Below are 60,948 nucleotides of genomic sequence, written 5' to 3' on the forward strand. Positions count from 1 at the left end.
GTCTTTAAGGTTGGAGTAAAACATCTGCTGCAGCTCCCTCCCCGGGTATTGTCTGTACCAGTACATCCAGAGAGTACTGCTGCTGCTTCCCTCCACGGTGCATTTCAGTTCCACTCTCTCCGCTGGAGATTTGGAAACGGCGGCGGGAGTCTGGCGGATAGTCTGAGACTCCACATCTGAGGGAGAGACAGGGAGAAGAGATCAGGAAATTGGGCACTCTATGTGATAGAGATGCAAGGAAATATTAGGGAAGAGTATGAAAATAGAAAGGGCAGACGGAATCAGGGGAAGAAGGAGGTCAGCAAGTGGAAAATAAAGATAAACGTTGAATAAGAATTATTGATGGGGAAAGGTCGTTACCGTGAAATATGACAAACAGCGCCAGCAATAGATACATCTTCCACTTCAGCTTTCCTTTTCAACAATCTTTCTCACTGAGAAGAAATCACTCAAATTGCAATGCTCCGTCTCCTCACTTTTGACTGACAGCCCTACCCCCTATAGACTGATGGCCCCGCCCTTTTCCTGTGTCAGCCCCGCCCCTCACCCCTTGATTGGGTTATGCGCATTTGGCAGCAGCAGGAAGTTGCAAAGGCACATTGAGGGGTTGATCGAGAGGGGAAAATGTGGAGGAATCACAGCTCAGATCCATAGAACAATCCCGGGGTTTAGAGGGGAATTCACATTCCAAAATGCTTTAACACTCTGGAACGATCTTCCTTGGGAGGGGGGAGGGGGAGAGATGGGGTGGGGTCCCCCTGCACAGGAAGGACGCTGTTACATTCTGTCGAATTTCGAACTTTGATCGCTAATCTAATGTTTGAATCCCAGCAAGAACTGATAACATTGAAATTTCCAAATGACAAAGAACGGATTACCTGAGGGGATTTCACATTTAGCGATGTTTACCAAAAAGAGCGGAGGAAAATCAACAGCAGGCAACCAAAACACACCACAAAAGCAAAATATTGCGAGGCTCAAATTTGAAATAAAATGTGCAATTAAACCTAATACCAGATTGCAGAAAGAGTACTCTCTAACTAGCATCAGTGGATTCGCCATGTTAAATTGTCTCTTAGTATCCAAAGGGGTGGATTAGCCATGAGAAATGTTTGAGTTTCGAAGATAGCATATCCTTAGACAACGTGGCAATCATGTATAAATATAGAGCAAAGCCAATTTGGTTGTGTTAGTTAGAACCATAGGACACGTAGAGGGCAGAAGAAGGCGATTCCGCCCAAGTAGTCTACAACGACACTCAGAAAGAGCATTTTAACCAGATGCTCGCACTCCCATTTCAGCATTATCTTCGAAACTCAAACATTTCTCAAGGCTAATCCACCCCTTTGGATACTAAGAGACAAGTTAACGTGGAGAATTCACTGACGCTAATTGGATAGTACTCTTTCTGCAATCTGGTATTAGGTTTAATTGCACATTTTATTTCAAATTTGAGCCTCGCAATATTTTGCTTTTGTGGTGTGTTTTGGTTGCCTGCTGTTGATTTTCCTCCGCTCTTTTTGGTAAACATCTCTAAATGTGAAATCCCCTCAGGTAATCCGTTCTTTGTCATTTGGAAATTTCAATGTTATCAGTTCTTGCTGGGATTCAAACATTAGATTAGCGATCAAAGTTCGAAATTCGACAGAATGTAACAGCGTCCTTCCTGTGCAGGGGGACCCCACCCCATCTCTCCCCCTCCCAAGGAAGATCGTTCCAGAGAGTTAAAGCATTTTGGAATATGAATTCCCCTCTAAACCCCGAGATTGTTCTGTAGATCTGAGCTGTGATTCCTCCACATTTTCCCCTCTCGATCAACCCCTCAATGTGCCTTTGCAACTTCCTGCTGCTGCCAAATGCGCATAACCCAATCAAGGGGTGAGGGGCGGGGCTGACACAGGAAAAGGGCGGGGCCATCAGTCTATAGGGGGTAGGGCTGTCAATCAAAAGTGAGGAGACGGAGCATTACAATTTGAGTGTTTTCTTCTCAGTGAGAAAGATTGTTTAAAAGGAAAGCTGAAGTGGAAGATGCATCTATTGCTGGCTCTGTTCGTCATATTTCACGGTAACGACTTTTCCCCATCAATAATTCTTATTCAACATTTAACTTTATTTTCCACTTGCTGACCTCCTTCTTCCTCTGATTCCGTCTGCCCTTTCTATTTTCATACTCTTCCCTATTTTTCCTTGCATCTCTATCACCTAGGGTGCCCAATTTCCTGATCTCTCCTCTCTGTCTCTCCCTCAGATGTGGAGTGTCAGACTATCCGCCAGACTCCCGCCGCCGTTTCCAAATCTCCAGCGGAGAGAGTGGAACTGAAATGCACCGTGGAGGGGAGCAGCAGCAGTACTCTCTGGATGTACTGGTACAGACAGTACCCGGGGAGGGAGCTGCAGCAGATGTTTTACTCCAACGGTAAAGAGCATGTCAGTCCAAATGAGGCGGTGGATGGTTTCACAGCGACGAGACCAAATGACAATGAGTTCAAACTGGAGACCTCCAGCCTGCGGGTGAATCAGTCGGCCGTGTATTACTGCGCCTGGAGTCTTCACAGTGACTCAGAGAGATGGAGCAGTGCAACAAAAACCCCAAAGGCAGTAGCAAACACCTGTTTGAACCAAAACGTGGTTTCACAGTTCATTTTGGTAGATAAAATGTGCGATTGGAGAAGAAGCAGGACAAAATGAATTATTAAGGATAGCGAATGTGAATATCAGGTTAAGTCAGAATGATAACAAAACAGCGAGTTTAATGGTGTGTTAGGATTCTTCAAAGAACAACACAGCACGGGAAACAGGCCCTTCGGCCCAACGAACCCTCGCCGCCATCTTAACAATTTTTTTTTCCTCCTCCGTCCTTGACCCATGTCTATGCTTATGGTACCCCCATTGGAAACCAGATTAAGGGGAGAATAATTTAGGGACAATTTGTTACACCAATCAGTCTAAGAGCACATCTTTGGGGTGTGGGAGGAAACCGGAGCAATTTTGTCGATTACGTCTCAAGCCAATCTTGACTTTTGAAGAGTTTCCCTTCTTGCGAATCCAGAGTGAGTTTTCTTCCAAAGTGCTTTCGGCCGAACTGATTTCCAGTCGCAAAATCCACTCTGGGGCTTCCTTGTGTTGGAATTGCCGCAAGCCGCGCTTCTTCATACTGAAAAATAATTCACGGTTGGTGAGCACCCCCCCCCATCTCCCATTTTTCATCAAGCTTCTCGCAAGTCAAGGAGATAGTTCATGGTCATGTGCTGCCGCCTGCTGGCTCCTCGAAGGAAGAAACCAGAGTCCAAAAGAACAAGCCTCTTCACTTCAATATTTTTATATTTCTTTCAGTCATTTCATTCAAATGCCCCAGCTATTTCGTCTTCAAGTCTTACCGTTACTGGTTTAATCAAAACTAGCTGATGCGAACACACCAGCCCTCAATCTGAAACGATGCTCAATAGATTAGCTCCAGAAGATTTGCTGTTATATCCGAACATATCGCTCATCTACATCTCTACTTAATTATTTGACGCTTAAATGAACCAACGTTGCTCATCGCGAGACAGTCCCTGTGATAGGGGGTTCCACATCCTCAGTAACCTTGAGCAAAGAAGTATCTGTTGAATTTCGGTTGGATTTATTACTGCATTTAGATTACAGCATCCGCAGTAAATTGTTTTCATGGATTTATTAGTGGCAGCTCACCCCCAGCCTTCTTTGATTTCTTTATCATTGCCACACGTAATAGTACCCAGTGAAAAGTATTGTTTCTTCGGTGCTATACAGACAAAGCATACCGTGCATAGAGAAGGAAACGAGAGAGTGCAGGATGTAGTGTTACATTCATAGCTAGGGTGTCGAGAAAGATAAAATTAATGTGAGGTAGGTCTATTCAAAAGTCTGACGGCAACAGGGAAGAAGGTGTTTTTGAGTCGGTTGGTCTGTCACGAGTGTTGGTTATGTTTTTCCCGATGGAAGATGATGGAATAGAGAATGTTCGGGGTACGTGGGGTCATTAATTATGCTGTCTGCTTCTCCGGGACAGGGGGAAGTGTAGAGAGAATCAATGGGTAAGCGAACATGTTCGGTTTTCCCTGATAATTGCAACCTCTCAGTTCTAGCAACACCGCTGATCCTCTTCCTGTTTGCGTTTTCCGGAGTCTCTTTATTTCCAGTTCCGCATTTGACAGCAATCCCGCTTTTATCATCAAAAGCATTTTCCCTCTGCACGACAAAAAAAGACGGCCGCTAAAAGCAGTATTTTGTGAAGCAGCTGTTTCCTGCGGCGTTTGGGGTTTTTGTTGAACTGCTCCATCTCTCTGAGTCACTGTGAAGACTCCAGGCACAGTAATACACGGCCGAGTGATTCACCCGCAGGCTGGAGGACTCCAGGTTGAACTCATTGTCATTCGGTCTCTTCGCTGTGAAACCGTCCACCGCCTCATTTGGACTGATATGATTTGCAAACTGGGAGTAAAACATCAGCTGCGGCTCCCTCCCCGGGTACTGTCTGTACCAGAACATGCTGAGAGTACTGCTGCTGCTCCCCTCCAGATTGCATTTCAGTCCCACTTTCTCCCCTGGAAATTTGGAAGTGGCGGCGGGCGTCTGGAGGATCGTCTGAGACTTCACATCTGAGGAAGAGACAGAGAGGAGATCAAGAAATTGAGCACTCTGGGTGACAGAGAATCGAGGAAAGAGATGTAGAAAAACCCAAAGAACAGAAAGAATCAGAGGAAGAGAGAGAACAGCAAGTGGAAAGTAAAGTTAGATGTTGAATAAGAATTATTTTTGGGACAGTTCCTTACGGTGAAACATGATGAACAGAGCCAGCAACAGATACATGTTCTTCTTCAGCTTCCCGGTTAAATAAATGCTCTCACTGGGAAGAAAACACTCAAATTGCAATGCTCCTCCTCCTCACTGTTTGACCGACAGCCCAGCCCCCATATTAATTGACAGCTCCGCCCTTTTCCTGTATCAGACCCACCCCTCACCTCCTGATTGGTTTATGTGGAGTTGGCAGCAGCAGGAAGTTGCAAGGACACATTGAGGGGTTGGTGGAGAGGGGAAAATGTGGAAGAATCACAGCTCAGATCCACAGAACAATCCCGGGGTTTAGAGGAGAAATTCAGAAAAACAGACTGCAAAAACCTAGATTACATTTCCTTCAATGTAGAATATTGTGGTCGACGTAATTCTACTTTCAGGAGTAAAAAGAAATTCGAGAATATTCGATAGATAAAATAGTGCATCCACTGGTCGGAGTCCTGAACATGGTGGATTAACTTCCGGGCTGATTTTTTGAAGGAGCAGAGGTGATCTGAGAGCAAGATATAATAGTGTGAGGGGGAGCGAGAAGTGTCGATGCTGAGAGAAGGCTCCGCTCTCATTGGGAAACCTAGATCCAGGGAGCATGGCCTCAAGTCATCTTCAGTCTAAGTCGGAGAGGAAGGGGAATTTCTTCTCTGATGACGGGTATTTTCGGAATTGTTTACCTGAGGGAGCAACTAGATCATTGAATATACCTCCCACCAGTTAGATTTGAGAACAACAGAGGCGTCAGGATTTCTTAACGCGGGGGGAGGGGAGGAAGAAAGTTGATTTGCGGCCACTATGGAGCCAGCCAGGACTTTATTGAGCGGCGCAGGTATCTGGAGGGATTGGATGCCCTCTACCTCAATTCCTTCCTGCACAGGTTGCACAGACTCTACCGTATTCCGTCGAATTTCGAAGTTGGAGTGTTGATCTAATGTTCGAACCCCAACGGGAACTGATAAAATTGAAAGAGCGGTATGAATTTCCCAGTGAAAGATAGAAAGAAAAATCACATGAAGGGATTTCACATTTAGAGACATTTACTAAAATCAGCGGAGGCGCATCAACAATAGGCAACTAATGCACCTGAATTATTCCTCATTGCAACCACATCACGTGTTCTCCGGACAGAGTTCTGTTTTTTCCACTCTCCCCATTGAAGCGCATTCTCTATCCATTTCAATTAAAAGCGAAAGTTTTTTTTAAAAAACTGCCTCATTAAGGCTGCATTTTCAATCCCAATCAGGAACACGAAGGTTGGAAAAGAATCTGTTTGGATCGGAGGACGAAAACATCTTCTCTGTAAGGTCATTGTGGGAGTGCAGTTGGGGGACTGGAGATATGGGCGTTCCAGAGTAAGTGGGCAGAAATTTCAAATGAGCGCGGGAGGGGGGAGGGGGGAGGGTGGGGGGCTGGGGGAGAACACATTCTTTTCTTATGTCAGGAGGTATTTAGTGAAACCAACTGGAGCGGATGATACGATAATTGGGGGTCTTGTCAAGTGAGCGAAATAGTCCTGACGTTCAACCGGACAAATTGGTGGAGGGCGCGGAGAGGAGGCAGATGAAGTTCAGTGCAGTGAGTGATCCATTTGGGCAGGGAGAAAGTGGGGATGCGATGTAAAACAAAGGGAGAAACTTTAAAGGAGGTGCAGGAACAAGGGGACCTCCGTGTATGCGCGCGTTAGGTCATGAATGTGAACGCAGGCGTCTAATAGAATGGAGTGGGGAACGAATAATGTGGAACCAGGAAATGGCTGGGGAGTTGAATGAATACTTTGCTTCAGTCATCATGATAGAAAACATTATTAACATTCCAACATGCTTTAACAGTTTGGGACAAGCTTCCTGAGAGGGTGGTGGAGGCAGTCTTGATCGAGGTTTCAAAAGGGAATTCGATCGCTATCTGCAAAGGAAGAATGTGAAAGGTTACGGGGAAAAGGCAGGGAAGTGTGATTAGGCAGAAGGATATTTCCGATTGCCAATGCAGATGGGATTAGGCGAACAGTCTCCGACTGCACTGCCTCTCCCTCTTCATAAATCTTCTCGCAGATAAGGACATAGTTCGTGGTCATGTGCTGCCATCTGCTGGTCCCTTGAAGGAATAAACCAGAGTCCCAAAAAACCAACCTCTTCACTTCTCGGTGTCTCCTCTCATGTTCTATCATTACTTGTTTCATCAAAGCCAACTGATGCGAACACACTCGCCCTCAGTCTGAAATGTTCAATACAGTAGCTCCAAAAGTTGATGTTATATCCCAACTAAGCTCTCATCTACTTCTCCAATTTATTATTCAATTCTTAAGTGAACCGAGGACGTTCACCACGAGACACACCCTGTGATAGCGGGTTCCACATCCTCAGCATCCTTGGAGCAAAGAAATTTCTTTTGAATTTCGATTGGATTTATTAGTGGATTTGGATTGATCAGATTCCAGCATCCGCAGTAATTTGCGTTGATGGATTTATTAGCGGCAGCACAGCCTTCTTTGATTTCTTTATTATTGTACATGTAATAGGATACAGTGAAAAGTATTGTTTCTTGTGCGCTATACAGATAAAGCATACCGTACATAGCGAAGGAAACGAGAGAGTGCAGAATATAGTGTAGCAGTCATGGCTAGGGTGTAAAGGAAGATAAACTTAATGTGAGGTAGGTACATTCGAAAATCTGAAGGCAGCAGGTAAGGAGCTGTTCTTGAGTCGGCTGGTACGTGACCTCAGACTTTTGTATCTTTTCTCCGACGGAAGAAGATGGAAGAGAGAACGTCCGGGTGCGTGGGGTCCTTAAGAATGCTGTCTGCTTTTGCGGGGCAAAGGGAAATGCAGACAGAGTCAATGGGTAAGCGAACATGTTCAGTATTTTTCGTGTTCACCTTTTCCGGTGTCTCTTTATCTTCAGTCACTCACACTAGATAACAATCCTGCCTTGACTGCCAAAAGGATTTTCGCTCTGCACGAAACAACACGGTCTCTTAAAGCACCGCGCAGTGTTTTGTGAAGCAGCTGTTTCCTGCGGCGTTTGAGGTTTTTGTTGAACTGCTCCATCTCTCTGAGTCACTGTGAAGACTCCAGGCACAGTAATACACGGCCGAGTGATTCACCCGCAGGCTGGAGGAATTCAAGTTGAACTCATCGTCATTCGGTCTCTTCGCTCTGAAACCGTCCACCGCCTCATTTGGACTGACATGGCCTTGAGTGTCGGAGTAAAACAACTGCTGCGGTTCCCTCCCCGGGTATTGTTTGTACCAGAACAAGCTGAGACTACTGCTGCTCCCCTCCACAGTGCATTTCAGTCCCACTCTGTCCTCTGGAGATTTGGAAACGGCGGCGGGAGTCTGGAGGATAGTCTGAGACTCCACATCTGGGGAAGAGACAGAGAGGAGATCAGGAAATTAGGCCATCTGTGCGGTGGAGAATCGAGGAAAGAGAGAGAGATGTAGAAAAATAGAAAGAACAGAAGGAATCAGAGTAAGAGGGAGGTCAGCAACTCGAAAGCAATGTTAGGTGTTGAATAAGAATTGTTGTTGGGAAAGTTCCTCACGGTGAAACATGATGAACAGAGCCAGCAACAGATACATCTTCCACTTCAGCTTCCCGTTTAAACAATATTTCTCACTGTGATGAAAACACTTAAAATGCAATGGTCCTCCCTAATGTTTGATTGACAGCCAGCCCCGCCCACGGACTGAGAGCCCCCGCCCCTTTCCTGTATCAGCCTCGTCCCATCCACTGATTGGTTGATCTGGACTTGGTAGCCGCAGGAAGTTGCAAAGACGCAGTGAGGGCTTGATGCAGAGGGGAAAGTGTGAGGAAATCATAGCTCAGATCCACACAACAATCCTGGCCTTTAGAGGGGAAATTCAGAAGACAGACTGCAAAAACCTGGATTACATTTCCTTCAATGTAGAATATGGTGATCGACGTAATTCTACTTTCAACAGCAAAAAGACATTCAAGAGTGTTCGAGAGGTAAACTGTTGCCTCTGCTGGCCGGAGCCCTGAACATAGTGGACTAATCTTAAGATTGGCATTTAGAAGAACCAGAGGTGATCTGAGTGAAACGTATAATATTGTGAGGGGGCTGAAAGTGTTGATACTGAGATGAAGCTCCATTCTCGTTGGGGAATCTAGAACTAGGGAGCATGGCCTCAGAGTAATCCTCCGTCTAAGTCGGAGACGAAGAGGAATTTCTTCTCTGCTGGCGGGTATTTTCGGAATTTTAAGTCTTAGGGAACAGTGGGAACTGGGTCATTGAATAAATTCCTCACCAATTAGATTTGAGAGCCTGAAATCGTCCTGAAGTTCAAACGGACATATTGGAAGAGCAGGCAGAGAGGAGAGAGATGAAGTTCAGTGCATCCATTTGGGCAGGGAGAAAGTGGGGATGCGGTATAAAATAAAGGGGGAAGCTTTAAAGGAGGTGCAGGAACAATGGGACCACCGTGTGAATCTGCATAAGTCGTGGAAGTAAACACAGGCGCCTGAGAGAATAGGGTGGGGAAAGAGTAATAGGGAACGAGGAAATGGCAGGGGAGTTGAATATCTCAGTCTTCACGGTAGAAAAAGCTGATAACATTCCAACATGCTTTAACACTCTGGGACGAACTTCCTGACAGTGCGGTGGAAGAAGGCTTGATCGAGGTTTCAAAAGGGAATTCGATCACTATCTGCGAAGGAAGATTGTGAATGGTTACCCGAGGCAGGGATGCGTGATTCGGCGGAAGGATCTTACAGATTGGCCAATCCCGTCTGCATTGGCAAACAGCCTCCTTCTGCATTGTAAGGATTCTGTGATTGGTAGGAATTCCAAGTATAGAAACACGCGAACAGGCTGCAGCGGCTCAATTCGCTCCCTCCACCCTCCACCCCGCCTCCTCCTTCATAAAGCTTGTCGCAGACAAGGAGATGGTTCATGGTCATGTGCTGCCCTCTGCTGGTCCCTTGAAGGAATAAACCAGACTCTCAAAAACGAACCTCTTCACTTCTCACTGTCTGGGCTGTATGTCCTATCATTATTTGTTTCATCAAAACCAGCTAACACACTCGCTCTCAGTCCGAGACGTTCAATAGATTAGCTCGAAAAGTTGCTGTCATATCCGAACAAAGCCCTCATCTAGTTCTCCAATTTATTGTTTAACTCTTAAGTGAACCTACGACGTTCACCGCGAACCATCCCCTGTGACAGCGGGTTCCACATCCTCAGCAGCCTTGGAGCAAATACGTTTCTCTTGAATTCCGCTTGGGTTTATTAGTGGATTTGGATTTATCAGATTACGGCATCCGCAGTAATTTGCTGTGGTGAATTTGGGGGCAGCTTACCCCCAGCCTTCTTTAATGTCTTTATTATTGCCTCAAGTGTTAGTATGCAGTGAAAAGCATTGTTTCTTGAGCGCTATATAGTCAAAGCATACCGTACATAGAGAAGGAAACGAAAAAGTGCAGAATATAAATTCTGCACTTTCTCGTTTCTTTCTCTATGTACGGTATGCTTTGTCTGTAGTCATATTTAGGGTGTCGAGAAAGTTAAACGTAATGCGAGGTAGTCCATTTAAAAGTCTGATGGTAGCAGGGAAGAAGCTGTTCTTGAATCGGTTGGTACGTGAGCTCAGACTCTTGTATCTTTTTCCCGGTGGACGAAGATGGAAGACAGAATGTCTGGAGTGCGTGGGGTCCTTAATTATGCTGTCTGGTTTTGGGAACAGCGGGAAGTGTAGACAGAGTCAATGGGGAAACGAACGTGTTCGGCATTTTTCGTGTTTACTTTCCATGTCTCTTTATCTCCAGTCACTCACATTGAAAACAACCGCTTATCGTCAAAAGCATTTTGGCTCTGCACGAAATTATACGACCGCCAAAAGCGCAGTGTTTTGCGAAGCAGTTGTTAACTGCGGCCTTTGGGGTTTTTGTTAAACTGCTCCATCTCTCTGAGTCACTGTGAAGACTCCAGGCACAGTAATACACGGCCGAGTGATTCACCCGCAGGCTGGAGGACTCCAGGTTGAACTCATTGTCATTTGGTCTCTTCGCTGTGAAGCCGTCCACCGCCTCATTTGGACTGGTATGATTTGCAAACTGGGAGTAAAACATCAGCTGCAGCTCCTTCCCCGGGTACTGTCTGTACCAGAACATCCTGAGACTACTGCTGCTCCCCTCCACGGTGCATTTCAGTCCCACTCGCTCCCCTGGAGATTTGGAAACGGCGGCGGGAGTCTGGCGGATAGTCTGAGACTCCACATCTGAGGAAGAGACAGAGAGGAGATCAGGAAATTAAGCCATCTGTGCGGTGTAGAATCGAGAAAAGAGAGAGAGATGTAGAAAAATAGAAAGAACAGAAGGAATCAGAGTGAGAGGATGGTCAGCAAGTTAGATGTTGAATAAAAATTGTTGTTGGGAAAGTTCCTCACGGTGAAACGTGATGAACAGAGCCAGCAACAGATACATCTTCCACTTCAGCTTCCCGTTTAAACAATATTTCTCACTGTGATGAAAACACTTTAAAATGCAATGGTCCTCCTCCCTAATGTTTGATTGACAGCCAGCCCCGCCCACGGACTGAACCCCCGTCCCTTTCCTGTATCAGCCTCGCCCCATCCACTGATTGGTTTATGTCGACTTGGCAGCCGCAGGAAGTTGCAAAGACGCAGTGAGGGGTTGATGCAGAGGGGAAAGTGTGGGGAAATCATAGCTCAGATCCACACAACAATCCTGGCCTTTAGAGGGGAAATTCAGACGGCAGACTGCAAAAACCTGGATTACATTTCCTTCAATGTAGAATATGGTGATCGACGTAATTCTACTTTCAACAGCAAAAAGACATTCAAGAGTGTTCGAGAGGTGAACTGTTGCCTCTGCTGGCCGGAGCCCTGAACATAATCTTAAGATTGGCATTTAGAAGAAACAGAGGTGATCTGAGTGAAACGTATAATATTGTGAGGGGGCTGAAAGTGTTGATGCTGGGATGAAGCTCCATTCTCGTTGGGGAATCTAGAACTAGGGAGTATGGCCTCGGAGTAATCCTCCGTCTAAGTCGGAGACGAAGAGGAATTTCTTCTCTGCTGGCGGGTATTTTCGGAATTTTAAGTCTTAGGGAACAGTGGGAACTGGGTCATTGAATAAATTCCTCACCAATTAGATTTGAGAGCCACAGAGCGTGAAGATTTTTCTATGCGGGGCGAGGGGAAACAGAAAGCGGATTTTGGGCCACGGCCGAGCCAGCTAGGATTTTATTGAACGACACAGATGCCTGGAGAGGCTCAATAGCGCTTCCTGATCCCGTCCCTGTGCAGTTTGCACAGACTCTGCTGTATTTTGTCCAATTTCGAAGTGCTGATCTTATGTTCGAATCCCAGCAGGAACCGATAACATTGAAAGAGGGGTATGAATTTCCCAGTGAGAGACAGACGGGATTTCATATTTAACGAATTTTCCAAAATCAGTGGAGACGTATCAACAACTGGCAACTGATGCACGTGAACTATTTCCCATTGCAATCACATCACCTATTCCGTGGGTAGAGGTCAATTGATTCCCCCATCCCCATTGAAGCACATTCTCTATCCTCTTCAATTAAAAGGGAAATTTTCAAACAACTGCATTATAATAATCTGCGTTTGTAAAAACAATCAGGAAAAAGAAGGTGACAAAAGTATTTCTTTGGATTGATGGAGAAAAATACTTTCTCTGAACAGTGATTGTGGGGGTACAGTTGTGGCCACTGTGGGTGCGGGCTTCCAGATTAAGGGGATAGAAATTTCAAGTGGGCACCGGGCTGTTCGTTCCTTATGTCAGAAGCATTTAGTGGAGTGGATGTTACGATGATTGGAAATGCTGTCAATTAACAAAGTGCTCCTGAAATTCAACCAGACATATTGGTGGAGAGGGCAGAGAGGAGGCAGATGCAGTTCAGTGGAGTGGGTGATGCATTTGGGCAGGAGGAATGTGGGGGTATAGTATAGAGCAAATGGAAGAAAAAACCTAAAGGAGGTGTGGGGACAAGGGGACCTCTGAAAGTACGTGGGTAAGTAATGCAAGTGAACATAGGCGCCTTAGAGAATGTGGTGGCGAAAGAATAATGGAGAACCAGGAAATGGCAGGGGAGTTGAATAAGTGCTTTGCATCAGACCTCATGGTGGAAAATGCTAATAACATTCCAAAATGCTTTAACACTCTGGGACACGCTTCCTGAGAGAGTGGTGGATGTAGGCTTGATGGAGATTTCAAAAGAGAATTCCATTGCTATCTGGAAAGAAAATGCGAAATGTTACGGTGATAAGGCAGAGAAGCGTGATTAGGCAGAAAGATCTTTCAGATTGCCAATGCAGACGGAATGGACCTAACGACCTCCTTCTACACTGTGAGAATTCTGTGATTGGTAGGAATTCCAACGATAGAAACACAGCAACAGGCTCCAACGGCTCAATTTTTTTCCCGTCTCCTTCATAAAGTTTGTTGCAGACCAGGAGACAGTTCATGGTCGTGTGCTGCTCTGTGCTAGCCCCTTGAAGGAATAAACCAGGGCCTCAAAGACAAACCTCTTCACTTCAATATCTTTGCACGTCGTTCAGACACCATTTTATTCATACACCCCACCTATTTCGTCTTCATGTCTGATCATTACTTGTTTCATCAAAACCAACTGATCCGAACACACTAGAGCTCAGTCTGAGATGTTCAATAGATTAGTCCCAGAAGGTTTGCTATTATATCCGAACAGATCCTCATCTACTTCTCCACTTTATTATTTAACCCTTAACTGAATCTTCGCTGCTCACAGCGAGACACTCCCAGTGATAGCGGGTTCCACATCTCAGCAGCCATTGTGCAAATAAGTATCTATTGTATTCCGATTGGATTTATAAATGACAGCTCACCCGTCCTTTAATTTCTTTACTATTGTCACATGTGTTAGTATACTGTGAAAGGTATTGTTTCTTGCACACTTTGCAGACAAAGCAAGCCAAACATAGAGAAGGAACTGAGAGCAGATTGTAGTGGCACAGTCATAGCTAGGGTGTCGATAAAGATACACTTAATGTGAGGCAGGTCCATTCAAAAATCTGATGGCTGCAGGGAAGAAGCTGTTCTTAAGTCGGTTGGTACCTGACCTCAGACTTTTGTGTCTTTTTTTTCCCGAAGGAAGATGGTAGAAGAGTGAATGTTCGGGGTCGATGGGGTACTTGATTATGCTGGCTGCTCTTCCAGGGCAACAGGAAGTTTAGACTGAGTCAATGAGAAAGCGAACACGGTAGGTTTTTCCTGATAATTTTAACCTCTCAGTTCTGGCAACATCGCTGTTCATTTTCCTGTTTATCTCTTCGGAATTACTTTATTTCCAGTTACTCATACTGATAGCAATTCTGTATTTTGTTGTCACAAACATTTTCGCTCTGCACAAATAAACACGGCTGCCAAAGTGTTTATTTATAGCAGTGTTTAGTATAGCAGCTGTTTCCTGCTGCCTTTGGGGTTTTTGTTGCACTGCTCCATCTCTCTGAGTCACTGTGAAGACTCCAGGCGCAGTAATACACGGCCGAGTGATTCACCCGCAGACCGGAGGACTCCAGGTTGAACTCATAACCATTCGGTCTCTTCGCTGTGAAACCGTCTACCGCCTCATTTGGACTGACATGCTCTGCAATGTTGGACATGAACATGAACTGCAGCTCCCTCCCCGGGTATTGTCTGTACCAGAACATGCTGAGACTATTGCTGCTCCCCTCCACGGTGCATTTCAGCTCCACTCTCTCCCCTGGCGATTTGGAAACGGCGGCGGGAGTCTGGAGGATGGTCTGAGACTCCACATCTGAGGAGGAAACAAAGAGAGGAGATCAGGAACTGGGACATTTCGTGTGGCGGAGAATAAAGGTAAGAGAGAGATAATGAAGAACGGAAAGAACAGAAGGAATCAGAGCAAGAGGAAGGTCAGCAAGTGGAAAAGAAAGTTAGATGTTGAATAAGATTTCTTGTTGGGAAAGTTCCTCACGGTGAAACATGATGAACAGAGCCAGCAACAGATACATCTTCCACTTTGGCGTCTTTTTTAAACAATCTTTCTCACTGGGAAGAAAACACTTAAATTGCAATGCTCCGCCTCCTCACTGTTTGATTGACAGCCCGGCCCCACCCACAGACTAAGATCCCCGCCTTTTTCCAACATCGGTCCCCTTCCTCACCCTCTAATTGGTTTATGTGGACTTGGCAGCTGCAGGAATTTTGCATTGAGGGGTTGATGGAGAGGGAGAAACGTGGAGGAATCACAGCTCAGATCCATAGGACAATCCCAGGGTTTAGAGGGGAAATTCAGAAGACAGACTGCAAAAAATTTGGAATGCAGTTCCTTCAATGTAGACTATTCTAGTCCACGTTATTCTACTTTCATGAGTAAAAAGACGTTCGAGAGTGATCGGTGGATAAACTGTTGTTGCCTCTGTTGACCGGAGGCCTGAACGTGGTGGATTAATTTGCCGATTGGTATTTAGAAGAACCAGATGTGATCTGAGTGAAACATATACTATGGCGAGGGGAGTGAAAGTGTCGAAACTGGGAGGAAACTCCACTCTCGTTCGGGAGTCTAGGTCTAGGGAGCATGGTCCCAGAGTTATTTCCTATCTAATTTGAGGATGAAGAGGAATTCATTCTCTGATGGAGGACATTTTCGGAATTGTATACCCCAGGGTACAGTGGGAACTGTGCCATTGAATTTATTCCATCCCCATTGGATTTGAGAATAAGAGGCGTCAAGATGCGTAGTGGGAAGGGAGGTAGAAAACAGATCTGCGGCCGCGATCGAGCTAGCCAGGATCTTATTGTATGGCACAGCTGTCTGGAGGGACTGAATGGCCTCTCCTTGATCCCCTTCCTGTACAGGTTGCACAGACTCCGCTGTACGCTGTCCAATTTCGAAGTTTGAGCGCTGATCTAATGTTCGAATCCCCGCAGGAACCGATAACATTGGAAAAGGGGTATAAATTTCCCAGTGACAGCCAGCAAGAGTCACAGGAGGGGATTTCACATTTAAAGGCACTTCCTAAAATCAGCGGAGGCGAATCAACAAGGGGCAACTAATGCACCTGATTATTTCCCATTGCAACCACATCACATGTTCTCCGGGCAGAGTCCAGTAGATTGCACATCCCCGTTGAAGCACATTCTCTATCCGCTTCAATTAAAAGCGAAAGTTTCAAACAACTGCCTTATAAAGCTCTATTTCTAAAACCTATCAGGAACATGACGGTGATTAAAAAAAAATCTTTGGGTTGATGGAGTAAAACATTTTCTCTGGACGGTGATAATGTGGGGACGGTTGGTGCAGGAGTTCCAGATAAAGCGGGCAGAAATTTCAATTGAGCGCCAGACTAATTATTGCTATGTCAGGATGCAAATACTGAAACCAACTAGAGGGGATGATATGAAGATTGGAAACGTTGTCAACTATGAGGGAAATAGTCCCGATGTCTAACTGGACTTATTGGTGGAGGGGGCAGAGAGGAGGCATCATAGAAACCCCATAGTGCAGAAGGAGGAATGGGTAGAAGAAGGATTGGAATGAGGCTCTCACTGAGTGTTAAAATGGGCTGCGCGGGCTGATAGGGCCGAAGGGCCTGTTCCCTGTACTGTGTTGTTCTTTGTTCTTTGAGGCCATTCGGCTTATCGAGTCTGCATCGACGACTATCCCATCCCATGCCCGATCCCCGCCACCCCACAGTTTTACCCCTCTAATCCCTCTAACCTCCACATCCCGGGACATTATGGGCAATCTAGTATAGCCAATCAACCTGACACACACATCTTTGGGCTGTGGGAGGAAAACAAAGCGTCTGGAGGAAACCCACGCAGACACAGGGAGAACGTGCAGACACTGTACTGACAGTGACCCAAACTGGGAATCGAACCCAATCCCTGGAAATGTGAGACAGCAGTGCTAACCATTGTGTCACTGTGCCGTCACAAGGCAGATGAAGTTGAATGCAGTGGGTGATCCATTTGGGCAGAAGGAAAGTGGGGAATGGTATAACATAGAGGGAGAAAGTCCAAAGGAGGTGAAGGAACAAGGGGATCTCTGTGTGTATGTGAATAGGCCATGGAAGTATACATAGGCACCTTAGAGAATGGGATGGAAAAAATAATGGGGAACGAGGAAATGGCAGGGTGGAAAAAGCTGATAACATTCCAAACTGATTTAACGCTGGGGGGCGACCTTCCTGAGAGGGTGGTGGAGACAGAGTTGATCGAGATTTCAAAAGGGAATTTGATCGTTACCTGGAAAGAAAGAATGTGAAAGGTTATGGGGATAAGGCAGGAAAGCATGACTGGTAGGAGGATCTTTCAGAGTGCCAATGCAGACGGGATTGGCCAAACAGCCTCCTTCTGCATTGTAAGGATTCTGTGATTGGTAGGAATTCCAGGCATAGAAACACGCGAACAGGCTGCAGCGGCTCAATGCCCTCCACCCTCCAGCCTCATAAAGCTTGTCGCAGACAAGGAGATGGTTCATGGTCATGTGCTGCCCTCTGCTGGTCCCTTGAAGGAATAAACCAGACTCTCAAAATACAAACTTCTTCACTTCTCACTGTCTGGGCTGTATGTCCTATCATTATTTGTTTCATCAAAATCAGCTAACACACTCGCCCTCGGTCCGAGATGTTCAATAGATTAGCTCGAAAAGTTGCTGTCATATCCGAACAAAGCCCTCATCCAGTTCTCCAATTTATTGTTTAACTCTTAAGTGAACCTACGACGTTCACCGCGAACCATCCCCTGTGACAGCGGGTTCCACATCCTCAGCAGCCTTGGAGCAAATACGTTTCTTATGAATTCCGCTTGGGTTTATTAGTGGATTTGGACTTATCAGATTCCAGCACCCGCAGTAATTTGCTGTGGTGGATTTGTTAGTGGCAGCCGACCCCCAGCCTTCTTTGATGTCTTTATTATTGCCACAAGTGTTAGTATGCAGTGAAAAGCATTGTTTCTTGAGCGCTATATAGTCAAAGCATACCGTACATAGAGAAGGAAACGAGAAAGTGCAGAATATAATGTTACACACTATATTCTGCACTTTCTCGTTTCCTTCTCTATGTACGGCATGCTTTGTCTGTAGTCATAGTTAGGGTGTCGAGAAAGTCAAACTTAATGCGAGGGAGGTCTATCTAAAAATCTGATGGTGGCAGGGAAGAAGCTGTTCTTGAATCGGTGGCTACGTGAGCTCAGACTTTTGTATCTTTTTCCCGGTGGAAGAAGATGGAAGAGAGAATGTCTGGACTGCGTGGGGTCCTTAATTACACTGTCTGCTTTTGGGGACAGCGGGAAGTGTAGACAGAGTCAATGGGTATGCGAACATGTTCGGCATTTTTCGTGTTTACTTTCCATGTCTCTTTATCTCCAGTCACTCACATTGAAAACAACCGCTTATCGTCAAAAGCATTTTGGCTCTGCATGAAATTATACGACCGATAAAAGCGCAGTGTTTTGCGAAGCAGCTGTTAACTGCGGCCTTTGGGGTTTTTGTTAAACTGCTCCATCTCTCTGAATCCCTGTGAAGACTCCAGGCGCAGTAACACACGGCCGAGTGATTCACCCGCAGGCGGGAGGACTCCAGGTTAAACTCATAACCATTCGGTCTCTTCGCTGTGAAGCCGTCCACCGCCTCATTTGGACTGATATGATTTGCAGACTGGGAGTAAAACATCAGCTGCAGCTCCTCCCCCGGGTATTGTCTGTACCAGAGCATCCTGATCCCCATTTTCCTTGTCAATGTCATCCACTGCCTGGTTGCCAGTTTCTCTGAACGCAGTCCTAGTCATACAGCGCAAGCGGAAGATATTTGCATTGGCACAACGAGCAACATCTGCAAAGTTCTCTGCATCCCAGTACATGTGTGTCTGGAAAAAATCCTTTTTCAGTGTGGTGGGATCCGCTTAACTAAAGGATAGATAGTGATGTACTCAGTTAAATATTCTGCGAAAATTTGCAGTGCAGGGTCACAGCTAAACAAAAGGGACTTCTCTGACTACACCAGAGATTACCCACACTTTAAGGAACTGTCCTCCAGTGAGAATCAGCACCTTCAGGAACTGTATCCCAGCGAGAATCAGCACCTTCAGGAACTGTATCCCAGTGAGAGTCAGCACCTTCAGGAACTGTATCCCAGTGAGAGTCAGCACCTTCAGGAACTGTCCCCCAGTGAGAGTCAGCACCTTCAGGAACTGTATCCCAGTGAGAGTCAGCACCTTCAGGAACTGTCCCCCAGTGAGAGTCAGCACCTTCAGGAACTGTCCCCCAGTGAGAGTCAGCATCTTCAGGAACTGTATCCCAGTGAGAGTCAGCACCTTCAGGAACTGTCCCCCAGTGAGAGTCAGCACCTTCAGGAACTGTATCCCAGTGAGAGTCAGCACCTTCAGGAACTGTATCCCAGCGAGAGTCAGCACCTTCAGGAACTGTATCCCAGTGAGAGCACCTTCAGAAACTGTATCCCAGCGAGAATCAGCACCTTCAGGAACTGTATCCCAGTGGAAAAATGTCTCCTTCAGAATCCGTACCCCAATGAAAGACAGTACACTTAGGAACTGTCCCCCAGTGTGAGATAGCATCTTGCTGATCTCTATCCCAGTGAGGGTCACACCTTCAGAAAGTGGATCTCAGACATGGTTACCATCTTTAGTGCAGATGCTGACCGAGAACTTGGACCGATAGCTCAACTCAAGAATGGCTTTTCACCTTAACAAATCCACATGGCAAGTCTAGACTGGCTCTACTTGTCCCAGTTTATGTAAAAAAATATTTTAAATAGTGACTCGGATGCCAATTTGTGTCTGTCTAATGCACAGTCCTATTTCGCTCATTGAATTATCCACAATGTTGTTCACCTCCTCCCCGGGGTCCTGACAACCAGGGCCAAGACCGATTTCTGTATCAATAATTAACAACTATTTCCACTGCCAGCATTGCATGCTCCCATCAGTGAGAGCAGCAAAGAGGCTTCCTCACTGTGCTTTATTTCACTGCAATCTCATCTTAAATTAACTCGTGGAAAAACGGCAACAAATCCTAGACATGAGTGACACTCGATTAAGAAATCAGAGAAACCGCAGCGACAGGTATCCCTTCCGACCCACCGGGAATATTCCATCGGAGGGCCGTATGACACTCAGCCACATCTCCGCCACTTCATTGCAAGCTGGAGCCTGGGACTGTCTGACACAGGTCCTGGTTGTAATTCACAAACGCTTTGTTGAATTTGTCGCTATGATTCTTGAAGCACAGAGCAGCAGTGACATCACATTCACACATCTTGCTTATACACGGGAACAGTGATAGCCAGGAGCCACCTGTAAAAGAGGGGACTGTAAAAATACATAATGCGCACCTGATATTGTATACTCTATCGCTGCGGGTGTTCACCAACCATGTGGAGATCTTCAATACTGCAGGGATCTTTAATGCTATTTTGGACTGGGTCCAAAATATTTCAGGGAAGGACATCCAAATTGAGGAATACTGGAGTTGTGGACTGCCTCTAATTTTGTATTAGTCTCTTCATATTCTGCGAACCCTAATTAAATAAAGGTTTCTGGACAGCACGGTGGCACAGTGATTAGCACTTACTGCTTCACAGCGCCAGGGGCCGGGGTTCCATTCCCGGCTCAGATTACTGTCTGTGTGGAGTTTGCGTGTTCTCCCCATGTCTGCATGGGTTGCCTCTAGGTGCTGCGGTTTCCTCCCACACTCCAAAGATGTGCGGGTTAGGTGGATTGGTCATGCTAAATTGCCCCTTCGTGTTAGGGGTACTATCTTGGGTAAATCTATGGGGCTATGGGGTTAGGGCCTGTAGTCGGTGCAGACTTGATGGGCTGAACGACCTCTGTCCGCAATGTAGGAATCTATGATTCTTACTGGGGTCCATAATACTGTGGGCTGACTAATGTTAGTTGTGTTTGTGTCCTCCCAGTTTAGGGTCTTTAATATTGTGTTGGGGGTTCCCTAATTACAGAGATTTCTCATGAATCTTCCTCACTTGTTGAAGACAATGACAGTGCGATGCATCAAGCCGTTTAAGGGTACAATTCAATAAAGGTTACAGGGGTTATTTTATTCTTTCATGGGGTACGAGCTTCATTGTTGAGGTCAGCATTTGTTGTCCATCTGCGAAGTGAGTGTCTCATTCGACCATTTCAGAGGGGCAGTTAAGAGTCAACCACATTGTTGTGTGTCTGGAGTCGCAAGTAGGCCAGACTTGTAAGGACGGCAGATTTCCTTCCCTAAAAGGGCATCAAGTTTTACATCTATTTACTAATGTCACAGTAGACTTATGTTAACACTGCAATGAAGTTACTGTCAAAATGCCCTAGTCACCACACTCCGGCGCCTGTTCAGGTACACTGAGGGTGAATTTAGCGTGGCCAATGCACGCTAACCAGCACATCATTCAGATTGTGGGAGAAAACTGGAGCACTCAGAGGAAACCCATGCAGACACAGGGAGAATGTGCAGACTCTGCAAAGACAGTGACCCAAGGCGGGAATTGAACATGGACCCTTGGCACTGTGAGGCAGCAGTGCAAACCACTGTGCCACTGTGTGAACCAGATGGGCTTATACAACAGCCGACAATGGTTTCATGGTCACTGTTATGGAGACTACTCCTATGTTCAAGATTATGAATTGAATTTAAATTGCACCAGCTGCTACGGTGGGTATGAACCCGTGTCCCCAGAGCATTCATCTAGATTACTAATCCAGTGATATTACCACAATATCACTGCTTCCCCCAGGAGTTGCACAACTGCTTCCCCCAGGAGTTGCCTGGGGACAGATTGAGAAAGAGGTTTAAGAGACATATCCGGGGATTCCTGGGGTTTATAATTGGAGACGTGGAATTGAAAAGAATGGAAATTGTGAAGAACATCAACTGGAATACTGCAGCCAATTCCAGGCACCACATCTTGAGGAAGATGTGAAGATATTGGACAGAGTGACACAAAGGGTTCAGGTCATGGTTCCAGGTCATGAGAGACCACAGTTGCCTAACTGGCCTGGAGAAGTTGGGGCTGTTCGCAATAGACAAGAACATGAGAGGAGATTTGATCGGAGCTATTAAAAATTATTAAGGATGGAGTCAGAGTGGATAGAAAGAAAATTGTTCCCACTTGTAGAAGGTTCCAGAACCAGAGGAGACAGATTTAAGGCAAATGAATTTCTTAATCTCACTGCCCCAGACTGCGGTGGAGTCCGAATCTTTAAATGGTTCCAGGAAGGAGATAGATATACTTCTGATTTTAAAAAATGGGCTAAAAGGACATGGGGAATGGGTGGGGAGGTGGATTTGAGATCAGGAAGAGATGAGCCATGATCTGATTGAATGGCAGAGCAGGCTCATAGGGCTGAATTTGCCTACTTCTGCTCCTAATTCCTATGTTCCTTTCATACAAGAATGAAAGGAGGCATGTGGTAAAGCTTATTTTTGACAGTGGTTGGGATTTGGAATGCGCTACTTGGAAGTAACACGGAGGCAGATTTGATTGTGGCTTACATAAGGACTTTGGAGAAGTGTCGGAGGATAAAAAAAATTGGCGGGACAATGTGGCAGATTTGGGATTGGGTGAGTTACTCTTGCAGAGTGCCAGCACTAACAAGGTGGGACGAAAGGACTCCTTTGGTGCTGCAACCCTGCCATGATTCTATGAAAACCTTGGGGCCACTGCGAATCTCAGAACTTATAGTCTGAACAGACTTGACAGTGCCAATGGGCACTCACCTGTGGAGAGAAGGGCAGGGACAGAGAGTTAGTGGAACTCCCTAAGATCAAACAATGACTGGTTTGGTATTGTAGACTGAGAAAGGATGACAAGAACCATGATTTAAACAACACCAATGGCTTTAAAATGACTATTTTGGTCGAGAATTAAGCATACTGAGATTTTTGCTCAAATTATAACTAAAACCAGATGCTGGTTAGAATGTTGCTGTGAGTCATGGTCTGGTCCGAGAACAGTGACCTGAAGCTTCCTGCGTTTACTCTGGAGTAGACCTGGTGGCACTGAGGTAACGAGTTATATGTGGAAGACATGTAACCCAAACAAAGCATAATCATAGAATCATAGAACCCTACAGTGCAGAAAGAGGCCCTTCGGCCAATCGAGTCTGCACCGAACACAATCCCACCCAGGCCCTACCCCCATATCCCTACATATTATACCCACTAATCCCTCTAACCTACGCATCCCTGGACACTAAGAGGCAATTTCTTAGCATGGCCAATCAACCTAACCGGCACATCTTTGGACTGTGGGAGGAGACCGGAGTACCCAGAGGAAACCCATGCAGACACGAGGAGAATGTGTAAACTCCACACAGACAGTGACCCGGGCCGGGAATCGAACCCAGGACCCTGGAGCTGTGAAGCAGTAGCGCTAACCACTGTGCTACCGTGCCACCCATAATGGCAAATGTTTACAGGTAATTTCATTGACTGTTTGAGTCATGCAATGGATTTCCAGTTCGACAATTGGCTGGGGTGACAGAGAACCTTCTGGAAGCAAGTGAAAGAATTTGTAGATAAAAGACATGTGCAGTCTTTTGTCTCTGGCGACAATTCTGTAGAGATCCACCATCGTAAGGAGTGTGCCCTGAAGGAACTTCTTCAGAGGCCACGAGGATAGATTCTACATCAGGAATACACCTGGCTAGTTTTTACTAAAACCCAGTAGTATCTATTTTCAGTTAAATAATTAGAAGTTAAGGTTCAGTTGAGAGTTAAAGTTCAGTAAAAAAATTGAAAGTGTTGCAACGGTTTAGAGTTGAAGTGGTGAATTGTTAAATAAAAAGAGATTGTTGATTGAAGTAAGAGTTGTTCTTGCTTGTCTCGTTAACCTGAAATGCTTGGAGAGTATTTAAATTAATAGCCGAGTAATAGTATCTCACTTACTGCACATCGGAACTTCATCAATGCAATGTGAAATATAGAGTGTTGTCCAAATGGAACAGCCCATGCTAATGGCCTCACCGTAACATTGATCATGCAAATAACAGCACCTAGGAGAGAGTGACAAACATTATTTCATGGATGCAAGTCCTTCTGTAGAGAATAAAACTCAGTCAGTGCCTAAGCAACATAGCCTCAGGTAGGGTTACCAACTCTGTAGGATTGCCCTAGAGTTCCCAAATGTTAAAAATTAATTTACTGATTATTCACAGCAAACATCCCAGGAGAAAAGTGCATAATAGGGAAGTTTGATTTATTTTTTTTCCTCCACTTTACTGGGCACTTTTGCTTATTGGAGATGGACCTGAGGTTTGGAGCAAGGCGCTGGGAGGGGGCGGGGAGAGATAAGTTATCCAACAGACAATGTTGGATAATCTCAGCAAGTCTGGCAGCATCTGTGGAGAGGGAAACAGAATTAATGTTTCGAGTCCACATGATTCTTCAGTGGAGGGGTGGAGGGGTAGGGTGGAGGGGAGTGCAGGGAAGGGATGTTTAGATTTAACTTTAGAATATATCCAATGAGCATGGATATCCCTGTCAAAGACCAAATGCTTTCTAAAGCAAATGTGGTACCTTGCCCATGACAAGCATGGCATCCTGCCCATAAGTATAGCTCCATGCCCACAACAAACATGGCATCCTATCCAGTGATGTTATCACTAGACTATTAATCCAGAAAGTCAGCTAATGTTCTGGGGATCGGGGTTCGAATCCTGCCACAGCAGATGGTGGAATTTGAATTCAATAGAAAACAAAATCTGGAATTAAGAATCTGATGATGTCCATGAATCCATTGTTGAGGGAGATTCACTGGTTAAAATCAGCAAGGAGTAAGATTCACTGTTTAAAACCAGCAACGTGGGAGATTCACTCTGTAAAATCAGCAAGAAGGGAGATTCACTGTTTAAAACCAGCGAGGAGTGAGATTCACTGTTTAAAATCAGCGAGGAGTGAGATTCAGTTTAAAATCAGCAAGGTGGGAGTTTCACTTTGTAAAATCAGTGAGGAGGAGATTCTACTGGTTAAAATCATCAAGGAGGGAGATTCGCTGGTTAAAATCAGCAAGAAGGGAGATTCACTGGTTAAAATCAGTGAGGAGGGAGATTCACTGATTAAAATCAGCAAGGAGGGAGATTCACTGATTAAAATCAATGAGGAGGGAGATTCACTGGTTAAAATCAGCAGGAGTGAGATTCACTGGTTAAAATCAGTGAGGAGGGAGCAGGGAAATTCATTGTTTAAAATAATTTGGGGAGTCAGGAACATTTCAGTTGCAAATGAAGCTGAGTGAATGCACAAACAAAGGGCTCAGCCCTTCAAGCATGCTGTCCAATTTATTAAGCTCCAGACCGATGTGACAGTAAACTAAAATCGGCATCCCACTTTCCCCCTGATAATGTTTCACCTCCTTCCTCACCAAAAAACTGTGGACATCACAGGAATATTATAAGTTGATTGATCAGTGAGTGTTTGGTGCAAGGTACAGAGTATTGATAGCTAGCTTAGGACACCAGAGTCAAGGTAAACTTATAAAGAGTGTGAGGGATAGGCAAAAGAACTATAGGCCAGTTAGTGTAACTTCAGAGGCAAATTTCTGGAAGCAATTCTGCGAGACAAGACAAACTGTCCCTTAGAAAGGCATGGATTAATCAGAGATAGTGCAATTTTGTTAGAGGAAGTTTGTGTTTTATTAACTTAACAGAATGTTTTGAGGAAGTAAAAAGGAGAATTGATGAGGGTAGTGCTATTGTCTGCATGGATTTCAGTAAGGCACTTGACAAGGTACCACATGGCAGACTTGTCAGTCTTTGGAATTCCCTTCCTCAAAAAGTGACTGAGACTTTGAATATCTTTATGACAGAGGTAGATAAATTCTTGATAGTTGAATGACTGTTTTGGTAAAGCTTTTTACGTGTTGTACTGTCACTATAAGGTTCAACATAGCGTACAAACATAGAAGATAGGAGCAGGAGTAGACCATTCAGCACTTCAAGCATCATTCAATTTATCAAGGCTAATCCTCTATCTCAGTGCCACACTCCAGCACTCTCCCTGTATTGTCTTGACACCTTTAGAGTCTATGTATCTACTTATTTCCCTCTTAAATTAATTTTTATTATTTATTTGATAGAGAATTCCATAGGTTCACCAGCCTCTGAGTGAAGAAATTTCTCCTCACCTCAATCCTAAAAGATCAGTCCATATCCTGAGGCTGTGACTCCTTGTTCCAGAACCCTCTAGTCAGAGGATACAACATCCCTGCATCCAATCTGTTCAGCCCTGTCAGAATTTTATATGGTTCAATTAATTCCCCTCTCACTCTTCTAAACTCCAGTGAATACAGGTCCGGTCGAATAAATCTCTCCTCATACGCCAATCCTGCCATCCCAGGGATCAGTCTGGTGAACCTTTGCTGCACTCGCTCTATGGGAAGTATACCTCCTAGAAACCCTACAGTGCAGAAAGAGGCCATTTCGCCCATCGACTCTGCACCGACCACAATTCCACCCAGGCCCTACCCCCATACCCCTACTTATTTACCTTCTAATCCCTCTAACCTACGCAAATCAGGGGCAATTTTAGCATAGCTAATCAATCGAACCCGTGCATCTTTGGACTGTGGGAGAAAACCGGAGCACCCGGAGGAAACCCATGCAGACACGAGGAGAACGTGCAAACTCCACATAAACAGGGACCCAAGCCGGGAATCGAACCCAGGTCTCTGGAGCTGTGGAGCAGCAGTGCTACTGTGCAGCTCTTCTTAGATAAGTAGACCAAAGCTGCACACAATACTCCAGGTGTAGTCTCACCAGGGCCCTGTACGGTGGCTCCTGTACTCAAGTCCTCTTGCAATGAAGAGCAATATACCATTTGCCTTCCCAACTGCTTGCTGCAACTGCATGCCTGCTTCCAGTGACTGGTGTACTATGATACCCTTTGTATGTCAACATTTCCTAATCGATCCCTATTTAAATAATACTCTGCCACTCTGTTTCTCCATATGAAGTGGAACTTCCGAGATTCACATTTTTCCACATTATACTGCATCTGCCACATCTTTGCCCATGCACTCAACTTGTCTAAATCACTCTAAATTATCCAAAGCCTCTTAACGTCCTCCTCACCACTCACCTTCCCACCTAGTTTTGTGTCGTCAGCAAATTTAGAAAAAGTATATTTGCTTCTCTGATCCAAATCACTGATGTGTATTGTGAAAAGCTGGGGCCCTAGCACTGATCCTTGCGGGACCCCCCCCAAGTCACTGCCTCCCACAAGCTGTCAGTAAAAGGCATGGAAATGTCATAGATTGGCATAGGGAGCATGAGACTCCATGGGCTTTAGTTGGAGGTGAAGGGCATACCTTGGCACGTGGGGACATAGAGGGTCATAGAGAGTAGGTGTGCGGCAAACCTTGGCATGGTGGGGGCTCAGTGGGGGACCTAAGGGTGGCATGGATGATGCATAGGGAGTGCGTGGGATGGTAAAGAGTTTTGAGGGGTGAGACCTTTCTGCTTTTCGTACAACTGGGACAAAGTCCCGCAGCACCTAGATGGGCCTTTCAAAACAGCCCGTCCCACACAAGGCAGCCTCCTTGGCTGCCTCTGAACTTTCTCCTCAAGTTGGCTGGCCTGACTGAAGCCCGAACCCAGAACGAAAGTCCCACCCTGGCCTGGCACTTCCTCCCGAGGCAGGCTGGCTGAGCCAAGAATTCTCCATTGATTCCTGTTCGCCACCTTAAGGACAAAATACTCTCTTTCACCTTCTTCCATTCGGGAAAAAGATACAAAAGTCTTAGGTCACGTACCAACCGACTCAAGAACATCAGACTTTTGAATGGACCTACCTCACGTTAAGTTGATCTTTCTCTACACCCTAGCCATGACTGTAACACTACATTCTGCACTCTCTCCTTTCCTTCTCTATGACCGGTTTGCTTTGTCTGTACAGCGCGCAAGAAATGATACTTTTCACCGCATCCCAATACATGTGACAATAATAAATCAAATCAGGTTCAAAGAAATTCCAGCCCAGAGTGTTTCTCGTGTTCACTACGGACTCATATTACCTGTCCAGTGCATCAACTGGCTGGTTGCCGCTTCCTCCAATCCCACAAAAGCAGCCATAGTTGGAGTAACGTAGAGTATTCATGCCTGGATTGGCACAGTTGACGACAGGTGTAAAGTTGGTCATCTTTCTGCCTCGAATATCAAAGCCTTGAACGGGGATTAAGATCGCTGTGAAACAATATCAGCATATGATCAAATGCCATGCCCATCAATCATTGGTCTACCCTCTGGATTACTTTTTTTATTTATTCACAGGACACTGGCGCCACAGCCTGGCCAGCATTTATTGTCCCTGCCACCCTTTTTTAAAAAAGAGCCCTAAACATTTATTTATTTATTATTTATTAATACATTTGTTTTGTAAATTGAGTTTGTGTCTTTATATGCCCTGTTGGTGAACAGAACTCCCACTCACCTGATGAATTAGCAGCAAGCGCTCTGAAAGCTAGTGGCTTTTGCTACCAAATAAACCTGTCGGACTTTAACCTGGTGTTGTGAGACTTCTTACTGTGTTTACCCCAGTCCAAAGCCAGCTTCTCCACATCAGTATTTATTGCCCATCCCTAGTTGCCCGAGAGCAGTTGAGAGTCAACCACATTGCTGTGGTTCTGGAGTCACATGTAGGCCAGACCAGGTAAAGACGGCAGATTTCCTTCCCTAAAGAACATGAGTGAACGGATAGGGTTTTCCGACAATCAGCAATGTTTCATGGTCATCAGTAGATTCTTAATTCCAGATACTTTTTTATTGAGTTCAAATTCTGCCATCTGTCATGGCAGACAGATTCGAACCTGGGTCCCCAGAACATTAGCTGAGTTTCTGGTTTAATAGTCCAGTGATAATACCACTAGGCCATCGCCTCCCCTTAAGGTTACGAAACCTGTAATAGAACCATTGAAATATCCAACCTGCTGAAGTGAGGGGGTTAGTCCACACAGATGAACATTGTGCAGCTGGAAAACTTATTTCATAAAGTCTACATGGACTTTAGCAAGGCCTTTGACAAGGTACGGCATGGTAGGTTGCTGCATAAAGTTAAACCTCACAAGATCCAGGATGAGGTAGCTAAATGGATACAAAATTGGCTTCTTGACAGAAGCCAGAGGGTGGTTGTAGAGGGTTGTTTTTCAAACTGGAGGCCTGTGACCAGCAGTGTGCCTCAGGGATCAGTGTTGGGTCCACTGTTATTTGTCATTTATATTAATGATTTGGATGAGAATATATGAGGTTAGTAAGTTTGCAGATGACACTAAGATTGGTGGCATGGTGGACAGTGAAGAAAGTTATCTCCAACTACAAAGGGATCTTGATCAATTGGGCCAGTGGGCTGATGAATGGCAGATGGAGTTTAATTTAGACAAATGCGAAGTGATGCATTTTGAACCAGGGCAGGACTTACTCAGTTAATGGTGGGACGTTGGGAAGAGTTACAGAACAAAGAAATCTAGGGGTACCTGTTCATAGCTCCTTGAAAGTGGAGTCACAGGTGGACAGAGTGCTGAAGAAGGCATTCGGTATGCTTGGTTTCATCAGTCAGAACATTGAATACAGGAGTTGGGACGTCTTGTCGAAGTTGTACAAGACATTGGTAAGGCCACACTTGGAATACTGTGCACATTCTGGTCACCTGATTATAGAAAGGATATTATTAAACTAGGAAGAGTGCAGAAAAGATTTACTAGGATGCTACCGGGAGTTGATGGATTGAGTTATAAAGAGAGGCTGGATAGACTGGGACTTTTTTCTCTGGAGCATAGGAGGCTGAGGGGTGAATTTATAGAGGTCTATAAAATAATGTGGGGCACAGATCAGCTAGATAGTCAATATCTTTTCCCAAAGCTTGGGGAGTCTAAAATTAGAAGGCATAAGTTTAAGGTGAGAGGGGAGAGATACAAAAGTGTCCAGAGGAGCAATTTTTTCATACAGAGGGTGGTGAGTGTCTGGAACAAGCTGCCAGAGGTAGTAGTAGAGGCGTTAAAAAGCATTTAGATAGTTACATGGTTACGATGGATATAGAGGGATATTGGCCAAATGCGGGCAATTGGGATTAGCTTAGGGGCTTTTGAAAAAAAGGGTGGCTTGGACAAGTGGGGCCAAAGAGCCTGTTTCCATGCTGTAAACATCTATGACTCTATGACTTTAATTAAATCTGAACTAAAGTCTGCGGTTACCAACAAAGATCAGGAAATGACTAGACTGTTATAAAAACCCTGTCTGGTTTTCTAATGTCTTGCAGAGAGGAACATCTGCCCTGGTCTGGTGTATATGTAACTCCAGCCCTCGGCAATTTGACTGGCTCTTAACTACCCTTTGGGCAGCACAGTGGCAGAGTGAGTAGCACTGCTGCCTCATAGCACTAGGGAACCAGGTTCGATTCCAACCTTGGGTTACTGTCTGTGCAGAGTTTGCACATTCTCCCTATGTCTGCATGGGTTTCCTCCAGGTGCTCTGGTTTTCTCCCATGGTCCAAAAATGTGCAGGTTAGATTGATTAGCCACAGTCAATTTCCCCTTAGTGTCAGTGGGATTAGCAGGGTAAATATGTGGGGCTTAGGGCCTGGGTGGGATTGTTGTCGGTGCAGGTTTGAAGGGCCGAATGGCCTCCTTGTGCACTGTAGGGATTCTTTGATTCTTTAAAAGCTCCCACAAGACACTCAGCTATTGTCAAGAAGATGGTTTACCACCACCACCTTCTTAAGGGCATTAGGGTTTGGCAAGAATAACCAGATCATAGTATGGTGATTGTGTAGAAGGAGGCCATTGAGCCCACTGGGATCATGCGATCTCTCTGTAAAAGAAATGAATCCCACTCCTTCATTTAGTGTAACCTTGCAACGATGTTTATTTCCTCACATCACCTTTGGGTCTTTTGCCAACCTCCATACAATATGGTCTCTGGTTCGCAACCTTTCTGCCAATGAAAACACTTTCTAACTCCATTATTCTTGCCACGATGTCACTTAGCAATTGTTTTGGAGAATAATGCCTCATGCGAACGCGGGACTCAAATTTCAGCCCACTCTCTACTCACCCCCTGCTTTTTATCCTGCCTGATGTGATACTGAGCAATTTTCAGGTTTGGCAATGGCACTGTGTGGTTTTGCCAGATTTTATGAGGTTAGCTGGTTAACAGCAGGGTTGACTGTTTCAGGAGGAGCTTGCTGTCCATGTTATTCAAGCTGAAATGTTTTCCTTGCTTGTCCACACCCACCTGACATCTGCCATATTCACACTTCCCCCTTCACCCTGCTTTCTCTCTCTTTTGTCAACCAGGGACCACTGGATTTGCTTGCCCTGAGCATCCCTCCTGTGGCAATCTACCTTGTAAGCACAGTAAGAAGTCTCACAACACCAGTTTACTCAGGGCAATCTACCTTGACAGTACCCACACTAACACTTATTTAAAGGCAGAATATTCTTTAGTTACAGTTTTGCCAGCCAATCTTGTTAAACTGTCCCCCATCAAACACTCCCAGGACAGGTACAGCATGGGGTTAGATACAGAGTACAGCTCCCTCCACACTGTCCCCATCAAACACTCCCAGGAAAGATACAGCATGAAGTTAGATACAGAGTAAAGCACCGTGCACACTATCCCCATCAAACACTCCCCCGGACAGGTACAGCATGGGGTTAGATACAGAGTAAAGCTCCCTCTACACTGTCCCCATCAAACACTCCCAGGACAGGTACAGCACGGGGTTAGATACAGAGTAAAGCTCCCTCTACACTGTCCCCCATCAAACACTCCCAGGACAGGTACAGCACGGGGTTAGATACAGAGTAAAGCTCCCTCTACACTGTCCCCATCAAACACTCCCAGGACAGGTACAGCACGGGGTTAGATACAGAGTAAAGCTCCCTCTACACTGTCCCCATCAAACACTTCTGAGTATAGCACAGAGTTAGATACAGAGTAAAGCTCCCTCTACACTGTCCCCTTCAAACACTCCCAGGACAGATATAGCACAGGGTTAGAAACACAATAAAGCTCCCTCTACACTGTCCCCATCAAACACTCCCAGGACAGTTACAGCACAGGGTTAGATGGAGAGTAAAGCTCCCTCTACACTATCCCTATCAAACACTCCTAGGGTAAGTACAGCACAGGGTTAGATATAGAGCAAGCTCCCTCTGCATTGTCGACATCAAACACTCTCAGGACAGGTACAACACGGGGTTAGATACAAAATAAAGCTCCCTCTACAATGTCCCCTCAAACATTCCCTTACTGAGTTTTCCATTACTTTTTGTTTTCTCTCTAATGGGAAATTGATCAGCATTCCCAGTGATGCACAGCGCTGGGTGTTAGCTCACTTGTTTCTCTTGCCAGTCCTCCTCCTACCTGGTCTCCATTTGATCACTCACCTCCGAACAGAATGAGGAGAGCAATGAGGTTCAGGGGCTCCATGGGGTCCTGTTTCCTTGGCAAGTTTGGAGTTTGCCGTAACCGTGGCGCTACCTCTTTTATCGTGCTCTCAGGGTCGCGCCATCCCATGTTCACTCTGCAATGGAATATAGGGTAAAGGTCACCTTGAGCTCATTCTAACATCCGGACATTCTCAGGTTTGGCAATGGCACTGTGCGGTTTGGAAAGATTGATGCTGTGGGTTCAGCCTCTCTTACTGAATATTAATTATAAGTGACATCAATTGATACATGTGGTGGAATTGTCACTGGACAAGTAATCCAGAGACCCTGGTAATGCTCTGAGGACTCAGGTCCGAATCCTACACAGCAGATGCTGAAATTTGAATTTGATAGAATTAAAAGTTTAATGATGAAACCGTTGTCAATTGCTGTAAAAAAAAAATCCATCTGGTTCACTAATGTCCTTTACGGAAAAAAAATTCTCATCTTTACCCAGTCTGGTCTACATGAGACTCTTGAACCACAGCAATGTGGTTAACTCTTAACTACCCTCTGAAATGGCCTAGCAAGAGATTTGAGGCAACACGATGGCACAGTGATTAGCTGCTGCCAGGGACCTGGGTTTAATTCTGGCCTTGGGTCACTGCCTGTGTGGAGTTTGCACATTCTCTCCATGTCTGCGTGGGTTTCCTCCGAGTGCTCCGGTTTCCTCCAACTCTCCAAAGATGTACGGGTTAGTACATTGGCCATGCTAAATTGACCTACGGTATACCTGAACAGGTGCCGGAATGTGGCAACTAGGGGATTGTCACAGCAATTTCATTGCTGTATTAATGTAAGCGTACTTGTGACTAATAAATAAAATAAACTTTGATGGGTAGGTTAGGCAGTTTAGCCATGGTAAATGTACAGGGACAGGACGGGTGGGTGTTCCTGAGTGAGATATTCTTTCATGGAGTCTAGGTGAACACGATGGACAAAGTGGCCTCCTCCTGCACTGTAGGGATTTTATGATCCTAAGCTCAACAGGATAAAGCAGCCTGCATGATTGCTACCCCTTCCACAAATATTCATCCCCTCCTCCACTAATGTATAGTGGCAACAGTCTATACCATCTACAAGATGCATTGTAGGAACTCACCAAGGCGCCTTAGGCAGCACCTTCTAAACCCACAACTCACAGAATCCTTACAGCACCAACAATAATCCCACCCCAAGTCCTATTCCCACAAATCCCTCTAACCTACACATCCGGGGACACTAAAGGCTTACTTAGCGTGGCCAATGCACCTAACCCGCACATCTTTGGACTGTGGGAGCAAACCCACACAGACACGGGGAGAATATGGAAATTCTGCACAGACAGTGACCCAAGCTAGGAACCAAACCCAGGCCCCTGGAGCTGGGAGGCAGCATGGCTAACCACTGTGCCACCATGCCGCTAGCAACTGGAAGGACAAGGGCAGTCAATACATGGAACACCTCTCCTCCAAATCAGTCACCACCCTGACTTGGAAACATATCGCTGCTGTTTCATTGTCGCTGGGTCAAAATCCTGGAACTCCCTCCCCTAACAGCACTGTGGGTGGACCTAGAGTACTTGGACTGCAGTGGCTTCAAGAAGGCGCCTCACCCCCACCTTCTCAAGGGGCAATTAGGAATGGGCAATAAATGCTGAACCCAGCCAGCATGAAGGGGTAATAAAGACCATGTGAGCTGGATGAGGGACAGGTTGTGCGTACTGCTTGTCGAAGCTGTTCCAGGTTGTGGAGCAGCGACAGTACCAGCCACAGACACAGGGGGCGCTGACGGGGCCGGGCGAAAGGCGGAGGGAAATGGGGCTCCGGGGGAGCGGGTTCGGGGTAGGACCGGCACTCACCCGACCCCTAAACAGAGCTGCACTCGGCACTCAGCCTGGTTCAACTCGTTGCCATTGGAGATTCCGATTAGCGCTGATGGTCCGGGAAAGATTAAAGGCACGGAGCTGTTCACACAACCGGGGAGACGAGGAGGGTGGGGAGACGAGGAGGGAGGGAGGGAGGGGGGTGGGGAGAACGAGGAGGGGGGGAGACGAGGGGGGTGGGGAGTGGGGGGGAGACGAGGGGGGTGGGGAGTGGGGGGGAGACGAGGGGGGTGGGGAGTGGGGGGGAGACGAGGGGGGTGGGGAGTGGGGGGGAGACGAGGGGGGTGGGGAGTGGGGGGGAGACGAGGGGGGTGGGGAGTGGGGGGGAGACGAGGGGGGAGGGGGGTGGGGAGTGGGGGGGAGGGGAGGGAGAGGAGAGAGGGAGGGGAGTGGGGGGAGGAAGGAAGGAGATGGGGAGTGGGGGGAGGGGGAAATAGGGAGACAATGGGGTGGGGGCAGATGGGGGAGATGATGGGGAGGGGGAAGATGGGCAGGGCGAGATGATGAGGAGGGGAAGTGATGGGGGAAGGGAGATTGTGGATGATGGGGAGGGGGAAACAGATGTAGGAGACAAGGGTGAAGGCAAGGGGAAGATGACAGAGGAGGAGGGGGAGATGATGTGGAGGAGGGAAGGGATGCGAAGGAGAGTGGGAGATGGGGATCGGGAGGAGGAGGTGATGGGGGGGACAGAATGGTATGAGGGGAAGGGGAGAGATGGGGGTATTTGCAATAGTGGAATATGGGTGCAGGAGCTCAGGGGTCAGGGGAGTGGTATCTGGATAGAGTAGACCGTCTGAGGGGATGTTCCTGGGATCTTGAATGATCCAAAGCTGATGTTCCAGGTCTGTTGTGCTAATGTTGAGACTATTGCTGACGTTTGACTCGTTCTTTACAAGATCCTCAATACTGGGGAACTCATTTCTATTTTAGCCATTGTTCCTCCAATTATCGCTCGCATTTTTAAATCCCAAGCTTGGGGACACCTAATTTAATTATTTTCTTATTTTATTTTAAGTCCATCCTGACTCCGGCTAAGTCACTTCCAAGGATGTCAGAGCGACACAGTTGTTTCCCTTTCTTACAGATAGCCCCGACAGTTCACAGGCTCACATTTCTGTTGGTCATTTCCCTGCAGCTGGTCACTACCGGATCCCAACTGTTGGGTCTTGCGTCAAGCAACTCCATAAAGATGTGCTGGCTGGCTACCATGGGGACTGACGGGCCGAAGACATCAGCCTGGGCAAACTGAGGGGCTGAAAGTTAATGCTGAGAAATGCACGGCCCCATAATTCAGTCTGACCCCTTCACCGAGCACAGTAAATGGTCATTATTGGGAACGTACACTGAAACAGGAGCTTCAGGATACGAGAGGGATGTGTGTGGGGGAATTAGCAGTGCCATTTGGTTGGATGGCTCATTACATTTTACGTAAATTGATTTTACTAATGAGTACGATGCACATTGGCACCTAATGTGCAACATGTTGGTTAGCACTGTGGCGTCACAGCACCAGGCACCCAGGTAGGATTCCCGGCTTGGGTCACCGTCTGTGGAGTCTCCACCTTCTCCCATGTGTTCCAGTTTCTTCCAAAAGATGTGCTAGTTAGGTGCATTGGCCATGTTAAATTCTCTCTGTGTAACTGAACAGGTGCCGGAGTGTGGAAACAAGGGGATTTTCACAGTAACTTCATTGCAGTGTTAGTGTAAGCCTGCTTGTGACACTAATAAATAAACTTTCAACTACATTCTGTTCTGGTTTCTCCATAGCTCCTCGGAATGGCTTCACCTGTGATGGTCGTGCGTCTGCCCCGGGGTCCCGATGGACAGAGCCGAGGCTTTGATCCCACGTCCCCAAGGTACCTCGCCCTCGCGCCTTCCTCCATCCAAGCTTCAAACAACTGCTGCGGTTCCAGCCTCAAGGAAGAGCAGCGATCGCGTTCCGCCCTTCGGGAGCGCTTCCTACGCAGCCTGATCTCAATGGCAGGGAAGTCAGTAGATTTCACCATGTACGAGAGGGTCTCCGTCACTGCGACGTTCGTGGCTTCGGATATCGACATCCTGAACTTCCAGGTGTCCCATTTGCAAACGCCGCTGGGTGTGCAGAAGGAAGCACTGCTCCGATGTCCAGACATCATTGCCTACATGTTTACCCTTTAACCCGGCTACGCTGTTTGCGAGAAGGGAGATTGTAACCCTGTGGGATGCTCAAGTTCACTCCTGATCACGTCTGAGTCACAGCAGCAAGGTTAAATGAAGGAGCATCGGTCTTTTACCATTATCCTCACTGTGGCGATTGCTGACTGGCTGAGTTGCGGTGTACAAAGTTCACCGGTGTTGTTCACCCTTGCAAACTGATCTATGCAGTAAAAGTCTGTACTGCTATACTGTACTGAAAACACAATAAAAGTTTGGATTATAGGCGCACAGTTCTGAAGCTACAATCATAGTTCCCTCTTTTTATTTTAAAATTGAGACTTGTCCAGAATGTCAATACTGGGAATCTTCTAGTTGCTTTAAGTCCTTGCTCCTTCTACAATCTATCGGGTTGCAGAACAAACGACTGCATTTACATAGCACCTTTAACATAAAACGTCCCAGAGTGCTTCACATGAGCATTATAAAGCAGAATTTGACACTGACGCACATCAGGCAATATTAGGGCTAGGTGACCAAACATTTGATGAAAGGGGGCGCTTTTAAATTAGCAGACAGTAGCAGAGAGGTTAAGGGAGGGATCTGCAGAGCCCGACAATACAGCAGAAAGCATAGATGCAGTGGTGGAGCCATTATGGTTGGGGCTGCTCTAGGGGCCAAAGTTCAAAGAGTGTAGGGATCTAAAGAGGGTTGTGAGGCATGATGAGATTACAGAGATAGGGAGGAGGCAAGGCCATGAAGGGAATTGAAAAGAAGGATGTGAATTGTATAGCTGAACCATTGCTTAATGAGAAATTCAGTAAAAAGTCTGACAACACCAGGTTTTAGTCCAACCTATTTATTTGATAATATTATCAAATAAATAGGTTGGACTAAAACCTGGTGTTGTCAGACTTTTTACTGTGTTTACGCCAGTCCAACGCCGGCATACCCACATAATGAGAAATTGCCAGGGGAATAAGATATGACATGAGTTCAGAAATGAGCAGTAGGGGTTTGAGTGATGTCAGGTTTCCAGAGTGTAGGACTTGCGAAGCTGACCAGGAGTACGTTGGAATGGTCAAGTCTAGATGTAACATAGGACTGGATGAGGGTTTCAAGCTGAGATGGGGGCAGGAATGAATGTTGGGTACAAAGATGGAAATAGGTAGTCTTGATGATGTTGCAGACCAAAGCTCACCATCATCAAGGGCATCATGGTGGCACAGGGCTTAGCACTGCTGCCTCGCAGCACCAGGGCCCCAGGTTCAATCTGATCACCGTCTGTATGGAATTTACCCATGTCCCCTCCATGTCTGTGTGAGTTTCCTCCCATGCTCCAAAGATGTGCAGGTTAGGTTGATTGGCCATGCAAAATTTCTCCTTAGTGCCAGGAGATGAGCAGGATAAATACGTGGGGTTGTGGGGATAGGGCCTGAGTAGGATTGTTGTCGAGGCAGGCTTGATGGGCCGAATGGCCTCCTTCTGCACTGTAGGAATTCCATGATCATCTGATGTACTCTATCCATTATGTTCATGGGTGAAAGGAGTGGTTGGGAAGAAGAAGGCGGAGACTTGACAAACAAAGGTACACACATTGCCTGTACCTTTAAGACTTGATTACCTATAAAGACTCACATTCCAATCATTATGCTGTAAATTGAGTTTGTGTCTTTATATGCCCTGTTTGTGAATAGAACTCCCACTCACCTGACAAAGGGGCAGCAAGCGCTCTGAAAGCTAGTGGCTTTTGCTACCAAATAAACCTGTTGGACTTTAACCTGGTGTTGTGAGACTTCTTACTGTGTCAGGAAGGGTCCTGGAGGACTGGAAAGTCACTAATGTAACACCCCTGTTTAAGAAGGAAGGGAGGCAAAAGATGGGAAACTACAGGCCAGTTAAGCTGACCTCAGTCATTGGTAAGACTTTAGAGTCCTTTATTAAGGATGAAATTTGGAATACTTGGAAGTATGTGGTGAAATAGGGGAAGGTTAGCTTGATTTCGACAAAGGGATGTCATGCCCGAAAAATCTGTTAGAATACTTTGAGAAGGTAACAAACAGTTGAGACAAAGGATGGTCTGTGAACGTTATCTACTTGGATTTCCAGAAGGCCTTTGACGAGGTGCCACACAGGAGACTGCTTAGTTAGAGCCCATGGTGTTAGAGGCAAGGTAATAGCATGGATAGAAGATTGGCAGGAGGCAGAGAGTGGGGATAAAGGGTTCTTTTCAGGATGGCAGCAGTGACTACTGGAGTTCCTCCAGGGTCAATGTTGGGACCACAACTTTTCACTTTATATATCAGTGATCTGGATGAAGGCACTGAGGGCGTTGTGGCTAAGTTTGCAGATAATACAAAGATAGATAGAGGGACAGGCAGTTTTGAGGAGGCAGGGAGGCTGCAGAACAACTTGGGTAGATTCGGAGAGTGGGCAAAGAAGTAGCAAATAGAATACAATATGGGGAAAGTGTGAGGTTACGCACTTTGGTAAGAAGAACAGAGGCATAGACTATTTTCTAAATGGGGAGTGAACTCAGAAAGTGGAAGCACAAAGGAACATTTCAGGATTCTCTTTAGGTTAACTTGCAGGTTGAGTTGGTAATTAGGAGGGCAAATGCAATGTTAGCGTTTATTTTGAGAGGACTAAAATACAAAAGCAGCGATGTACTGTTGAAGTTTTATAAGGCTCTGGCCAGACCACATTTGGAAAACTGTGCAATTTTGGGCCCCGTTTCTGAGGGAGAATGTGTTGGCTTTGGAGAGGGTCTCAGAGGACTGAAAAACCGCAAACGTAACACTCCAGTTTAAGAAGGAAAGTGGCAGAACACAGAAAATACAGGCCAGTTATCCTGTCCTCAGTCATTGGTAAGATTTTAGGGTCCATTATTAATGATGAGATTTTGGGGTACTTGGAAGTGCATGGCAAAATAGGGCGAAGTTTATATGAGTTTGTCAAGGGGAGGTCATATCGGAAAAATCTGTTAGATTCACAAGAATGAAAAGCTTGATGTATGAAGAGTATTTGAGGGCTCTGGGTATGTACTCGTTGGAGTTTAGAAGGATGGGGAGGGATCTCATTGAAACTTACAGAATGCCAATAGGCCTGGATAGAGTGGATATGGGGAAGACATTTCCATTAGTAGTGGAGACTAGGATCTGAGGGCACAACCTCAGAGTAAAGGGTCTGACCCTTTAAGGAGAATTTCTTCAGCCAGAGGGTGGTGAATCTATGGAATTCATTGCCACAGAAGGCTGTGGAGGCCAGGTCATTGAGTGTATTTAAAACAGAGATTGATAAGGGGATCAAAGGTTAAGGGGAAAATGGGATTGAAAAACATATCAGCCATGAATGAATGGTGGAGTAGACTCGATGGGCCAGATGGCTGAATTCTGCTCCTACATCTTATTGTTTTAAAGATGATAGAGTATGATGTGGCAAATTGAGAGAACAATGGTACAATCTACTGACTTTTTGTAAGCATATGCTGACTTGTTAATTTTAGCTGTTTTGTGTTGTGCGTAGAAACTAGAAGGAGTAGTAGGCCATTCAGCCCTTCAAGTCTGCTCCCCCATTCATTTTGATTGTGGCTGATCATCGAATTCAACACCCTAATCCCACCCCACCCCACCGTATCCCTTGATCCCTTTCGCCCCAAGAGCTATATCTAATTAGTTATGGAAATCGGACAACATTTTGGCCTCAACAACCTTCTGTGGTAGTGAATTCCACACATTCACCACCCATTGGGTGAAGAAATTTCTCCCCACCTCAGTTCTAAAAGGTTTACCCCTTATTAAGAAACTATGACCTCTAGTCATGGACACCTCCCCCATCAGGAACATTCTTTCTGAATCTACCCTGTTAGAATTTTATAAAATTATTGAATAAAATATTTTTCTCAGTTTGTGGAAAATATTGAGGTAAACTAACCTATTTTTTAAAAAACCATGAAAACCCATCTTTCCTTTCTGAGTGCAAAATTTTGGTTATTGCAAAGTTGATGCCTAATTCAGAATCATAGCATCCTTACAGTGTAGAAGGAGGCCATTCGGCCTATCAAGTCTGTACCGACAACCATCCCACCCGGGCCCTATCCCTGTAACCCCACATATTTACCCTACCAGTCCCCTTGACACTAAGGGATAATTTAGCATGGCCAATGCAACCTAACCCGCACATCTTTGGACTGTGGGAGGAAACCGGAGCACCCGGAGGAAACCCACACGGACACGGTGAGAATGTGCAGACTCCCCATGGATAGTGACCCAAGCCAAGAATTGAACCCGAGTCCCTGACGCTGTGAGGCAGCAGTGCTGACCACCTAATGTTGCCCCTGACATGAGCGTCTCACAGATGAAAAGTTTTTGTTCCATCTTCTAAAAGATTTGAAATGGAAATCGTCTGATATCCACACGACACGTTGCAGTTAGATTTTGTACAAAATATGGATGGAGCTGTTCCAGAGATTATTAAAGACGCTATGGCACATTGTGCAGTGTGTGAGCTCACATCAAGAGTTGGCAGGCTGTTTTGACTATATCTCTGCCAATCCCTTAGTGGATGTGCAGAAGTTTCCAGATGCCACGACTGAACTATAATCAGTTCCTGCTGGAAGTGTTAAGAAACAGTACAGTGCAGAAAGAGGCCATTTGGCCCAAATGGTCAAAACTAGTATTTATACTCCACTCACAAGCTTCCTCCCATCCTGGGATGCGGAGTATGTAGAACACGCCTTGTTCCAATCCTACTCAGGAGCCCTTCTCTCACAACTTTCTCCATCCTGTTGTTGACTGGACGTGGAAATAATTAGCGACTTTCCTTCCATTTTTCATCCCTTTCTCACCTTTATACGGTCCATACTGGTGATAGACTGACCATCAATATTCATTACAAGCCTACCAACTCCTACAGCTACCTCGACTACAGCTCATCACAACCTCTTTCCTGTAAGGGCTCCATCCCATTCTTTCAGTAACTTTGCCTCTGTTGTATCTGTTCCGCTGATGCCCCCTTCGAAAGCAGCGCTTTTGACATGTCCGCTTTTTTCCTTAATTGGGATTTCCCCCAGGGCATTCAACTGTGTCTGACCCATCTCCAGCACCTTTGCCCTCATCCCATGATAGGGTCCCCCTTGACCTCACTCTTCACCCCAATAGCATCCGCGTTCAAAGGACCATCCTTCCCTCATTTCCACCGACTCCATTATGATGCCACCAGGACATACATTATCCCTTTTCAGTATTCCACAGGGATCGTTCCCACATAAAACACTCTGATCCACTCCTCCATTTGCCTCAACTTATTGTCCCCTTCCCATTCACTCACAGAAAGTGCAACACCTGCCCTTTTACCTTCTCCCTTCCAAGGCCGCAGGAGAAGCAGTTCTGCTTGCACCTCCCTCAATATGGTCAATTCGTTGCTTCCAACGCAGTTTTCTCCATTTCGATTTGATTTACTATTGTCACATGTATTAAAATATAATGAAAAGTTTCTTGCACATTATACAGACAAAGCATACCATTCATAGAGAAGGAAATGAAGAGAGTGCAGAATTTAGTGTTACCGTCATAGCTAGGGTGTAGCGAAAAATCAACTTAATGCAGGATAAGTCCATTCAAAAGTCTGACAGCAGCGGGGGAAGAAGCTGTCCTTGAGTCGGTTGATATGTGACCTCAGATTCTTGTATCTTTTTCCCAACAGAAGAAGGTGGAAGAGATAATGTCTGGGGTACGTGGGGTCCTTGATTATGCTGGCTGCTTTGCCAAGGCAGCAGGAAATGTAGACAGAGTCATGGATGGGAGGTTGGTTTGCATGATGGATTGGGTTACATTCATGATCTTTTGTAGTTCCTTGCAGTCTTGGGCAGAACAGGAGCGACACCAAGCTGTGATACAGCGAGAAAGTATGCTTTCTATGGTGCATCTGTAAAAGTTGGTGACATGCCAAATTTCCTTAGTCTTCTGAGAAAGGTGCTGGTGGGCTTTCTTAACTATAGTGTCAGCATGGGGGGACCAGGACAAGTTGTTGCTGACCTGGACATCTAAAAACTTAAAGCTCTCGACCTTTCTACTTCATCTCTGTTGATGTAGACAGAGGCATGTTCTCATTTACTCTTCCTGAAGTCGATGACACTGAGATTATTCTTGCCGCACCAGTTCACCAGATTCTCTATGTCATTCCTGTACTTTGTCTCGTCATTGTTTGAGATCCAACCCATTACAGGGGTGTCATCAGCAAGCTTGAAAAACTAATTGGGGTAGAATTTCGCCACACAATCATAGGTGTATAAGGAGTATAGTAGGGGGCTGAGAACACAGCCTTGTGGGGCACCAGTGTTGAGGATGTTTGTGAGAAGGTATTGTTGCCTATCCTTACTCATTGTGGTCTGTGAGTCAGGAAGTTCAGAATTCAGTCGCAGAGGGAAATGCCGAGGTCCAGGCCACAGAGTTTGGAGATGTGTTTCGTGGGAATAATAGTGTTGAAGGCTGAGCTGTAGTCAATAAATAGGAGTCTGACATAGGTGTCCTTGTTAACTAGGTGTTCCAGGGTTGGTGCAGGACCAGGGAGATGGCGTCTGCTGTGGACCTGTTGAGGTGGTAGGCAAACTTTAGTGGATCCAGGTAGTCTGAGAGTCGAGTTGATTCATGCCATGACTAACCTTTCAAAGCACTTCATAATGATGGATGTCAGAGCCACCGGCCGATGGTCATTAAGGCACGCTGCTTGCTTTTTCTTAGGTACCAGGATGATGGTCATTGGAGCTACACTGGGGAGACTAAAAGCAGGCTAGATACTGCTTTGCAAAATCCCTTCACTCACTCCACAAGCAGGACCCCAACTGTTCTGTCATTTATAGGCGGTGAAACAGTGGTTCGCAGTGCTGCCTCACAGTGCCAGGGAGCTGGGTTCGATTCCCGGCTTGGGTGACTGTGTGGAGTTTGCATGTTCTCCACGTGTCTGTGTGGGTTTCCTCTGGGTGCTCCGGTTTCCTCCCATACTCCAAAAATGTGTGGGTTAGGTGGATTGGCCGTGCTAAATTGTCCCTTAGTGTGTAAAGATGAGGAGGTTAGGTGGATTGGCCCTGCTAAATTGCCCCTTAATGTCAGTGGGATTAGCAAGGTAAGTACATGGGTAAAGGCTGGATAGGATTGTTGTCAATACAGACTCGATGGGCTGAACGGCATAATTCTGCACTGAAAGGATTGTATGACCCTCTTAATTCTGGTATTATGCCTTTTTTTGCACCACTTTTCCAGGTTAAGAAATTAAATGGTTCTCCCCCTCCTTGGGCTGCTCCCAGTGATTGACACTCCTCAGGTAGTGGGAACTTCCTGTTAAAGGCGGTTGTTCTCTGATCGGCTGCGGGCTGCTTTCTCCAACTGTCCAGTAGTCTGTGACTTTAATTGCCACCCCTGAAATTCGGTCGGCCGTTCGAAAAGCTGGATGCGGGAGGTCTGCGTCACCGCGCCTGCGCAGTGGTTCTGGCAGGGGAGCAGGTGACGCCGATGGGCGGGGCAATGCAGGGGCTGTGTGAGACGTCATTCCGGGCGAGCGCCCACTGATTGGCGGCTGTGGCTGTCTATCAGCCAACACTGTGCTGGAGGACGCCCGTTGATTGGCAAAGATGGCTGTCAATCATCCAGCTGTGAGTCCCGCTGCTGGAAGGCGCCCATTGATAGGCTGCCCATCAGCCAGCCGCGACGCCCACAGCTAGAGGGCACCTATTGATTGGCGATTATAGCTGTCAATCAGCTTGCCGTCCGCCCCGCTGCTGGAAGGCACCCATTGATTGGCGAGTATGGCTGTCGATCAGCCTGCTGCCCGCCCCGCTGCTGGAAGACGCCCGCTGATTGGCTGTCAGTCAGCCGCGAGCACTACAGCGGGAGAGCGCCCGCTGATTGGCGATTATAGCTGTCAACCATCCTGCTGCCCGCCCTTATTCCGGAAGGCGCCCGCTGATTGGCTGTCAATCAGCCAGCCACGTGACCCATACAGGAGGGCTCCCACTGACTGGTAGATGTAGCTGTCGATCACCTTGCTGCCCGCCCCGCTGCTGGAAGGCGTCCACAGACTGGCTGTCAATCAGCCAGCCGCGGGCCGCATACTGGACAGCGCCCACTGATTGGTGGGTATAGCCGTCAATCAGCTTTCTGCCCGCCCCGCTGCTGGAAAGCGCCTGCTGATTGGTTCGTTGTCAATCAGACACGCCGCGAGCTCTTCCCACCCCCCTCCAGCAGTTGGGGCCCGAGCTCAAGCGCGAGCGGGCGGGACGGGTGAAGCGATGGAGAACAGCCGATTTAGACAGCGTAAGTTACGTACGTGGCCTCAGTCTCTGTCTTTCTCTCGAAATGGATTGTTCATGTGACGGTGACGGTGGCGGGGACGGCTGTGAAAGTTCCCTTGTTGTCCGTGTCCGGTAAACTGTCGAACGGGAAGAGGAACGCAGCGGTAGCTGACCGCCAGGGACCCGCTATTACGGGGAATGGGATATTCCAGAGACCACCCCTGCCCAGAGTTGGGAGTGGCATCGCCCAGAGACCCTCCAATTCACCCCATTCCAAATGGAATATTCCAAGACCCTCTCCTCCCCTACTGTGAGGCAAATGGAATTTCTCCCCCTCCTCCTCCCCTCCTTCACCCCCCCTTCCTTCCCCCGCCTTGACTGAGTCCCTACAGTGCAGGAGGAGGCCACCCAGCCTGCCGTCACATCAATCCCACCCATGTCCTATCCCCTTAATCCCATGTGTTTACCCCCACTAATCCCCTGACGCTAAAGGGGCAATTTAGCATGGGCAATCCGCCTAACCCGCACATCTTTGGGGTGTGGGAGGAAACTGGAGCACCTGGAGGAAACCCACGCAGACATGGGGAGAATGTGCAAACTCTACACAGACCAAGGCCAGAATTGAACCTGGGTCCCTGGCACTGTGAGGCAACAGTGCTAACCAATGTGCTGCCCTCAAGCGGGAATGGAATAGTCCAAAGAAGCCCCTCCCCTGGAGACTGAGGGGGAATGGAGTAGAGGAGGGATACCCCCCTCCCCGACCCACCTCAAACTGTGGAGGAAATGTGGTATGCTGGATCCCATATTGGGTGGGGGGTTGCAGAATGTGCTGTCGTTGAACACCATGGAATTATCATTGACCAGAAGCTGAAGTGGACCAGCCAAATCAATACTGTGAACTATAAGAACAGGTCAGAGGCTGGGAATCTTGCAGTGAGAAACCCATCCCCAAAGCCTGTCCACCAGCTATCTACAAATTCGGAGTGTGATGGTATACTACACTTGCCTGAATGAGTGCAGCTCCAACAACACTCAAGCTGTGGAGAGGCTGGTGTTGGACCTGGGTGGACAAGATGAGAGGTCACGTTATAGTCCGGCAGGTTTATTTGAAATCACAAGCTTTCGGAACGCTTCTCCTTTGTCAGGTGAAGTCACCGGATGAAGGAGCAGCACCTCAATAGCTTGTGATTTCAAATAAACCTGCCATGACCTCTCAACAACGTTCAAGGAGCTCAACACCATCCAGGATGAAGTAACCCACTTGGGACCCAGGCAGCTGAAAGCATGGCTACCAATGGTGGAGAGATTAAAATTGGGGGATGCTTGAGAGGCCAAATGTCTCTTGAGGTTTATGGGGCTGCAGGAAATTCCAGAGATAGGGAAGGGGCAAAGTCATGGGGTGATATGAAACCAAATTGAAAAAGACAGTTGATGCTAGCTAACAGTTAATTTTGAATCTGATTGATTGACTTTGGTTAACTGAAAACATTAAATGATCTGGGGAACGCGTTTGGTGACAGATCAGCCATGCTCTCATTGAATAATGGAATAGTCTCAAGATACTAAACATCTATCTACCCTGTTCCAATGTTCATCATAACTGTTTTGGCTGGAACAAGGCAGTCGTAGTAATTTTGGCATTGCTATCGTTTTTGAGGCTGTGTTGCTTTAACTCTTGGAATTCTTCGCAGGAATTGAAAAGCTGCTCCCAATGTTACTGAATCTGAGTTTTAAATTAAAGTTGTGCAGCCCTTAGAGTTATAGAGGTTTACAGCATGGAAACAGGCCTTTGGCCCAAATTGTCCACGCTGCCCTTTTTTTAACCCTTAAGCTAGTCCCAGTTGCCTGCATTTGGCCCATATCCCTCTATACCCATCTTACCCATGTAACTGTCTAAACGTTTTTTAAAAGACAAAATTATACCCACCTCTACTACTACCTCTAGCAGCTTGTTCCAAACACTAACCACCTTCTCTGTGGAAAAAATGGCCCCTCTGGACCCTTTTGTATCTCTTGCCTCTCACCTTAAATTTATGCCCTCTGGTTTTAGACTCTCCTACCTTTGGGAAAAGATATTGACTATTTAGCTGATCTGTGTCCCTCTTTACTTTATAGACGTCTATAAGGTCACCCCTCAGCCCTCTACATCCAGAGAAAATAGTCCCAGTCTATCCAGCTTCTCCTTATAGCTCAAACCATCAAGTCCTGATAGCATCCTAGTAACTCTTTTCTGCGCTCTTTCTCGTTTAATAATATGCTTTCTACAATAGGGTGACCAGAACTGCATACAGTATTCCAAACGTGGCCTTACCAATGTCTTGTACAACAAGACGTCTCAACTCCTGTATTCAATGTTCTGACCGATGAAACCAAGCATGCTGAATGCTGCCTTCGCCACTCTGTCCACCTGTGACTCCACTTCCAAGGAGCTATGAACATGTACCCCTAGATCTCTTTGTTCTGTAACTCTCCTCAACGCCCTATCATTAACTGAATAAGTCCTGCAGTCTATGTCACGATAGGCTTTGAGTCCTTGTGACCCTGAATTGGAGTAAGCAGTGAAGTGTCTTTTTGGTCAAAGTGGAGATTTTCACACTTAAATTATATTCCATCTGTGGATTCTCACCCACTTCCAATCATCTTATCTGCCTGTGGGAACAAGTGTTAATGGAATTCAGATCTTAACTATTTTATAAAGTGGTTCTGACAATATTCAATAAACAAGGAAGACTTGCACTTTATATATACATATTTTGTTCATTAGTGGGATGTGGGCATCACTGGCTAGGCCAGTGTGTATTGCTCATCCCTAGTTATCCTTGAGAAGGTGGTGATGAGCTACCTTCTTGTATCGCTGCAATCCTGAGGGGTAGGTACACCCAGAGTATGTTAGAATGGGAGTTCCAGGAATTTGACCCAGTGACAGGGAAGGGACAGCGATTATAGCTCCAAGTCAGGATGGTGAGCGACTTGAAGAGGAACCCCTAGGGGTTGATGTTCCTGTGGGTCTTCTACCCTTGCTCTTCTAGAGATCATGGGTTTGGAAGGTGCTGTTGAAGGAGCCTTAGTGAGCTCCTGCAGTGCATCTTAAAATGGTATTCACTGCTGCTATTGTTTGTCAGTGGTGGAGGGAGTGAATGATTAAGATAGTGGATGGGATGCCAATCAAGGGGCGCTGCCTTGTCCTGGATGGTGTTGAGCTTCCTGAGTGTTGTTGGAGCTGTACTCACCCAGGTAAGTGCAGAGTATTCCATCACACTCCTGACTTGTAGATGGTGACAGGAATGTCTGGAGAGTCTGCAGAATGCCCAGCCTCTGACCCGCTCTTGCAGCCACAGTATTTATATGGCTGGTCCAGTTCAGTTTCACATCCTCGGGACCTTACATAGTACTTTACAGAAAGTGAAGCCTTTTTGAGTTCTGGTCACTATTGTAGAGTGCAGAGGAGGTTTACTAGGCTGATACCGGAGTTGAGGGGGTTGAGCTATGAGGAGAGGCTGAATAAACTAGGCTTGTACTCGTTAGAGTTTAGAAGAATGAGGGGAGATCTCATTGAGACGTATAAGATGATGAATGGGATGGATAGGATAGAGGTGGAAAGACTCTTCCCGCTCAAAAAAGACAGTAGGACTAGGGGGCACAGCCTCAAGATAAAGGGGGGGCGGTTCAGAACGGAGTTGAGGAGGAACTTCTTCACTCAAAGGGTGGTGAATCTCTGGAATTCTCTGCCCGTTGAAGTGGTGGAGGCTGCCTCGCTAAATATTTTTAAGAAGCGGGTTGATGGGATTTTGATAAGAGAGGGGATTAAGGGTTATGGGGAGAGGGCGGGAAAGTGGAACTGAGCCACGACAGATCAGCCATGATCTTATTGAATGGCGGGGCAGGCTCGAAGGGCCAGATGGCCTACTCCTGCTCCTATTTCTCATGTTCTTATGTTCTTATGTAATGTAAGAAATGTGGAAATGCATTTCTGTGTAGCAAGCTGCCACAACCAGCAGTTTGATAATGACCAGGCAACTTTTGGTAACATTAGTCAAGGAACGAGGGAGACTTTTGCTCATCTTTGAAATCATGTTGTGGGACCCTTTACATCAACAGTAGGAAGGAGACCAAGCTTTGGTTTAACATGTCTAATCCGAGGGTCGGTGCAGCAGTCGCTCGGTAAAAGGAAGTCCAAATACATATCCTGCAGCCTGACCCAATTTAGAATCAAAAGTCCCTCTGCAACCTTTCCCTTGCTGACACTGGAAAATAATTGCTTTGTTGCTCATTTTGTTGTGGAATTAGAAGGATAGGAGCCCTGATAAATTTCACAGTTTCTAACATATTTCAAAGGGTCTCTGAAATTCATTAGCAGCTTCTGTATTTCTGCTGGGGGAGGGGTTCTACAATGGTCACCTTATTCTGTCACTCTCGATTCCAGCTGCCAAGGCAAGAACGAGGGGGCCGATGCCCGTCACAAGCGACCCCAGCCACCTCTTCGAAGATACCAGCGGGAACATGGGTGCTCCAGGATACGAGGGCAGCGGCGCTGGCTTTGGCCTCTCGGGGCAGGGCTTCCTCAGCGACCCCATGGTGTCTAACCTGGCGATGGCTTATGGCAGCAGTTTGGCGAGTCAGGGCAAGAACATTGTCGATCAAAACGTGAGCAGAAAGGGTGGGGGAAGTAGGAATTAATCGTTAATTATTCTCCACACAATATAGGGGTCTGTCTCTTTACCAGATAGTTCCTGGACCACATATGCTGAGTGCACACATGCACATCACATAATCTATCCAGTGAGCAGTTGCAGGACTCTTGAAATTTCTCCCCATTCGTTTTAAGAAAAGGAAGAGATGTTTCCTAGAGATTCCAAGGGGGTCAGACATGTCACTGATGGGGTTACTGGCAAATAACAGAAAACATAAGGGAGAGTTAGTGAATGCAGAATGCAGAGTCAACGGCATGAAACATATTTCTAACCATGATAAGGCACTGGTAACATCAGCAGCAATAGGAGAATTCTCTGCTGCCCAAGCAGAGGGTTCTGGAATGTACCCTGGTGAAACTTTAACTCTGAGGCCAGTAATCCACTAGCTTCACCATTCTCCCCCTGCCAGTCAGCCTAGGTACAGTGTACTGAAAGACAGCTACTGAGGAATTGGCAACCGTACCCATGACAGACCCCCAGCATAAGTGAACTGGCCAGTTGCGTGCACCCAGTCACATCACACCTTGCCATTCCTCATTGGGATTGGTCTGGCTAAGGGTTTGGGGAGGACGTGACTATGGAATAGCCCATATTACAGGAGTATGTCTGACACTAGAGCCTCATTAGCACTGAAAGTCTACGCCTTGACCGAGAAATCTTCAGGTCCCGGCTCATTTGAGCAAGCCATTGTCTTCAATTCCTCAGCAGCAATACTGTACAGATCGACTGAAATGTTTTCATATCATTGGTCCCTTTCATTCTGTTTTCTTTCTTCACCCCTCATTATGGTTCTGATAGCCAAATGTGGAGAGTGATTGAACCTTTTTTGCCTGACTTCTGCAGATCGATCGACTTATTCCAGTGAGCAAATTGAAATATTATTTTGCTGTGGACACTGTTTATGTCGGAAAGAAGCTGGGACTCCTCATCTTTCCCTACATGCACCAGGTAAGAGAGGTGGCCTTTCGCTGGTGATTCATCTTAACGCTTATTAATCACGAAAGCAAAGCTGTAGTGTGTAACACGCTGGTTACAAAGCGAGTCATGCTACTGCCTTGAAATTCACTGGATCTTCCACTAGTGAAGGGATTTCATAGAATCCTACAGTGCAGAAGGAGGCCATTTGTCCCATAGAGTCTGCACCGACTCTCGGACAGAGCGCCCTCCCTGTCCTAACCCCATGTTTATCCAATTAATCCTTCTAACCTACACACCTTGGGACATTAAGGGGCAGTTTAGCATGGCCAATTCACCTAACCTGCACATCTTTGAACATTGAGGGGCAATTTAGCATGGCCAATCCACCTAACTCTCTCATCTTTGGAATGCGGGAGGAAACCAGAGCCCTGGGGGAAACCCATGCAGATATGGGGAGAACATGCAGACTCCGCACAGACAGTGACCCAAGCTGCGGTTCGAAATCGGGTCCCTGATGCTGTGAGACAGCAATGCTAACCACTGTCACCGTGTTGCCCATTCACAAGTCTTCTTTGAGTTGACAGGGAAGATGTTGCATTTGTCAGTTAGTGTCAGTGGGAGACGCTGAGAATAAGTTCACCAGGTGATCAGTTCTCAAAGTCTACAGTTTGCTTTGGGAGCCTCCTTGGGGAGGTGTTCTGACATGCGGCTTTTTGTGCTCCTTTCTGTTGCACAATCGCTCTGTTAAATGAAGTTTCCACTGGCAAGGAACCATTTACCACAATCGGCTGGGGGCTTTTTTGCCCCCAAGCAGCAGGAAAATGAAATCCTGTTTGGAGGGGCATGCACTGCTTCACTTCCAGCACAGCCCTCTGTCGCTCTTTGGTACCATGAGTATTAAGGGGTATAATGTGATGTAGCTGGAGCACCATCAGGGGACCCCTAAGAAGGAAGATTTGAGCCTGACAATTGTACTATGAGAGGATAGGCATGCAGTTATTCTTCGCAGTCTGCAGGGTGACATTTGAGGAATGTTCTCATATCTGGTGCTGGTTTGTGTTGAGGGACCCTTTGTTTCGGTGATGGTTTTTGCACTGGAAAAGCCCATCCCAAGTTACCCAAAAGGCATTAAAAATCAACCTCATAGCATGAGACTAGTGTAACATGCTGGGGAGGGGGTGGGGGAAGAGCTGGAAGTATGTCAACATTTCTAATTGAGGGACAAATGGATATTTACAGTGGAGGAAACAAGAGTTGATTATATAGGAACAGGAGAGGACCGTATGATCCTTCAAGACTGATCTGCAACCTAACCCCAAAGCCTTTGCCCCAAATCCCTTCACATCTTTGGATAACAAGAATCTTATCACTCCATATTTTTTAAATTAATCATCGATTTAGCACCAGTTGCCATTTGCAGAGGTGAGGTCCAAACACCACACTGCACGTAGAATTACTGCTTAATTTCCCTCTGAGGGGTGTAATGTTTCAGACTATTCTCCACCTAGTCCTCGACTTCCCAACTAGCAAAAATAATTTCTCTGAATGTACTTTGTCTGTTCCCCTTAATGTCTTAATTACTTGGATGAAAATCTTAACATTCTAAATTCCAAAGGGTGCAACCCTAGTTTTAGTAGCCTCAACTCATAATTTAATCCTTGAAATCTGGGTATCGTTCTGCTAATTCTTCTTCCGCTTCCTCCAAAGCCAGTATATCCTTCCTAAGGTAAGATGGCCAGAAATGCTGATAATACAAATGCATTAAAAATAATGATCTAAGCGTAGTACTGCAGGAGATCAGCTGGTTAATGGAGTGGAGAAAGAAGCTTACTGTCTAAGTGGTTAGCGATTGCAGACCTCTGATTTGCAGAGGGACCTGAGTGTCCAAATGCGTGAATTACAAAAGGCTTCTATACAGATACAGCAAGTAATTAGGAAAGTTAATAGAATGTTATCATTTATTGTGAGGGGAATTAATTGCAAATGTAGGAAGGTTATGCTTTAGTACAGGTGAGACCACATATGGAGTATTGTGTACAGCGTTGGTCTCCTTATCTAAGGAAAGATGTAAATGCATTAGAAACAGCTCAGAGGTTTATTCGACCAGTGATTCCCAAACTTTACTTCATTGCACACCTTTGTCTTATAAAAACATTTGAGGCAGACCTCTTATTCCCTCCAACTGAACTGTCCTCTCGCAAAATGTTCTTAACTCCAAAACCACCTAAAAACATGTCAAGCCACTATTTAACACAATTTTCATCAGTTTAAGATGTTTACAATGAAATGTCCAATACAATATTGGAGCCTGTTTCTCTTTTTCCTAAATTTGTCGGTTCCTGTTTCTTCCCTGTGTCGTCTTCCCACATTGTATTTTTTTATTTTTCCCTGTCTGTTCTGTTTTTGTTCTCAGCCTCCCTTTCTTGTTTGTGCACAGGCACACCTGGCCTCTGTCTTTAACTCCAATTCCCAAAGAACCTGGAATCTCCTATACTTGTCATCTAGGAAAGGCCCATACATGCATGATTTGGAATGTTTGTGTTGACAAGCCGGAACTTGCGTGCGTCGGCCTGGAATGAGCCGTGCATGCGCCATTCTGGATTTTACACATCAGTAGGGTCTTTGTGCATGGCCAATGTACAAAATCCAAACCACGCATTTGTGGCCCTTTCCCAGCTGGCACATGCATGACTCGAATCACCAACAACGGCACAGTGGATAGCATTGCTCCCTCAGCACAAGGGGCTTAGGTTCGATTCCGGGCTTGGGCGCCTGTGTAGAGTTTGCATGTTCTCCTCGTGTCTGTGTGGCTTTCCTCCCACAAGTCCGAAAGACATACTGGTTAGGTGCATTGGCTGTGCTAAATTCTCCCTCAGTATGTCTGAACAGGCACTCAAGTGTAGCAATTAAGGAATTTTCATTGCAGTGTTGATGTATGCCTACTTGTGACAACAATAAATATACACACAAACACAACATAAATCCAAATTTCACATGTGCGACCCAATCCCAGCTGGCACATGCGTGGGAGACCCGAGATTCATCGAGACTTGGCAATGCCGGCCACATAGTTTATTTTGTGGCCCACTTTTGGGACCTCTAGTTGGGAACCTCTGAGTACCAGACTAATACTTAGAATGAGCGGGTTGTCTTAACGAGGGACGGTTGGAAAGGTTAGGCTTGCATCCACTAGCGTTTAGAACAAGAAAGAGGCAACGTGATCAAAACATCTAAGACTGAGAGTAATATTGACAGGGTAGACATGGATTGGGTGTTTCAGCTTGTCAGAGAACCTAGAATTAGTGGGGGGGGTGGGGGAATCGCTTAAAAATAAGGGGTCGCTCGTTTAAGACAGATGAGGAGAATTACAAATGCTGAGGGTTGAAAGTCTTTGGATCTCTCTTCCCCAAAAGGCAGTGAAAGCAGAGTGTTTGAATATTTTTAAGGCAGAGTAAGATAGATTTTTGATTAACAAGGGGCTGAAAGATTATTGGGAGTAGCCAGGAATGTGGGGTTGAGGTTACAATCGGATCAGCCAAGTTCTTACTGAATGATAGAGCGGGCTCGAGGGGATGAGTGGCCTACCTCTGCTCCTAATTTGTATTTCATAAACTTTCTCCTGAAGTGACCAAGAGGTGGTTTCCCCATTCAGTTTGTGTGATTGTTGTCAAACTAATTATTGCTTTAATTCTGTGAGGCAGAACTGGGAAGTACGATACCAGCAGGACAGCCCTGTGGCCCCGAGGGTCGAAGTGAATGCCCCTGATTTATATATTCCAGGTAGGTGCGACCTCTGTATAGTATTAATCAACCTCATGAAGTGTTTCTGGATTGAGTGGGGAAGTGGGCTGATGCTCTGATCAGCTCAGTTCTGGTGAAAGGTCAAAGATCTGAAAAGTTTCTCTCTGCACAGATGCTGCCAGAGCTGCTGTATATTTCCAACATTCTCTGTTTTTGTTTCAGCATCTGCAGTATTTTGGGGTTTTTATTTTGTTACAATCATAATATCTGTGAGGTTCAACACATGGATCGATGATGATCACCCCTGCTACTGGGGAGCGATTTTACCCGTAGTCTTCAGAGAGAGTGAAATGTGAACCAAGTCCCAGTTATGGCATGGTTTCTCTCACACCGAGTGGTGTGGGTAAGAACATAAGAAATAGGAAATAGGAGCAGGAGTAGGCCATCTAGCCCTTCGAGCCTGCCCCGCCATTCAATAAGATCATGGCTGATCTGTCGTGGCTCAGTTCCACTTTCCCGCCCTCTCCCCATAACCCTTAATCCCCTCCAAGCTCTGCCTCCCAACAATGTGAAATTGGCTTTGTCTTGACTTATAGAATTTGCAGTGTCGCTGGCAAGATTCCCTGAAGGGAATCAATATTTCTGGTTAATTTGCAAACAAAGTCTTGGAATTACTGCTACTTGTTCACCAGCTGTCCTCTGGCATCTTCATCTTAAGAATTCAGAAGAATGAGGGGAGATCTTATATAAACATTATGAGGGAATACATAAGATAGAAGCAGGGAAGTTGTTTCCACTGGCAGGTGAAACTAGAACTTGGGGGCATAGCCTTAAAATAAGGGAGAGCAGATTTAGGACTGAGTTGAGGAGGAACTTCTTCACCCAAGTGAATCTGTGGAATTCTCTGCCCAGTGAAGCACTAGAGGCTACTTCACTGAATGTTTGTAAGGCAAAGATAGATGAATTTTTGAACAGTAAAGGAATTAAGGAGAGCAGGCGAGAAAGTGGAGCTGAGTCCACAAAAAGATCAGCTATGATCTTATTGAATGGCAGAGCAGGCTTAAGGGGCCGGATGGCCTATTCCTGCTCCTAGTTCTTATGTTCTTATGACTGCCAGCATCAGCGTGCTTTTAAAACTTTAAAGTTTTTTTTTATTAGTGTCACAAGTAGGCTTACATTGACACTGCAATTAAGTTACTATGAAAATCCCCCAAGTCACCACACTCTGATGCCTGTCTAGGTACAGCGAGGGAGAATTTAGCAGGGCCGATGCACCTAACCAGCACATTTTTTGAACTGTGGGAGGAAACCAGAGCACCCAGAGGAAACCCATGCAGACATGGGGAGAAGGTGCAGGTTCCACACAGACAGTGACCCAAGCCTGGAATCGAACCCAGGTTCCTGGCACTGTGAGGTAGCATTGCTAACCACCATGCCACATGGCTGTGCATTGCTCATTGAGCCCTCAGAATGTGGGCGAGGGCAGAGACTTGTGATGCGCTTATCAAGCTCATTGCATTTGATTGCGTGACTATACATCTTGGTTGGTGCTTACAATGTTGAGAAAGAGAAGTCATTAAATATTCATTCAACGTGTCATGACCCACTGTCCATACCATGTCTTATGCCCTCTTCTCTCTCTCTCCCTCTCTCTCTCTTCAGCAATGGCATTCATCACATACTTACTGGTAGCTGGGTTTGCTCTTGGAACTCAAAGCAGGTGAGGATCCTCTTGTCGCATCATTTAGTGCTTCCCATTTTCTGCTCTAACGGCTGTTGAGGATGTTTAAGTACAATGGCCATTGGGATTCACCTCTATTCATGTATTATGTTTCAGAAGTGGGACAGGCGTTGGCACAAAATTTGCATGACTTTAGGACATCTCAAAGTGCTTTACAGTCAAAATATAGTGATGTAGAGAATGTAGAAGCCAATTTGCACAGAGCAAGTTCTGACAATAGCAAGCAGGTAACCTGTGTGGTTTTCTTTTTGATGATGTTGGTTGAGGAGAAATATTGGACAGGGCACTGGAGAAAATTCCTGTCCTCAAAATAGTACCAGGGAATTTTTTAAGCCAATCTGACAGGAAAGTCGGAATCTCAGTTTAAAATGGCATTCAAAAGACCATACCTCCAACATTGGCACTGCCTTGGTACTACACTGGGGTGTCACCAGGATTTTAGTGCTCCTGAGACTTGAACCCACAGTCTTCTGACTTGATGGGGACAATTTTACCCACTGAACCACAGCCTGAGGAATACTTTCTTGCTTCAAGCGCTTTCTCTGTTTGTAATTCTTTATTGTGATTCATATGTTCATTCTCCCATCCCAAAACAATGTGCCATTCCAAAGCCGATGACAAACCTGTTGTAGTTAATGCTGTTCTCTGGCTGGCTGCTGGGTAGTGTACGAGAGAAGATTTCTCTGGGAAGTAGTTCCATCGCTGAGTGACTGGAATTGGCCAAGAATTCAAATCCATACTATCACTGCACGATAAAGTGTATCGACCCCCAGTCTTTCATTGTTCCAGGCAGATGCTGATGCACACGCAGCATTTACTAACTTATTTCTCTTTCCCACAGGTTTTCTCCAGAGGTTTTGGGGATGCAGGCCAGCTCAGCATTAATCTGGCTGGTCATTGAGGTGCTGGCTATCCTGCTCAGCCTCTACCTGGTCACGGTGAACACAGACTTAACCACCATCGACCTTGTCGCTTTTGCCGGGTACAAGTATGTTGGGTAGGTGTGTGAGTGATGGAGTCGGTGGCCTAGTGGGTGCTGTTGTCACTGCAGTAAGCGAGTCTGTGGTCATCTGTAAAACATCTGATTTTTTTTTACCCACAGGATGATCACTGGAGTCGTGGCTGGGCTGATCTTTGGGAGAACAGGATATTACATTGCTCTGGGCTGGTGCTGCATCTCAATTGTGGTGTTCATGGTGAGTTTAATTATTAAACTTCCCTGTTCACTTCACAACTTGTTAACATTGATGCATCAATATCTTCTCGCCATGACCTGATTCTCTCAGGGAAATGGTTTCATGGACACAGTGGCACAGTGTTTAGCACTGCTATTGTACAGTGCCAAGGACCCAGGTTCAATTCCAGCCTTGGTGACCACGTGGAGTTTGCATGTTCTCCCCATGTCTGCATGGGTTTCATCCAGGTGCTCCGGTTTCCTCCCACAGTCCAAACATGTGCAGGTTAGGTTAATTGGCCATGTTAAATTGTCTCTTAGTGTCCCGCGATATGTAGGCTAGATAGATTTGTGGGGTAAATGTGTGGGGTTACAGGGACAGAGCGGAAGAGAGAACCTGGGACACTCTGTCAGAGAGTCAGTGCAGACTTGATGGGCCAAATGGCCTCTCTCTGCAATGTGAGGTTTTATTCTAGAAAGGTATACGACTCCAGGGATGCTGTCAAAGAAGAACAAAGAAAATTACAGCACAGGAACAGGCCCTTCGGCCTCCAAGCCTGCACCGACTATGCTGCCCGACTGAACTAAAGGCCCCTTATCCATCTGGGCACCATATCCTTCTATTAAAAGTCACAATTGTATCTGCTTCCACTACTTCCCCGGCAGCAAATTCCAGGCACCCATCACCCTCTGTGTTTTTAAAAAAAAAACTTGCCTCGTACATCTCCTTTAATCTCGCACCTTAAACCTATGCCCCCTAGTAATTGATGCTTCCACCCTAGGAAAAAGCTTCTGACTATCCACTCTGTCGATGCCCCTCATAATCTTGTGAACTTCTATCAGGTCGCCCCTCAACCTCCGTCGTTCCAGTGAGAACAAACCAAGTTTCCCCAACATCTCCTCGTAGCTAATGCCCTCCATGCTAGGCAACATCCTGGTAAATCTTTTCTGTACCCTCTTCAAAACTTCCCTATCCTTCTGGTAGTGTGGCAACCAGAATTGAACACTATGTTCCAAGTGCGGCCTCACTAAGGTACCATAAAGCTGCAACATGACTTGCCAATTTTTAAATTCAATTCACTGGCTGATGAAGGCAGCATGCCTTATGCCTTTTTGGTTACCTTCTCAACCTGCGTTGCTGTTTTCAGTGACCTGTATATCCAGATCCCTCTGCCTATCGATATTCTTAACAGTTGTGCCATTTACTGCATATTTCCTATCTGTGTTAGACCTTCCAAAACACGTTACTTCACGTTGTGTCCGGATTAAACTCCATCTGCCATCTCTCCACCCAAGTCTTCAATTGATCTATGTCCTCTGATGGTCCTCATTGTTGAGATCAAAAAGGAGCTGGTATTGGGTTCATTAACCTTAGCGTTGTCTGCAAATTTATAAATCAAACCAGTTATGTTTTCCTCCAAATCACACATATATTACAAACAGCAGAGTTCCCAGCACTGATCCCTGAGGAACTCCACTTGTCACAGCCCTCCATTCAGAAATGCACCCTCCCACTGCTCCCCTCTGCCTTCTATGACCGAAGTTCTTTATCCACATTGCCACCTCACCTCTGATCCCATGCGACTTCACCTTCTGCACCAGTGTGCCATGAGGGATCTTGTCAAAGGCCTTACTGAAGTCCATGTAGACAACATCCACTGCCGTACCCTCATCAATCAATCTTCGTCACTTTCTCAAAAAACTCGATCAAGTTCATGAGACACAACCTCCCCTTCACAAAGCCATGTTGTCTTTTGCTAATATGTCTACTTATTTCCAAGTGGGAGTAAATCCTGTCCCAAACAATCTTCTCCAACAATTTCCTTACCACTGATGTAAGGCTCACTGGCTTGTAATTACCTGGATGATTCTTGCTACCCTTCTTAAACAAAGGAACAACACTGTCTATTCTCCAATCCTCTGGAACCTCCCCTGTAGCTGATGAGGATACAAAAGATTTCTTTCAAAGCCCCAGCAATTTCCTCCCTTGCCCCCCTCAGTATTCTGCGGTATATCCCATCAGGCCCTGGGGACTTGTCTACCTTAATGTTTCTCAATACCACCTCCTTTTTGATCTCAACATGACTCAGACTATCTACACACACTTTCCCAGACTCATCACCCTCCAAGTCCTTCACTTTGGTGAACACTGATGCAAAGTACTCATTTAATACCTCGCCTGTTTCCTCTGGCTCCATGCATAGATTCTCTGTGTGTCTGTCGCTGTCTCTCTCTCTCTCTCTCTCTCTGGTCCCCTTGTGGCTGACTTTGCATAATGAATAATCCACCAATTCTAAACTTATCAGATGTCCACATGCTCTCCTGCGGTAAAAATCATGGCTGAATTCTCTCCCTAATGCAAAGGCACTGAGGTCAACGAGTCACTAGTGCTGCCTTGGCTGAGATTAACTAATTTGGCACTGACCTTTCTGATCCATATGGCTCAGTTTTATTGGATAGTGTATTTAGCACCATGCCATCCCAAAGATCTCCTAAATAGTGTTTTCTTTTCAGATTCGAACATTGAGACTGAAGATTCTGTCTGAAGCTGCAGCGGAGGGTGTCCTGGTGCGAGGCACGAGGAATCAGCTACGCATGTACCTGACCATGGCGATCGCAGCAGTGCAACCAATCTTCATGTACTGGCTCACATTTCACTTGGTCAGATAGGAAAACTGGAGCACCCCTGTGTTCCCTGGGGATGGGGATTGGAGGTGTGTCCCATCTCCGCTCAATGTAGGGCTGAGGGGAGAACACAATTGGGGGAATCTTAAATCCCAGAGGTTTGGGGGAGGGGGGTGGGTTGGGTTGAGTGCAGGACAGATTTGTTGCCCCGAGGGGTTGGCCGTCACCTGTAGTGACATGGAAGGAAGAGGTTGGGGTCGAACTCCCCAAGCAGCGGGGGTGCAAAAACTGTCCCCATGTAAGGGTGGCATGGGAGATATATCCACCTACCCAAAGGGGCAGGGTGGTGACAAAGTGATCCCCCTGTGTGGGGAGGGGGGGGACGCGCAGGACGGGTCCATCTCCCCAAGGGGCGTTTGGTCATGTCCTCTCATGAATGATGGGCTTTTTCTTTTAGGCTGCCTATATCATCTGAAACGCAACAAGTTCATCGTTTGGTGTGTCCATCCCAGATAGAAAGTAAAAAGTAACTGGACATACCCACTGCGTGCTAACTTTCCACTGTCCACACAGTGGAACTTTTTTAAATATCTATTTATAAACACTGAAGTTGGGCAAATAAAATATGGAAAGTATAACATCTTGTGCAGTTGTTGGGATTGTTTCTGTGGAATTACTTAAAGGGGAAAGTATCTTCTACTGCAGGAGCTCTTGACCAAGGAGTTTGTGATCCCTTAGGGGTCATCAAAGTGGTTCCAAGGGATCCGCCAGTAGCTCCAGTTTCGACTGTGCAATAATTTGAAGTTATTTCAATGCATATCCCTGAAGGTAACAGCATTTTACCTTCCAGGCCCGGTTGTCACCAGCAATGTAATTCTTTAGTCCCCAGCCCTGGCTCCACACTAGACGTGAGGAACTGAAAATTGCTTGGCTTCAGAGGCTTGTGGTCATCAGTCCACAATGTTGTCAGGGAGATGACACCCCATTTTTCAGCAGTTGCACTTGGCTCGTTAATGAATAAAAGGAAAGTTAGCACGGTCATCACATACCATTGGTCTCATCAGCACTTTGTCAGCTCAAGTGACACTTTGTCAACCTTAGTGGAGTGTTACTAACTCCAGTATAACTACCAATTTCAGAAATATTTTAATGAGGCAACACTCTTATCAAACTCTGGCCTCCAAACTTGAGTATAACCAAGCCAAGCTGAATATTGACCGTGTGTTTGGTGAATTACAATCCTGGCAGAATTCTTGCTCAGAAATTGGTTTCACATTAAAGTCAAACAAAATATCTGTTTAATTGTACAATTCATCTTTATACAGAAAGAAAACTTGTGTTGCATGACTTTGCTGTGTACATTTATTATTACAGGCAAAGCCTACTGCAATGCCAAATATTTCTCATAACATAAGTAGGAGCATGAGTGGACAGTTCATGCTGTCCACCATTCAACACAATCGTGGCTGATCTGGGGCCTCAACTACCACTTGACATTCACTCCCCAAATCCCTTGTT

The 60,948-nt window shown here is 46.1% G+C and overlaps 3 protein-coding genes, 1 pseudogene and 1 gene segment (V, D, J or C); 3 read left to right on the top strand and 2 right to left on the bottom strand.

Moving 5' to 3' along the window:
- Positions 1 to 397, bottom strand: part of LOC145362152 (T cell receptor beta variable 30 pseudogene) — a 670-nt pseudogene extending 273 nt beyond the window's left edge.
- Positions 398 to 2,028: 1,631 nt separating this feature from the next.
- On the top strand, positions 2,029 to 4,172 carry LOC145362153 (T cell receptor beta variable 30-like). The segment is given in 3 exon segments: positions 2,029 to 2,065; positions 2,249 to 2,646; positions 4,161 to 4,172. Coding segments are annotated over 3 exon segments (447 nt in total).
- A 15,610-nt stretch (positions 4,173 to 19,782) lies between these two features.
- On the bottom strand, positions 19,783 to 44,721 carry LOC145362225 (basic phospholipase A2 PA-9C-like). Of its 2 annotated transcripts, XM_080218288.1 has the most exons (5): positions 44,576 to 44,721; positions 32,215 to 32,351; positions 27,847 to 28,015; positions 23,724 to 23,830; positions 19,783 to 20,128 (listed from the first exon to the last, which is right to left on the bottom strand). In XM_080218288.1, the coding sequence occupies exons 2-5, from the start codon at positions 32,342 to 32,344 to the stop codon at positions 19,968 to 19,970; spliced, it is 567 nt and encodes a 188-aa protein (XP_080074414.1). In that variant the 5' UTR covers positions 32,345 to 32,351; positions 44,576 to 44,721; the 3' UTR covers positions 19,783 to 19,967. The 2 variants fall into 2 exon arrangements, with proteins under 2 accessions (XP_080074414.1, XP_080074415.1); XM_080218289.1 differs by lacking the exon at positions 23,724 to 23,830 and having other exon boundaries at positions 19,981 to 20,128.
- On the top strand, positions 34,067 to 37,065 carry gemin7 (gem (nuclear organelle) associated protein 7). The gene is made up of 2 exons (XM_080218231.1): positions 34,067 to 34,193; positions 35,888 to 37,065. The coding sequence occupies exons 1-2, from the start codon at positions 34,173 to 34,175 to the stop codon at positions 36,275 to 36,277; spliced, it is 411 nt and encodes a 136-aa protein (XP_080074357.1). The 5' UTR covers positions 34,067 to 34,172; the 3' UTR covers positions 36,278 to 37,065.
- Positions 44,471 to 60,725, top strand: yif1b (Yip1 interacting factor homolog B (S. cerevisiae)). Its single transcript, XM_080218287.1, has 8 exons — positions 44,471 to 44,571; positions 48,964 to 49,184; positions 50,075 to 50,179; positions 53,851 to 53,929; positions 55,553 to 55,610; positions 56,473 to 56,628; positions 56,734 to 56,827; positions 59,320 to 60,725. Exons 1-8 carry the CDS (start codon positions 44,538 to 44,540, stop codon positions 59,473 to 59,475), a joined length of 903 nt encoding a protein of 300 aa, XP_080074413.1. The 5' UTR covers positions 44,471 to 44,537; the 3' UTR covers positions 59,476 to 60,725.
- Positions 60,726 to 60,948: the final 223 nt, after the last annotated feature.

Source organism: Carcharhinus amblyrhynchos, unplaced genomic scaffold, assembly GCF_965287045.1.
Source record: "Carcharhinus amblyrhynchos unplaced genomic scaffold, sCarAmb.v2.hapA scaffold_37, whole genome shotgun sequence".
In the NCBI taxonomy this organism is placed as follows: domain Eukaryota; kingdom Metazoa; phylum Chordata; class Chondrichthyes; order Carcharhiniformes; family Carcharhinidae; genus Carcharhinus; species Carcharhinus amblyrhynchos.

What these genes read in the sequence shown, in the direction of transcription:
- LOC145362225 (XM_080218288.1), bottom strand. Translation starts at nt 32,344, where the DNA reads ATGGGATGGCGCGACCCTGAGAGCACGATAAAAGAGGTAGCGCCACGG. An exon ending in TCTCCTCATTCTGTTCGGAG is followed by an intron (nt 28,016 to 32,214) that starts GTGAGTGATCAA and finishes ATTGTTTCACAG; the next exon opens with CGATCTTAATCCCCGTTCAA. An exon ending in CCAGTTGATGCACTGGACAG is followed by an intron (nt 23,831 to 27,846) that starts GTAATATGAGTC and finishes ACTCTCTCCTAG; the next exon opens with GTGCTGTTATTTGCATGATC.
- gemin7 (XM_080218231.1), top strand. Translation starts at nt 34,173, where the DNA reads ATGGTCCGGGAAAGATTAAAG. An exon ending in TGGTCCGGGAAAGATTAAAG is followed by an intron (nt 34,194 to 35,887) that starts GCACGGAGCTGT and finishes GTTTCTCCATAG; the next exon opens with CTCCTCGGAATGGCTTCACC.
- yif1b (XM_080218287.1), top strand. Translation starts at nt 44,538, where the DNA reads ATGGAGAACAGCCGATTTAGACAGCGTAAGTTAC. An exon ending in GCTCTTGGAACTCAAAGCAG is followed by an intron (nt 55,611 to 56,472) that starts GTGAGGATCCTC and finishes TCTTTCCCACAG; the next exon opens with GTTTTCTCCAGAGGTTTTGG. An exon ending in TCTCAATTGTGGTGTTCATG is followed by an intron (nt 56,828 to 59,319) that starts GTGAGTTTAATT and finishes TTTTCTTTTCAG; the next exon opens with ATTCGAACATTGAGACTGAA.